General features: G+C 37.0%; 1 non-coding gene across 1 annotated transcript; it reads right to left on the reverse strand.

Moving 5' to 3' along the window:
* Positions 1-26,530: 26,530 nt before the first annotated feature.
* On the reverse strand, positions 26,531-26,641 carry LOC120615843 (U5 spliceosomal RNA). Its single transcript, XR_005656373.1, has one exon. It is a non-coding gene; the product is annotated as a U5 spliceosomal RNA (small nuclear RNA).
* Between the last annotated feature and the right edge of the window lie 45,448 nt (positions 26,642-72,089).

Genomic DNA, 72,089 nt, shown 5'->3' on the forward strand with positions numbered 1-72,089 from the left:
TACAGAGAGACAGTGTGATCTGTGGAGTCTGAATAGCATGTTCCTTTCAATAAAACCCATACCAAGGCCATCTTTGCATGTCTACTCAATGAAGTCCTCAGGATCCTGACTTTCCCACAGTATATATAGCTAATACACAAATAACAACAAAAACAAGAAGCCGTTCTTCTTGCTAAATAGGCCAAGGGATATACTTGAAGCATGAGTCAATTTGTTGCCAATTTTTACAAGAATTATGTTATAAATAAATTAGATTCCAAGATTGAATAAAGCACAGTTTTAGAGATGATACTGAGTGACCATGAAATATAGAGATGGGTTAGTTTCTCTTTTTTCTCCTTTGCACTTAGGTATCAATGCCCCTCCTTAAAGAATATTTTGATTTGGAAGTTTGTTGTGTGTGTGTGTGTGTTTTTTCATTTTTTTTACTTTAAGATACTTGATTCTCTAAGAAAGTTGTTTTCCAGGCTCTTAACTGAGATATGTTAACTCTTCAGAGCCACAGAGTACATTGACTTACGACTAGTAACTTTTCCTCATTATTGATAGGGTCAAGTTTTTAAACAGAAAATGCTAAGCAACAACTGTATTATTCACAGTAAACACTAGATCTCAATACAAGGGCCTGTAACTTGAAGGAAAACACTAACAGTGAAAACTTTGAGGAATATATTAAAAATGAAGCAAACTAATATTTTTTTGAAAGCAATGGTTTTATTTAAACTTCAACTAAATGCTAGCTTGACCTTGAAGGAGCTGATGCTGATAGCACTGAAGAGTGCTGGAGAGGAGGGAGGGAAAGCTAGGGAGGAGAGTGTTACTTTCTTTCTTCTTTCTTTTTCTTTCTTTTTGTGAGTGTTACTTTTCTTAATTGTGGTTCTCATGTGCTCTCACTACGTAGACCCTAAACCTCCTTTAAGTGGATATTGAGGGGTGAGTTGCTTTTCTTATAGTTATTTGACCATTATAGATTCTTTTCTTCCTATAATTTACTTCTTCGAAATTATATTCGAGGGTCGCTCATCTAAAATATATACCATATGGCATAAAATGTTGTTTTAGAGTTTGTTGAAAGTAGAATTCGGTTCATTAAAACATTCAATGTTTCTCAACTCTTTAAGCTTGAGAGAAAGATCAGAGTGAAAGATGGAGAGATCGAATCTGCAGAACAGGGATGAAATGGATGTATTAACTGGAGCAGGTAAGGCAAGAAGCATAGTGGCCGCTTAAAAATCAAAACATTTCTGCTGATAACGCCACTTCAAGAGTTACTATTACTAGTTTGTCATCATATATATAGACTTTAGGTTGTTAAGACACCGCTTAGAAAAAGGACCATGTTTGCTTACTTCCAAGAGATAAATATTTATGGATGATTTTCTCTTTCTCTTGTTTTCCTTTCCAATTTTCCTTCCTTCCTCTACTCTTCTATCTTGCTTCTCAATTATCTCATCACCTTGCTCTCCATCTCCTTCTACCTCTCTGCTTCCACTCTCTACTTTTTTCTCTATTCCAGAATATTCATCATTCCACTCTATTTGTTTGTCCACTTCCATTTACCACTTCATTTCTTTAGGGGAATTTAGGGTTTACATTCCCTTAGCCTCCCCACTCTCTTTGTACACACACTCAGTCTGCTCCAACCAGTTCTGGTTTCTAGGAAGCCCCCAATGCTCTTTAATATTTTCACTCTCAGCCTGTGTTCCAGAACCAAAGGTGTTTGAAAGAAAGTGCTTTAAATTTCAAAAGCAGCATTATCATGAGAATGCCTTTCTAGGTGACAGGGGTATTGTGGTAGATGCTATATGTGTTTTACCAGCTAATGTTAACTTAGGGAAAATATTTATATTAATAATTACAGCAAACACAAAGTGCTTAGTACATGCCAGATGGTTTTAAATACTCAACATATAGTAACACATTTAAACTCATTGCAAGCCTATGAAAGCGGTATTATTATTCCCATTTTTGCAGGTGAGAAAATTGAGGCACAGAAAGTTAAATAACTTTCCGAGGGTTATGCAGCTGGAATGACCGAGATCAGTGGTTCTCAAAATATGATCCCTGAGCCAGCAGTATCAGCAGCATCTGGGATCCTGTTAGAAAAACAAATTCTGAGATTTTTTTTCTTACTTGCAAACTGGTAAGATATATTGTCACAGCCTCATGGATGCTGGAAGAAGACACAAGTCTCTCAGATCAGAAGCAAAGGACTTTATTTCTCACTGCATAGAAAGTGTCATGAACTTCATGCTCACATTGGTTCCCCTGGCCCCTTAATTCCCATAAGAGCAATGTAGAGGTAGATGCTGCACAGGAAGTGGACTGCATTACACATGAGGAATCTTGAGCTTAGAAGACCCCAATCTTTAATAATGAGCTTTTAGCAAACCTTCCCGACTTCTGTCCTGAAGTGAGAAATTATGTTTATTATCTGGCCTTCTGTTCCAAAGAGAGATACTCTATCTTCCAGGCTGTTTTCTTTACAAATATCTTTGAATAGATAGTCCAGAACAAAGTTCATCAGTGTCTCGAGATGTGCAGAAATGCAAGAGACTGTCTCCCAACAGAGGGTTGAGATGAGTACACTCCAGCAATTGGCATACTGTTGTCATCGTTTGGGACAAGGCCACTGTCTACCCCATTCCTGTCCCAGACATAGACATGATGTATATCTTTTAATATATGTGAAGTCCAAGAATCCTTGTAAAATAAGCAGTGTTATTTTGTGTGTACCTATTTTAAATTGATATGTAGATTGTATTATAGCCTTTCTATTTCTTATTCTTTTTTCTAGTCAGCATTATGTTTTAAGATCCATTCACTTTACTGTTGGTTCATCTTGTTCCTGACTTTTGACTTCTGTTGAGTATTTCATACTGTGTGTCCATCACATTTCATTTCTCATCTCCCTCCCAATGCAACATAGTTTTTGTCTAACACCTTGTTACAGTAACACTGCAATGAACATTGTTATGTGTGTGTATACATATATATATACACGTATATATATCCTTATCTCTAAGATATATAGTTAATATTCTTTGTTCATTTTTCTATCAGATCACCTGTCTTTTTCTTTTTGCTTTTTCAAGAGTTCCTCGTATAGTTTAATAATAAAAGTTTTAGATGTAACAACTGCTTTCTCCCAGCCTAATATCTTACTTTAATGTTTTATGAGCTTTTTTCCTAGATATGGTGCCCCAATTTTTCTAATGCAGTGCTAATATTATTACAAGATTTATATGGTGGAGTGTTAGTGGGAGAAGATATATATGTATATGTAGGCCTCTTATTATAATATTCTTATTTTTTCACTCTATTTCTTCAACCTCAATACTAATTCATGGGTAGAAATTCTCAAACTTTCTGGCTCCCTATTTGAAGCAGTTTAGTGCCTCATTAATCTAGGCTTAGTAAGAATTTCCACCTAATTATAAAGGTGTGGAGATACTGCTCATCATTATGTTCTATTATGTTATATATTCTATATCATTATGTATCTGTGATACAGTGTCATACAGTAGATAGCACTATACTAGGTTCTTACATTACAGTAGGAAATAATAAAGATGTGGTGTTAGCACTCAGAAAGCTTATCACCCAGTGGGGGAGATAATTAAGCAAATAATAAAACAGGGTAGGGTTCATTGAATGAGCAGAGGGAATTTGAAAGAAGTTTTAGTGCAGCTGGAAACGTGGAATTCTGTCTGTGAATGGAGTCAGAATGGTGCTAAGCAAGATATGGTGCTAGAGAGCCAGTTGCCAAAAGGCACAGTAATCCACTCGCTCATCTTTTTTTTTTTTTTGAATCAAAGAGGAAAGTTTATTAGAAAAAGGCTAACACTCCACAGACAGTGTGGTCTCCTCTCAGAGACAAAGAGTGAGAGGGACCAAGAGAGGCTTGGAAAGATAGTGTCTACTCACTCGTCTTTTTGAGCTATTATCGAAGTGCCTACTACAATAGTAAATAGATTATACACATGGCACTTATCATGTGCCATGTACTGTTCCATGTGCTTAATATCTATTAACTCATTTCATCATTGCAACAACCCTATGAGTTAAATACTATTCTTATTCCAGTCTTAAGAATGAGAAAACCAAGGCCCAGAGAGATTGGGTAACTTTCCCAAAGTCAGCTATTAAGTGACAAGGCTGGAATTCAAACTCGGACCACTCATCTCCACTGTCCATGCTATTAACCACGGTAGTAAACTGCTTCTGGGGACAAAGTGCTGAATGAGACAGATGGAGCTCCCTTCCCTCATTCTAGGAAGGAGACAGAAGATAAGCAGGCAAATGACAAATAAATGAACAAGACAGAGATGAGAGGCATGAAGACATCCAAAAAGCAGGACAGATTTTCTTTGACTTGGTTAAGTAAATTTAACTAGGTAAGTCAGTGAGGAGTCCACAGAGGGCTGACATATGAGCTGTGATCTAAAGGACAAATCGAGGCCAGAGAAATCCAAGCAGTGGGAACCAGCATAAATGGGTTAGATGCTAGAGATGTGTGATGGTTAATTTTATGGGTCAACCTGGCTAGGCTACAGTGTCCAGTTGTTTGGTCAAATACTCTTCTAATGTGAAGATATGTAGGTGTGAATAACATTTACAATCAGCTGACTTTAAGTAAATGAAATTACCCTCCATGGTGGGTGGGCCCCATCCAATCAGTGTAAGGACAAAAATCTGAGGTTTCTCAGAGAAAAAGGAATTTTACATCAAGACAGTAACATAGAAACTCTGCCTGTGTTTCCATCCTACTGATCTGCCTTACAGATTTCAGACTTAGCAGCTCCCACAAATCACATAAGCCAATTACAGTAGATGGCTGTCTCTCTCTTTTTAAATATATGTCTGCATATATATATATATATGTTCTGGAGAACCCTGTCTGATATTGGATGATCAGTAAAGAAAGACTCAACCCCCGCCCTCACAAAACTTTGTTATAAAGGAGAGAAAGAGAGACAGGAAACAACTTATTACATAATTAAAAATTTAATCTAAGAACAGAGATTGTCTATTCTTTTTAGATCTCTTTTAATACTGGGATCAGGGCTCTGAACAATGGAGACACTGGACAAATATTTTCTGAATGAGGGAATGATACTTAGAGTCAGGAGAAAAAATCTGGGGACACTTCTGCCCCAGCAGAGCTGCGTGACCTGAGTTTACACACTTAACTCTTCTGAGCCTGTTTTCTTCTCTATGAAATGAAGGCATTGGAATAAATGTTCTTAAGGTTCTTTCCTTTTCCAGTCTTCTGTGATTCTTTGATAGCAAGAGGAAGACAAATAAGGATAATAGATAGCTACTGATCTACTGATGAGAGCAGCAAAGTTTAGAAATATAGTCCTAAAGACAGTTTTTGTTAGTCATACAACACCTGAGGGAGTGCTAGGATCTCCCAAACCTCATCTTAATGTTCAGTTACTGTCACTTTCAGCAGAGTTCTTCTTTTTTTCACTGTCTCTGTCCCTGTCCCTCTCCCTCCTCCCTCGCCCCCTCCTTCTTCAGTTTCAGATGTACAACATAATGATTCAATATTTGTATATATTGTGAAATTTATCACCACAGTAAGTCTAGTTAACATCCATCCTTGTACATAGTTATGATTTTTGTGTGTGCGATGAGGACTTTTAAGATCTACTCTCTTTGCAACTTCCAATGTTGTTAACTATAGTCACCCATGCTGTATATTACATCCCCATACTTAGTTTGTAACTTAGTTTGCACCTTTTGATCCCTTCGCCCAAGGTGTTCGCAGGGCCATGCTCCCTCCAATGATGCCAAGAAAGAATCTTTCCTTGCCTCTTCTAGCTCCTGGTGGCCCCAGGTGTTCCTCAGCTTGTGGCATCATAATGCCAATCTGTTTTCATCTTCACATGGTCTTTTTCCTTCTGTGTGTCTCTATGTTTCTGTGTCTAAATTTCCCTCCTTTTATAAGGACACCAATCATTGGCTTTGGGGCCCACGCTAATTCCGTGTGACCTCCATCTTAACTTGATCGCATCTACAAAGATCCTACTTCCAAATAACATCGCATTCACAAGCACTGGGTGAAAATTAATTTTTGAGGGAGCAATATTTTACCCCATACACCCACTCCACCATCATTTAGCCTCACAGGCAGGCCCCGTTTTGCTCCATTGACCATGCAATTCAGGAAGGAAGATCAGGGGGAGAACTGGTGGAGAGGATCATGGCTTCCTGAGAGCATGGAATGCTGCCCCATTCTGTTCTAGTTATGAGCTCTTTAATATTTTTGTGGATCATTCTACCTCCTTTTCCGTGTGCTGATTATATATGCTCTGTTTAATCCATGTAAAAGTTTATATATGTATGCATTATGTAATTTTGGTGGGGTATATTAGGTAAGGAGGGAAGAGTGAACTTGAAGTAGGAGGCGTAACAAGGAGAAAGACACTTTTATACTCTCTAGATATGAGTACGTGTGAGGAACAGTTCTGACCTGCTCTTGGAATAAGAAAGGATTTTTTTTAAAGGTTGCCATTGAATGCCTGACTGACAACTCATTAGTTTCACCCTAAATCCAATTCTTATGAAAATAGCAAAGCAGCCCATGCAGTGTTTTATACCTTTAGGTTTATAGAAATTCAAATAGAATGTGGAAGTCAGGACAATTTTTTTGTTTGTTTGTTTCTCTTTAAAATGCATGTTAGAGGGAGAAAATTCAGGGTTTTTTTTTTTTTCCTTTTATAAAAAGATGAAAACTTGCCTTTTCTCTACTTTCGTATATTGTCTTTCTCCAATGTTTCATTATTATAGACTTGAATAAGCAATTGGGTGTATTTCCCCTCAGAAAGGTATAATTTGTATTTCTTTGATAACAAAGAGGAACATTTTTCTCTTAAATAAGGAAGATTTGGAGTGGGAGATCTGTTATGTAGTAAGTAGGTTCTTTCCAAGATTCTGGAGATACCGAAGTAAACAATGTTGATAAAGTTTCTAGGCCTTCCAGAGATTATAATCTGGTGTTATGATTATCAAAATATAGTATTTCCTTTTGAGGGAATTGTCGGTTTATTTATTTATTTATTTGCTAAATTATCTGTCGGAAACTTAGTATTTTATTACTTAACTTGTGAGAGCGCTATATTTCTTTTAGTTACTTTTTTTAGTTCATAGAGAATTTACAATTAGATGTAGTTATAACCATGAATTAGTTTATTTTAGATTACCTGTATGCTTTAACAAGGACTTCTGTACCCAGAAATTAATAATCAGTGATCTTTTATATTAGTAATTATATAATGTGACATAACAGCAGCTACTATTAACCAACAGCCAAATTTACTTTAATAAATATTTAATTCTAAAACAATCTGAGCTAGCTATAATCATTGAATGAGCAGCAATTTACAGTATCTCGCCCAAATTTAAACAGCCTCCATTTAAAAGTGATCTACAGCATCTCCACCTGGGAATAATTTTAGCATATGGTGCAGGGTGAGAACCCAAACTGATTTTTTTCCCTTCATAACTAGCCACAATTCCCAAAAGGATTTATTGATTCTCCTTCCCTTTTCCTTTATTGAGGCTGTCTCTATAACAAATGAAACATTTATGTGTAGTAAGGATTTTCTCACATAGTAAGGGCTTTTTTTATATATAGTAGACACACTGCTCCTTCTGCTTTATTTTGTTTTGTTTGGGGGAATAAAAAACAAGTTTAGAAATATTTTTTAAAATAACAATTTCCCATTTGTTTCATTTTTTAATTTCCTCTCCTACCCTTGAAGAAACTTCTTTTAGGTGTGATAGCTGCATTCAGACTTAACTACTTTAGGAAAACTAATGCACATAATTATTTTAGATAAACTTAGTTGATTCTGTTCTTCAGGGATGGTTTTAAACTAAAAAGATACTGTTGGCTTCCTGAATTTCAAACTTCCTATTTCTGACCCAATTTACATATATGTAGAAAATTAGGTGTGTGGTGTAAGGTATTTTGCAAAGATTTCCAAGCAGAGTTAATACTAATTTCTACTCTTTCCCAAAGAGAGTTTGGTGGACCTGGGGCAGCTTTATGCAGATGAATAGTGTAAATGACCCAATTGTACTCTCTTGGTTCAAGCCTCACCTCTTTCTAGTCTCATTAATCTTCAGCCAAAAAAAATTTACTGCCATAGAAGGGAGTAAGATAGTTTATGATAAACTTGAAAAGAGGCAGCTGAAGGTGTATTTCCCCTCAGAAAGGTATAAGAATATTTTTGAATCTAATAGGAAGAAATAATTTGGCCCTCAAAAAGAACCTTTGTAGTATCTAATTTTGTTTTTTCTGGCAGAAGAGTTAGGAGAAGGAGTAAGTTTTCAGCTCTCTCTATGGCAGGCCTATTACTTTTTGCTGTCAGGTTGTCCTTTCTGGAAGTTAGACTTTCACATTTTCAGGAAGTAATCGGTTGAACATCAGCCAACCACTGGGGCCTTTGTGTGGGCATCGCAACTGCCTCTCACACTTCTAGAGCACATTGAACTTTGGCCCTAAATCCATACAAACCTACATACAAACAATTTAACACTTCACTCGATTAAAAGAACAACAATAACAACAACAACAACAACATGTCTCTTAAATCTCTCATTCTAAAGGATTGCTTGTTGCAGAGATTCAAGGAACTAAAGACATTAAATCTCAGTTTCTTTTTTAAAAGTGCTTTACATATAACACCACCAATCAACTTGTAAATTTTTGTCAATCCTCAAACCACTCTTTTAAAGGAGCTGAAAAATGTCCTTGTGCCCTCAAAGGACACACCTGTTATCTGAAACAGTTTTTAACCAGCTTGTTAAGCAGCTTTGACAGATCAAAGACCCCAAACAATGGACACAAACTTTAACAATAGTGTAGCCTTGAGCAAAAGGTTCTGTCAAAGCCAGGCTTGTGCCAGTGGCATTATGGCCGGCAATTGAAAATAAATTTTACTTGAATAAGTACCTCAGCCGATCAGAGGCACTGCCGCTGCTGAAACAAAAGCAGTTGGGGATAAGTTATTGACTCCGTTGACAGCCTGAATGAACTTCATTATGCCAGCCCACTCTTGGTAAATGTGTCAGGTTTTAAACTGAATTAGGTGGCAGGTGCATGGACCATTTTCCTGCCCCCCTTGAGACAGCAGACAGCCAATCATCACCTGATTCTACAGACAAATGTTTAGATTTGTTTCTCATATTGCACGGCCATAAGTGAAAGCACATTTAAATCTTTCCTTCTCATCCTCCATCACCACTGTGTTATGTTCCCATGAGCAGATCATACCCACGCTTTGGTGTAATGGGATTCATAAAGGCCTGGGCTGCCACCCCCATCCCTTCTCCCGCTCCGAGGCAGATCTCAGGGACAATCCGGATTCTTCACTTGAGGTTATTGGATTTCAGCTTTGGAACAGAAGCTCCTCTCCTGTTCTAGGAGACTAAAATGTAAGGACACACAGCCGTGATCTCTTCTCTCTTAAGAATTTTGAAAGGACATAAGCGTAGACATTCCAATAGGTTTTAACCAGAATGATTAAGTAATGTATTAGCTTTTCGCTTGAGAGTTAGAATACAGAAATCACATATTTTAATCTGTAAAAAGTATTTCCCACCAGAAAACCTTGTAACCCCAGTCAAGGCCCCTGAGTTCAAGCAGAAAGAACTAGCATTTTTCTACCGTGTCTGTCTGCCTGTCTATCTATCTATCTATCTATCTATCTATCTATCTATCTATCTATCTATCTATCATCTATCTATATTTACTTGTATATTTGACTTTAAAACATTTTGTTTTACAAAATTCCCTTGTCTGTGAGGATAAATGCAAGATCAGCTAAACTTCAGACACTTTGATGCCAGCTCTCATTACTTAATCATGAGACATAGGACTATTAAGACTCTTAAAAATGAAAACCCAGACTTCCAACCAGAGAGGGAGAGGGCTGGCATATGCCTTTGGCTTCATGCCTTATTAAAGTTAATGAGCAAGAAAGGCTCCCTTTTCTTAAGTATCTTAAAGACCTGAAATCTTTCCTATCAATAAAGTATCTTTTTCTTCTAAATAATATATCCATTATGCATTATAAATAACAGTACTTTATTTAACATGTGTCTTGAACTGTAAAGTAGATCTCCTTCCAGAAACGGTCACCTCGCCTCCCCCAAAATTCAGAAATAATATGATTTTTTAAAATCTCAAACTAAAACCTCAAAGACATATCAATACTATTGTCCTTTGGATGATGCCCACACACAAGGTGGCTCATATGTCCAAAGGAACTTATTCGGTCCTTGACTGTATTTATTTCACAGTATTGTTTTGCTGGATTCAGTGGTTTAATATGTAATATTTTAGTATAAGGACAAATCCAAATTTTCTCACTTCTGCAAAAACATAGATATTCTATAATTTATATACATACGATCTAGATGAGACATACTATCCAGGAATACAGAATTGGTTTTCCTTCAGGGCTACCTAAAGGCTTCCCTGAGTTAACATAGGGAAGGTTCTTCATTGGCTCTCACTTGCTGGAGCTGTTCCTCCCCCAACTACAGCAGATGGTGTTTCATAGTTGGTCACAAATGGCTGTCAGCGAGTGTTTGTCCGCCTGCCAGTAACCTGTGGTTCAGGGACTCCCTTGGAGAGTGTACCAGCTCTGACTCTGCTGATAACAGCATCTGAGAAAATGATCCATCCTTTCTTGTCAGGCACAAAATTAGCCATCTCACTTTCAAACTGTTGACAAGGGGGACATGAAAGAAATAAGAACTGTGCCAGCCCAGCTGATGTTTCCTCAGCTCTGGTTCTTTGGGCCTAATGCAGACGAATTCGAAAGCAGACTTTATGACAATGGCGTTGTCACCGAATAGACAGTGTTGGAGCAACCCCAGTTCTGGTACCAGCACTTCCTGCAGTGACTTGCTGGAACTCTCTGTTGGCCTCCTTTTGGTCTTTAGAGCAACAGATACTCTCCCACCCTGTGGTTTCAATCAAACTTCAGGCTGAAATGACCGTTACTGGCATGGCCTCAGAAGAAGGAGGAAGAAGAACAGGGTGTGTGGTAAAGGGTTCATGGGACTGTCCTTGCTGTTCTTGGCACTCCCCCGCCCCCTCCCCCCCACACAGACAGCTGGAAGCTGAAGTTCCCGCCCTAATGCCTTTGTGGATGCAAACAGCTCAGAAGCGTATGAGGCAGCCATACTGAACCAAAGGGAAGAGGGCAAGGGAAGAGGAAAGAGTGAGAATGAGAGCAGACGGAGGGGAGAAACTAGAGGGGAACTAGACACGAATTTAGAAGGAACTATTCTCTGTTGAGAATCTGCTGTGGGCCAGGCATCGTGCTGGTGCTGTTGGTCTATCAAATGTGTAACTCTTCCAGCACTTTCATAAGTTGGGTGAAACTTATCCCTATTTTGGAGATGCAGAGAGCATAACTTATCCCTATTTTGGAGATGCAGAGAGAATAACTTTGAAAGATTAAGTTACTTTTTTAGGGTCACAAAACTAGAAAGTGGCAGAACCAGCAGTTCTACTGTGGCCAATGAGGTTAAGAGACTAGACTCTAGGCCTAGATTCCTGACTTAAAACCTGGCTTTGCTACCTACTGACTGTGTCAGCTCAGACAAATTACTTAACTTCTTAATGCCTCAGTTTCCTCATTTATAAGATGGGGCTATTAGTAATAACCTATCTAATAGAGTTGTTGTGGAGGATGAATTAAGTTAATACATATACACTTTGAGTAGTACTTACACAATAGTAAGCACTCTACTAGTGTGTATTTTTATATCTTATGCTCTTGTATTTTTCCTGTATTTATTTCAGTGTTCGATCACCATCTCCTTATTGGTAAATAACCCTTAGAATCCTCACTATAGCAAAATATTTTTCTTACATTTTTAGTTACTGACTTATTTTCTTGTTTGATTTTTTAAAGTAGATGAATCTAAATTCTAAGGCTGTATTATCAATTTAGTGTATTATCAATTTAGTGTACGGATGTAGAAAAAGCAACAACTTCTATATCAGAAAGAATCCTACTTATTCCATTTCTTAGCTGCGTAATCCTGGGCAGATTACTAAACCTCTCACAGCCTCAGTTTGTCCACATATATAATGAAAAATACTTACCAATTTGTAGAAATGATATTAAATGATACCTCTATAAAAGGTATATAGAGTGCCTAGCACACAACAGTCATTCTATAATTATAGTTATTATTATTTTACTAAATAACCAGTGGTTTATATTGTGTAGCTATATACGTCAACTCGAATATGAGTCATAGATATTGTACCAGAATGTCTGAGATACGTGCACAGACTGACGAGGCTGATGACTGAAGCTGCCTTAAATGTATCTCTTTCCTCCTATGACATTTTTCACATTTAATTCCCCCTGAAGCAATATTTTGGGTAATGACCACCAACTGCCATAACCGTTTTGTCTGGCAACAGAATTTTATTTCTTTACTCTAGATTGTCTGTGCTGCTCTGAGGGAGAGGATGCTTGCACCTCAGGGAGCTGGGGGGTGGGCTCCCTTTCAAACAGCACTAGCCTCTGTCAGGTGAAGTCAGCATGGTGATTAAGAGAAACATCCTTCAACCCCTGTAATCTCTCCAGGAGAAATGAGAGGAGCCTCTTGCCAATTGTTAATGATAATGGTCTTATAATTCCAACACCACATTTTACCCAGGAGGATCCCAAATGCTTTACAGACCCTCAAATAGCTTCACCCACTCTTCCCGCAAGCGTTGGGTGGGGTAAGCTTGAAAAGCAGCAGCCACTGTGGGGAGCATTACCCTCCCATTTAAAAAAAAAAAGTGCAAAAACAAAAGTATTTGATTAACTATAAAACATAGGAACGTCAATGCTTTACTCATATGCTTTACTTAGTAGCTAAATAGGAGTAAGAACATGAGAAAAAAGGTCGATCTGTGCTTTATATTATTTTCGATTAAAAAAATTATTCATTTTATTGCTTCTCTAAGTATGGAACTCTCAAATGAACATAAGCTTATGTTTCCAGGTCATTGGTTCCTTAACCAATGGGCTTAAGGGATAAAAATTCTTAGAGTTAAAGTACTCATCAAAAAGAACAAAAGGTAGCTCTAAATTATGAAGTAAATTAAGGGGAAATTTATGCCAGGTTTATTAAAATAATCGCTACATGCAGCTTTTCAGCCATATTTTTTCCAGATTATCTATGCTTGTGTAACAAACAATCCCAAATCTGGTGGCTTAAAATAACAACCATTTAATTATATCCCTCGATTTTGTGTATCACATTTGGGCAGAACATGGCCAGGCACTTCTGTTCCACCTGGAATTGACTGGGGGCATTTCAGTGGTACTTAGCTGGTGACTTGGGCTTGTCTAGAGGGCCAAGGGCAGGTTCACTCTCATATCTGGAGTTTTGGCAAAAGGCTGGGAGACTGGGCTCAACTGGATCCCTCTACATGTAGTGTCAGGACCATACCCTGAGGTTTTTCCAGCAGAGTACTAAGGACATTTTACCTGGAGAATCAGATGGCCAAGAGGGGCCAAGAGCAAGTGTTCCGAGAGAGAAGACTGGAAACTGTCAGCCCTTAAGGCCTGGACCCAGAGCTGCCACTTCCACTGTATTCTAGTGGTCAAAACACTGTATTCTAGTGGTCAACTCACTTGGGTATGAGGAAATAAGACATACGCATCAACTCTCAATGGGAAGAGTGTTAAAGACTTTGTGTCTTTTTTTGTTTTGTTTTCAATTGACCACATTTTAGTTGAATAAAAGCAATTTGGGGCAAAAATTAATTAATGAATGGATCTTTGTACTTTATTCTGACCTTATTCTAGGAAGGTATTCTCTGTCAACTTCAACAACTTTGTACTTCAAGCTGTTCTGCAAGGCCAAGTTCTGTGTCAACACCCCAAAAGTTGGAGGCATGGATTCCCCAGGGACTTTTCTAGGAATCTATTAGCTGAAGTTAGGCACTGTGAAAGGTATGTCCTCTAGAGATTTTGTTCAATTTAGATTTTGGTGTAACAAGAAGAGACAACAATGGGCAAAAATTTCCCCCAGGAACAAGAGGAGAGTCAATTCTAAAATGAGAGTGGAAGGGAAATTTTTGTTATTGGATAGTTCTCTTCATTCCCAGGGCTGAGCTGACTTTCAGGGCCTACTGGCAAGAGCAGCAAAGAAGTGGACAACAAGTGGAAAGGTAATCCCTAATATTAGGGAGTCATTAAAATTGTTTGTACAGTGTTTATTTCTATATGTGTATCTCTTTTGTTTTATTTTTTCTCCTCTTACTTATTAGATGCTTATTATCCTAAGCATCTCACCATTCCATTTCTTCTTAACTTTCTAGTCCATTGCTTTTTCTAAACCCTACCAATAAATGCTTTAAACTTCTTTCCTGGAGCCTCGGGTTTACTGACTTTCTGCCGTTCCCATCTCATTAATCTCCAGCTTGAAACAATCCCCATCGTACACCTCCATAGTGTGAACTCCAAACAAGGGATTATTGAAAAGATCCTAAATTTGATGAAGTTGGACTTATATTCTTTAACAAGGCTTCGGCAATGAGTCTTACTAAATGCAACTTACAACATTTCTCCTTTACCATATGTGTTGTTTAAATTTTCTGTTCTCCAACCTCTATGTCTCTTGGGTGCCTCTGCTTGGTGAAAGCAAGGCCCTGTCTACTTTCAAGTGTCTGGAAAATGTAGTTTTGGTGTTTCATCTGAAGAAGGTAGGATTTATAATGGCTGAAATGGCGAGTGATTTTGGATAGGTACAACTGACCGGTGTTTATTCTAGTCCACTCGGTGACTATCCCACATGTATACCTCCTCCACCATTGGTCTTCCTAATGATTATAGCATCAACTACACACTCCAGTCTAGCATAATACAACTATCCCTCAAAAAATGAGAACACCTTCATATTCTCTCTAAAAGGGCAAGATTTAGTCTCATTATTTATTAATTGATTCTAGTATTTCTGGGTGATGTTTATTCCTCCTCTATTGCAGTTTCAATCCTTTCTTGATTTTCTGTAATTTTTTATCCTAGATTATAAAGGTAGCCACTGTCAACACATCCTATTTGTTGAATTTGAACAAATCTAAGACATTTATCGTTTGTAAAATGGATTATTATCAGTTATTCCACTTAAAAAAATAAACGCTGTTATTAAATGATAATGTGCTATTGCAAGATGCCATTGCATGTCAACATGTGCAAAAATGTACATACACACATTTCATGAATGTTAACATATGAAAAAATAAAATAGAATAAAAAGTGAAGGAAAGTTAATGTATATACACATATAATAATAAATATATATACATGACACAGCAAGGAAAAAAGTGTTGGATACCAAAGTCCTCATTTCTGCAAAAGATCAACGGCCATGATTAGTATCTATAACTTCCTCTTCAACTACCCAGGACACAATTTTTTTACCAATTTTTTTTACTTTAAAATTCAATGGTAAAGTTACTCTAAGTTGCTATAGAAGTTTCTAAACAATAATTCTCAGTTTTTATACTTTTCTTATTGCAGACTGCTAATACCAGTTGGTGGATCTACATTGGGTTGGAAAACACACTTTCAAGAGTGTTGCTCAGTTTTACCTCTGTTTGCTCCTTGTGGATGTATATTATTTTAACCATGAATCTTGATGTTATTTTGTATACTTATTTCTACTCACTGGTATGGTCTCTTCATTACATGATTTTTTGTACAATAAATACTTTACCTAGGCAAGATTCTTCACCTGGTATGAAGTCTTCATTCCTGAGGCATCTTAACTCATAATGGTTTAGCCTGCATATTGCTAGAGTTTACCATTAGTTTTTATCAATTAAGAGCATCTCTGAGTTCCAGACATCTACCTTTCGTATGCACTATTTGAACAGTAGTTCTATTTACTCTTGAGAGCCTGAATTAATTATTGTAACCAACTCAGAAACTGCCCCCTCCTTTTTTTAGACTATTTGTCCAGTAGTGTGGATATTTAAAACTCCCAACTTCTAATGCAGTGAAACCATCTTGAGTGAAAAATATCTCCTTATTTTCAGTGCTCAAAGATATGGGGATAGGTTGCAAAAATGTGAGTATGTCATTAAGTATAATAGTGAGAAAGCCACTCTCATTTTTACCCCGTGGTAAAAATTTCACCTTCCACAATAGATGAAGTCTGGCTACGTGAAAAACACACTGTGTATTGTGTATTCACTTGGAGTATACACTGCATCCTGTAGGCAAGCACTCCGACTTTGTTAAGGGCTGTCTCATAGATGGTACTTATACTGAATCTTCAATAGGACCTTCCATTTTTGTATAAAACCATTTGCTTCTAAGTAATAGGGCCCATGTCATTATTCATAAGTTCCATGAGCATTAGCCAATTTCCCCACATATTTTTTAGTAATATCATTTTCTTGTTCAGAAGTAACATTGAATGAGACACTGTTATGGTTAAAAAAAAAAAAAAGACAACAATTTAATAAGTCCTAGATAGTGTTATTGGCAGAATTCCTGAGGCCAGGAAAGGAAAAATGGATATTCACACTAAATATCTATTCCATGGAGGAAAATCACTGACTCCTTCGTGCAAGGGGCCCAATGTATTCAGTCTCTTTTCAGATCAAGGCTAATATATTTGGAACATTGTGCTGTGTGTGGAACTCAGTGTTGGATTCTGGTGGCCAAATGAGTACACAGCATGTTCCTAGCCAGGTCAGCCATGGTGAGGCAGTGTTTGGAATGGGTGGTGAAAGGACCAACATCCGCAGAGCAAACCATCTTTCATTATGGAGAGGCTTCTTTAATGGGGGAGTGATTTGGGTGAGCATTCAAAGGGCATGTAAACATATATACGCACTGGTCTGATTCTGAGAGGTCTATTCCTATACCCCTTTTTCAAATGCTGTGAATTATCTAAGCTTTCTTTACAGGTCCAAGTGATTGACCAAATCATAAGCCAGTGATTGAGAAAAGGACTATTATTATTTATCTTCCAGTGACATCTGGATAAAAGAGTTTTGATTCTTCCTGCTAAGATTTTCCTTCCTCACTGTCTTTAAAGAACAACACTGATGATGCTTCAGCAGCTTCTTCTTTAGGTAAACTGTGATTCTCTGTATTTACCTGTTTTTCTTATTTTCCATGTGACTTCAGTTCTGTGGCGGATCTAAAATAAGTTGTTTATTTTCAGTTTTTCAGCTTTTCTTCTTGTAGTATGGATGGAGTGATGACTTCTGAGCCCTTTACAAGTGAGAATAGAAACTGGAAGTCTCTAGAATTTTTTTCTGTTTGTTTTATTAGCTGTTGTGAAAGGTGTATTAAGGTCTCCCAGTATGATTATGAATTTATCTATTTATCCCTTTATCTTTAGATGTATTATTAGGTAGTATATCTGTAAATAACTTCATTGTATCTTCCTGATGCTTTTCTGGTAGTTTGATCCTTTCAATGTTATAAAATGTTCTTTTCCCCTATGAAGATTCTTGCCTTAATGTCCATTTTGTTGTTCACTTGGTTTAGCTTTTTTATTTTCACATAAATACTTTTGTCTTTAAATTTAAAGTACTTCACTTTTTGGCAGCATCTAGTTGCTTTTGTCAAAGACTAAGTCTGACAATCTTAGTCTTTTAATAGGAGTATTTTTTAAATTTATATTTAATATAATAATTGATAAATTTTGCTTCATATTTACCATATTATTATTTATCTGCTGATATTTCAAAAATTTTTCTGACTTCTTTTGGTGTATATATTACACATAACAAAATTATATAATAATATAAATAAAGTTATATTGAAGAAATAATATTTATTTATAATTCATATAAAATTATATGGAATAAATAAAATTTATTCTACAAATGAAACAAATAAAATTATACATATTACAGGTTTATTTCACTTATAAATGTAGATGTGAAATCATAAATGAACTACTAGTGAGCTGAAATTACTGATACATATATACATATATATTTTTTCAATATAATCAATTATTTAAATACCAATTATAAATAAATATTTGTTTATAATACATATTATAAATGTTTATGTATATATAAGTATTTATTTGTTTTCTATAAATAAACAATTCCATACAAAGATGGTTTAATCTAATAAGTACTCAGTCAACTGAGAACAGGTCTACCTCTCCCTTGGAACAAATGAGAAGCCAGCTATTAACAGACCTTGCCCCTGTGAACCAGCAGGTTAGGAAAGGAATGTGATAATTCTGAATTGAGATGCTTTAGGTACGTTTTTCTTCACCCATCTCTGCCTGGTTCTCTTGGTTACTCAGCAAAGACTCATTAGGCAATCACAGTCAGCCGGTCTTGTCTCCCTCCTTTGAGCACCAGTCTTGTTTTCCCCTTCTCCATTCTCTAGTTCTTTCTTGATGGGCTGATGTATTGTTCGCTATTTAGTATCATTCATTTGGGCCTTCAAACACCATGATTTAGTATTAACGTTTTATTCGACTCAAATATAGATACGTTTAATTCGCGATCATGGAGTTAGAGTGATTTTTTTAAAAAACAATTATGTCTACATATCTTGACTCATTCTAATAAAATGACGCACAATTTACAATTTTTTCCCCAAGACTTCACTTCTCTTTTACTTCACTGCCAATGCTCAGTAGGTGAAGAACCTCAAGTGTTTCCCTTTGAGTTTCCCATTGACATATAAACTTAGTAAATCTCACTTTCTAGCTCCTTCCTGTTGTCTAGTTTATTTCTGGATCTCTACTACACTGCATCACACCATTAACCAAACAAAAACACTGGGACTCATCCAGTCATTCCCACTCTCTTAGCCGCCAACATTAAGTTAATCATTATATCCTATAAATCCTATCTTCTAAATATCACTTAAATCCTTCCTCTTTTCTTTAGTTCCACTGCTATTATCTAAGATCAGAAGGAACTGTAGACATGAGCCAAATCTGGTACATTGTTTATTTTTATATGGCCTGAAAGCTAAGAATGGTTTTTATACAAGTGGTTGAAAAAACCCATTTCTTCCAATTATTCCAAATGATTCCATATTATCTTAGACTAATATTTTGTAACATATAAAAGTTATATGAAATTCAAATTTCAGAATCCATAAATACAGGTTTATTGAAACACAGCTATACTCATTCATTTACATATTGTCTATGGCTGCTTTATACCAAAACAACAGAGTTGAATCACAATAGAGACTGTATGGCCTGCAAAGACCAAAATATTTACTATCTGGATTTTTACAAAAAACATTGCCAACCCCTACCTTAAATAATGATCCAAACATTTCTTGCCTAAGTAATCTTCAAGAGTCTTCTCATTGGTTTCTTTGTCTCTAGAATTGGTCCCTTGATTTGTCTACCTCTGTAAGAATTATCTTCTTAAGGCATATAATTGGGGAGGCCATTCTCTTTTTTGTAATTCTTCATTTTCTAAAATCTCTATATAAAAATTAATCAAAAGAAATAGTCAATTTAACCTCTCTTTTCCATCAGAGTATTATAAAAAAATAAAATGTATTCGGTTTCTGATGTCATACAAAATGGCTCTTTACTGGAAAGCTTAGACATCTGCTAATGTCTAGCTAGGTACTGTATTATCTACTATTCTTAAACTATTCTTCAAAAGGTATAACTGGTTAATCAGCCAAAATTAACACTATTTTTAATTGGGTTACTAAATGTTTGTGACAGAATCATGGAGTAACTTCATAAACAATAGTAATGAATATTTCAACATGATGTTCATTGTTGCTCATGGTTTTTCTACCAACATTTTAGTAAGATATTGGATAGTTTCACACAGACTTTCTCTACAGTATAACTGACTAAATTGTAAGACTCTTGGCAAATATGACTACATGTTAGAAACATAATGAGTGAAACAAACTATTATGGTATTAGTCTAGTTTTATTTAGCTGCTCGGAATGTCCTCAGATAATTATTTTGATTTGCTCTGTGCCTCAGAGCATAGCATGCCCCTGGGTGTCCAACTGAATGACATAAAGTTTCATAATTTTATCCTCAAATCAGGAAATGTTTTCATTTCTTCTCAATCTGCTTGATGCCAAATATATTAAAATGTGATCTCGATGTTTAAAAACGATGGCAAAAATTAATAGGAAATAAGAGAGAACAAAGCCAGCAATATGCTGACGACAAAGTTCTTAGGCGATGTTTCTGAATAGTCTGTTAGATGATGGTTGGATTGCTCTTCCACTAAAAGAGCTGTCTATGCAGTCTCTCAATTAACACTTCAGCACATGATTTATATGTTTTGTCATAGCCTGGATCACTACTGCCTGAGATTTAATGAAGTACACAACATATAGCAATATAGCATGTACAATATATTATGGCTTGCTTTTTCCTGAGGCAGGAGATGTTCTTTCAGTATCTTTATAACTTTATTGTGATGAGGAAGCTCCATTCTGTGAGGAGATCCAAACTTTCAGCAGCCTGGCAAATTATTTTTGGTTTACTCATTTAACTCATAGAGAGGATTGAGAAACCTATCTCATTAACTCAAGAATAAAAAAAAAAGAAAACTTTCTATTTTCAAAAAATTCATAATTTAGTAGAAAAGAATAATGAATAAAACTATCATACAAAATTAATCATGTGTATTGGTGCATACAGAGGAATCTATTTCAGAAATACAACATGAGAATGATTAATAGTAACAGTGAAATATTTATAGAGCTTACAATATAAGGCAGCTTAAAAATGGCTTTTAAAATTTGAAATTACTATTTTACTGAGTACTAAGTACTGAGTCTACAGTATTTAGCACATGTAATAATAGTTAATATTTATTAAATACTTACAATATGACAGGTTGACAATAATAGGCTATGTATGGCAGGCTAACCACTTAACATATATTAACTCACTGATAATGGTGTTATTTTGTCTCCATTATTATCCTCATTTTACAGATGAGGCAATCAGGAGTACAAAGCTATTAAGTAGTAGAGACAGAATATAAACCCAAACTGTCTGGCTCAAAGAAGCATGTTTTTAACCATTTCAAAATACATTCTCTCTAGTAAATATTTATTATATATTTATTCATTAAATGAATTAATGAATCATTTAATAATTCATTAATGAATGAGTGAATAAAATAATGACTGCCCAATAAAAAACAAATAAGGAGATCCAGAAATAATTTAGTTGATTTTATTTAAAAATATATGCTATAGATTATGTGGGATTAAAAAGCATATCTCTACTTTAAGGAAAGGACTACATGGTTTAGTTAATGTGTCAAATTAGATTAAAATAAAAAATAAATCAAAAAATAACCACAATTTCCCTCATTTTGTGTGTCTCAAACATAGAACATGGTAAAGACTTTTCCACATGATTACTTTCCTCACAAGGGGAGAAAGAAACTAGCTACTTCTCAATATTTGCTTCTCTTTGCAGGATGAATTTATATTCTTGCACTTATCCATAATTATGTGTAATTCTTTGGCCAAATGCTATGAAAGATAACAAAACTTTCATCTTTGAGACTTGTTATCCTTTTAAATTTGCATGACTACATTTAAGAATACTAATTAGATTGATATAACACTGATGGCAATGCCCAAGAGCATAAGTATTGATTGATATGTAATAGCATCCAATAAAAGAAACTAATGAGTCAGAATGATTCCCAGAGAAGAGCATATAGAGCTATTAAAAAACTTATTCATGTAAATGAAGGACAGATTAGTTTAAGCCATTGCTGTAAAGTTTATAATGAGCCATTTACATTAATCATACTTATATTTCTTGTAATAAATAGAATATTTTGTATTTAATTTTTAAAAAATAGTTTAATTTTATACTTGCAATGATTTTATTTTTTATAAGTAGGGTGAAAATTGTACCCATATGAAATTAAATTTTTCTTGGGATCTAAAAAAAGTTTTTTCTTAACTTAAAGTTTTATAATTAGAAATTTAAGACAGATGTTCTTGACTGCCTATAAGCATTCCAAGTTATGTTTATTCAATGAGGTTTAATACCAGGAAGAACAATCTAGTGATTCTTGAGGTCCAAGTTTTGAATTAATGATAGTTTTAAATGTAAATCAGTCAGTTTGTTTATTGGTAAATGAGAGATCTTAGAACACTTAAATTAAAAATTAAAACATACAAGTAGATGTTAGGGAAACACTGAGAAGAAAGAAATAGGGGAATAAAACTCTACTTGGTACCTTTAAGTGATCTCAAAACATATTTTCTAAACAACTGCAGGCCTAAATACTTTAACTAAACCTGTCTTTTCTTTTAATCATTTCAACCAAGGAATGAAAAGTTTATTTCTGTTTGTTACTAAAAATTTTAGCAAACATTTTGGATAACTAGATGATTCTCTAATGTTCTAAGAGGTTCAAAGAGCTTTTAAAAATTAAATATTAAATCAATGAACCAATTGTTTGAATTTATAAAATTAAGTAATTATTCTGACAAATTTTTTTTTCACCAATTAGAATTTTTTCAAATTATTTTAGTAGATGCTAACATTAACCTCTGGGTACATATTCACATTTTACTCTCCAGCTCTAAATAGTTGAAGTAAAAGTGTGATTTTAAAAATTGATTATATAGAGTATTCTTAATGTTCTGAATATAAAATTAATCTATTTATTAAAATTAGTCTGTAGTGAAAATTCTTTAAAAGAAAGCAAAAATATCAGGAAAGATTCCAAAGAAAACCATGATTAAAATTTTGATAGATATTTTTTTCAAATCTTTATGCACAAAATATATATAAAATAACTTAAAAAGATCATTTTTATATGCTATTTTAAATGCTTCATTATTGTTTATAAATGTATTTCATAACTATTTTTTCTTGATTATAAAAATAGAATTGATTTTTGTATAATGATCTTATAGTCCCCATGTTAAATTAACCTGTTAATCCTTATAATTTGTCTACGAATTACATCATTTTATTCATATAGAATTCTTTGAATTAAGACAATTTAAAATTTTCCTTACTTTTAAAATTTTTTTCTTATGCTGTCTATGTAACCTTGGATTCAACATTGAATGGAAATGGTGATATCAGATATTGTCTTATTGCCAATTTTAAATGTTTCAAATATTTCACTATCTATAAAAATACTGTTTTTTAAAAACTTATGAATAGATATTAAATTTTATCAAATGATTTTTCCTGCACCTATGGAAATAATCATATTGTATTTCTTTAAGTTTTCATATTGTAAGTAGTACATTATAGATGTTCTAATGCTAAACACATCTGCATTTTTGTAATAGTCATTACTTGATCATAGTCAATTATCATTATAAAGTTACATTTTCTTAAAGATAATACAAATTATTTCAAAATTCTTTTAAATAGATTGTAAGCACCAGGCAGCAACTAACTCAGGGCAGCAACTAACTCAAGGCTTCAATCTTTGAGAAAGAAAACATTGGAGGTGAGCCTACAGTTCACCCTGACTTTCTCCATAAAAGTATTTTCCAAATTGTGACACAGGTAACAGAGGCCAAGTAGAGAGTGACAGCCTCACCGGATGGAGGAAACAGAGAGCAGAATTCAGTGTTGCCAAGGCTGCTGGGATTTAGGACCAGAATACCTTAGGGGAGGGAGCTGCAGATGAGGAGTCCCAGAACATGCATTAAAAATCTTTGGCTGACTGTTAAGCTCACATGCCCAGAGTAAGACTCTAGGAGACTTAGCAGAATATAACTAAGAGAGGCTGGAGTGCTTTGCAAAAAAATTTAGGGGCTTCGGAGTTGCAGGGAGATGTATCGGTCAGAAGAGAGAGTCCTAGGTAAACACTCACCACTAAGAGTAAGTGCTACACCCTAGGAAAGAGAGCAAAACAAAAATAGACTCATCCTAATAAAGCCTAACAACAAGGTATAGCAAGTCAAGGTGATAAACAATAACTTAATTGCCTGTCAGAAAAAAAGAAACTTAATACTCTTTAGAGGAAGATAAAATCATCTAATGTCTCCACAATGTATCACCCAAATTACCTAGCATGTAATTTAAAAAGTATAACAATCTAAAGAAAAATAAAATTTTACCATTAATTAAGAAATAAAATAACCAATAGAAGCACAGACATGATCAAGATACTGGAGTTAGCAGAAAAGGACTAAAAAAATCTATGATTAATATGTTAAAGATGATAGAGTAAAATATGGACAAATTAAGTAAAAGTTGAAGGATTTCAACAGAAAATTGAAATATATTAAAAATCGAACATTTCAAAATTTAAAATATAGTATCTATAATTACGTTCTCATGTGTGGGTTTCACAGGAGACCAGAGAAAGCTGAGATCAGAAAGAACTAGAAGATAGACAACAATCATTATTCAACTGAAGCATAGAAAGGAAAAAAATTAATAAAACAAAATAGAATATAAAAGATGCTAAAAACATCTAATACGTGTAATTGAAGTGCCAATATAGAAGAGAGAGAATTATACCAAAGCTGTAGTTGAAGAAAAATGGCTGAGCAGTTTCAAAAACTGATGTATTTAGAAAAGTTTAATGAACACCAAGCACAATGACTTCAAAGAAAACCACACACCAGTATATCATAATCGAAGAGAAAATCTTGGAAACAGCCAGAGAATAAAAAGGCATTACCTTCAATGATGCAAGGTGAAATCATTAGCAGAACTCTAGAAGTCAGAAAATATTGAATGGAAAGACTTCAAGCCAGAAGATAATAGAAAGACTTTTTTTACACTGAAAGAAAAAACCCACCATCCTAGAAAGAAGGAAAACAGCTCTTTTGGATCAGTTGCTCAGGGGAAAGATCATGTCTTCAGGTCTCCAGATATTCAAGCATCAAGGGAATAATTTACAATATAATGAGTTGAGTCTGTACCAGGCATAAGAATCAATAAGATATTTTTATAATTATTTTACAAGTAAATATGTAGTATTAATCTATGAAGAAGAGTCAAAGAGTTATCCTGTCTCAATTTCCCCCTCTTCCTTTATTCACTTTTCCATCACGCACTCAACACTGACTTATAGTGCTGGTTTCCCAAAATTCTTCATCATAGTCTCTCCCTTGGACCCGTTCCTCTCTCATAAGTTGCCCTATACTATAGGTTTCCTTTAACTTTCCAAACAAACACCCATTTCTGTTATCTGTAGGCTAATTTGGCCTTGAGAAAATCACTTGATGTGTTTCCCTTCCCAAATGAAATATAAATTAACAAAGACTTCTTTAGACAATTTGTTAGCCTTTAGTAATAGCAGTTTTCAAAGAATGATATACCAGTTTGAAGGATATTATAGGACAACGGGGCTGGTAAGCTTGAGAATGACATGACTATATACTTTTTTGTGGTGGTAAAATGTGCATAACACGAAATTTACCATTTTAACTTTTTAAAGTGACAATTTAGTGTTAAATACATTCATATTGTTGTGCTCTTGTCGCCAGCATTCATTCCCAGAACTTATTCATCTTCCCAAAGTGAAACTCCCACATTTGTTTTTTCAATGAACTTTGGTGGTGGTTTAGGGATGATGTGAAGTAAGGGCATTTTGGAGACAGACCGGTTTGAAAGCTCGTTTGAGAGCTGAGACAGTGGGTAATGACCATCGGTATAGGCTAATGGAAAGTGAGATGAGATAAGAAGTAAGAGATACGTTTCTGAGATAGGATTGACATGATGTGACTGATTGTGCTGAATAAAGAAAAAATATTTGCCGAGGAAATTGATGACATTTCTTGTTTGGACAACTGGATAGATGGCAATGTCATTAATTCACATACTCAGAATGCAGGGGGATGGATGCTGGGCAGAAATAATGAATAGGGGACACTGAGTTTCAGGGCCTAAGGGCTATCCTGGTAGAGAGCTAAGGGATGGTCATAGATTTAAAGGTCATGTCATCAAAATGATGATTGGAATCTTTTGAAGAGTTGTCTTCATTCGCTATATGGAAATAGATATGAATTAAGAAAAATAACCAGAAAATAATAAGAAAAAATAATAAATATGTTTTTATGCAAAGAATTCCTGCCACTCATCTGGAAATAAGAAACCAAGTAGAAAAATGGGTTTAAAATACTAAATAGGATATGCAGGGAAACAGAAATCCTATGTCCTATTAATGGGACCATTGAGGGCTCATCTATTAATGCCCTAGAACCTCCACTCCTGGTTTATAATCTAGAAAAATTCTCACTCAAGATAAGGGTCATGTACCAAGATGTTCCTTGGCTTTGTTTGTGATAGCAGAGAGTTGGAGGCTATGTAGAGAGCTATTACTGGAAGAATGAACAAATAAGATATGGCAGATGCTCACCATGGGATACTATGTAGCAGTTATAGGTAATGAACAGGATGTATGCCCAACAACATATATAGATTTTGAAAATATAGTACTCAGGAAGAAAAATAAGAAACAGAATGAGGTCTCTAGCCCAATGTATGTATGTATGTATGTATGTATGTATGTATGTATGTATGCATGTATGTATTTATGTATGTATTACCAGAAGAAGACTCAAAAATTTAATTAATTTTCCAGTGTTGCTCTCCACAGAAATCTTTTAGTAAAAGGCAAAAGATTTATTTGCTCTGAAGAGAAACGAGAGCACAGCCCAATGTATCTTATGTAAATAAATACAGTCAAAACAATAACACTACATATTCTCCAAGGAGAAATACTGATTCAAGTTTACAGATGAACTCATTAGCAAGGCTTCCTGTTGTGGGAGGTGAATGGAAGTAGAAAATGGAATTAAAAGAATAAATAAAACATGAAAGTGATAATGTGATTCGAATAGAGGAGTATGATAAACTCAACCATTTATACCTGAGAGAAATATGTGGTAAACTAATAAATATGAGGTCAATGGCAAAGTTTATGAAATTTTACTTTCTCAGTTTTGTTGTTGTCCTCAACTATGGTCTAATTTTTTTTTCCTTAGAGATACAAAGTGGTGAATACAGTAAAGTGCTTGATAAGTTGGGCTCAGGATTCAGTCATTCTTGAGTTAAAATTCTAGCTCCACATAATTATTAATTTAATTCTTAAGGACAAGTCGTTTTGTTAGGCTCTTAGTCTCAATGTTTTCATCTCTAATTTGATGCTAATAATACAAAATAGAGTTTTATGAATACTAAACGAGAGAAGACATGTAAAGTACTTAGTGTAGTGTCTGGCATATATAACTGTCCAGCATGTTACTAGTAGTTGTTTTTATTATTCTAGAAACCTCAGTGACTTTCTGTTACTCACTTTTATTCTTGTCTTTTTTAATCAATAACTTGGATAAAACAGTGACAGCATCCTTGCCAAGTTGAGAGACAACACAAAGTTGAGAGAGTAGAATTAGATCTCAGCCCACAAACCAAAATGATAAACTGATGCGAACAAGATAATACGTAATAGGGATTAACAAAATTGAGTAACAGGGCAAATCTAGAGTAATGAGACCTGAATAAAAGCAACATGTAAAAAAAAAATACTCTAAGGGTTTAAGGACAATATGAATACAGAAAACAATGAGGTTGTTGAAAGAGCCAACATGTTCTTAGATTAAATCTGTAGAATTTGACCATGTGATTTGACCATATGTGGTCCAGCATCAGGTAGATTCCCTCTTCAATTGATAAGTCAGACGTTCTCAGAGACAATTCTCATTTTTGGGGATTGGACTTCGAGAGGAAGGGTAACCAACAAAAGACTATTTGGAAGAAAAAGAGGGGAGAAGGTAGAAGGACTAGAAACCACCAGAAGAACTACTGAAAGAAATGAAGTATTGTGCTTAGAGAAAGTATTGTATGGAGAATAAAAACTGTCTTCAAAATCATAAAGAAGGGATCGACTCCCCCGCATGGCCCTGCTCACTATAGTCAGTTGGAGTTTCATAGGGGCAGATTTCAGCTCAACTAATGAGTATATTTCTGCTATTCCAAACTGATTGACTGTGTAGGACAGCAGAACTCAATTGTGGAGCCACTTATGCAGAATTCAACAATTCCCTTACCTAGGAATGTTATCCAGGAGATTCCCAGACAAAATAGAGGATTGCACTGAATAAACCTGTAAGGCCTTCCACTTCCAACTTTGAGGTTCCAAAATTCATTTTCAAGACCTTATCAAGTGCCAGCATCCAAAAACTTTCAGGTAGAATATGTGTCTGAGATTGCAATCTTAATCAGCATAAAGTTTTGACATAGTTTTTCAGGAAACGAATGTTTCATGAACCAGGAATACCTATGTATTTTCCAACTACTCCCATTCCCAGAATAGTTCCCACTAAATTACGCCAATTGCTTTTTCTCTCAAAATTTTCATTTGTTCTTTACTAACATTTAATATTTGTTTTTTCTTGTCGGTCCACCAAAGATGTCAGGTTGAATGTAATTAGTTTGGTTTCACTAAGCAATAACTTCAATGAAGTTATTAGATGCAACGAGATTTCTGAACTGTTTATGATCAAGTGATTTGTTAATTCTAATTCCTAAACCTCTTCCTTCTCCATTGCCAACTATTTTTCCAAATGGGAGTGGGAGGAGAGATTCCTTCAGGAAGCCATGACCACTTGCTTTTATGCCTTTTTCCGAAATTTTTCTTTGGTGAGTTGTTTCATAGCTGAGCCAAATAGGCCATGCATGACAGATATGGTAGAACTGGCCTCAGGGAAAAAGTGTGCTGTTCATGCTGGTCGACAGTTTCCACAGTACTCCCTGGGCTGAGAAAATAAGCAATCTGAGAGCAGAGCCTTATCTTATACATCTTTGTATCCCTCTAAGCTTCCAGCACAGCTCTTGGTGCATAGTAGGCAGACAATATGTTTACTGCCTGAGTGAATGAATTAGTGAATATGAATAAATGAATGAATGGATGATGGTGGACAGATGGCACTAAGGAAGAATCTGCTTTATGCTTTAAGTTAAGTATGTCACTTCAGCTCCAGGTCCTGAGCTACACTTCTGCCCCTCGCCAGAACAACTCCCCTCTGTGGAGCTTGATGATCACGGTGCCTGTGGGTAGAATGTATTCTGGGGAGATGATAGCTGCCTGATATGAGAGATGATATCAGAGATTAGTTAACCGTATGGGCTTTGTCCCAGGGGAGGTGTGTGAAATGAATCAGATTAAACAAAATTGATAATGTGAATGCTTAATCAAACAGACAAAGGTAGTCTGCGCAGCTAATTAGGGGCAAATAGAGCGTCCCTCTTGTACCTCATTTAACTGACAAATTGTGCAGACAGTTTTAATGGGAGTCTGTTTAGCAAAGAGAAGGCTGTATAGTTGACAGCTTGGCAAAATGTGGTTTCTGTAACACCACATGATGCTTATGGAAATTAGCCTGGTGCAGCTGAGCTCAGCACAGTCCTGGGCTGTGCAAAGCAAAACGGACCTTTCACAGACCACTGGCCATGGCACTCTTAAAGGCAAAGAATTCATTTTTAGTATTTAGAAAAGTCAAAGGGTTTAAACTCTGAACATTAAGTGAAATCCAGTATTACCAAACCCAGTACAGAAGTTGAAAAGTAATATTAGAGAAATTTCCTGATGAGAGAAGCAGAATCACCATTCAGACAAATGAAAAGCTGTGAAATTTTGCAGCTAGAAGAACTGACTTCTTCTAAACAAGTCAACTTCTGGAGAACAGAGTGACCCAAGAATAAAGATAATTTGTTCATATGTAGCTTCAAAAGTTTTAGATAAATTGTACCAGGATCTCCCAGCTCTAACCAACATCTCAGCTTGTAATCCTCTTCCTTCTGTTCTGTCTTCCAAACCTCAATAGTCCCTGTTCCTTCTCTTTTTCCAAGTGAAGCTCCTTCCTCCTCTGAAATGTTCATGTCTTTAGAATTGCCATGTTGTTGGCGAGTGTGAGAGAATTTCTGGGAGCAAGAGTTCTTTCAGTAGGAGAGAGCATATTCAGCTCACAATGGTTGCCCAGGTTTCCAAGGAATAGCGTTCTCACGAGCCTATCCAGGAGGAGTCAAACTCGAGGCCCCACTGGCCACACCTGTCGTGAACAGCAACATTTGGGGAAAGAATAAAATTGGGGCGGGTGTGAGACTGGGGGCTGTTGGGGCTCTCCTGTGGGAGTGGCTTCCCTAATGCTGTATGCAGTGCTTACTTTCATGGCAGTGGGCGTACCAGGGACAAATGGAGTCACAAGGTTTGCCGTAGCCTGTGTGCAGCCCCAGGATGTCATTGTCTGAACTCAGGAACTGAAACCTGAGTTTGGATCCACGTTGTTGAACTCCCCCTTCGGGTTCCCATGTGTGTGGCTCAGTTTCCACCCACTAAAGGGAATAAGGCCATGCATGAAGAGCGTTTGTTTAATGAAGTGATTTTTGTGAATCACTCCACCAGTCAGACATGGTCCTTTCCGGAAAATGAACAGTTTTGCATAAAATGGTCCATTAGTGTCAATGGAGAGGGTCTGACCTCCTTGGGCTCCTCTGAAAGCCTGGTCAAGTGGAACCACTGGGTCGTGTTTGGACTGGAAGACGATGTCTCCACCACAGGAGGTTTTACTCTAAGTTATTATGCAGTAAATGCAAAACCAAGAGAAATTCCACTTTCGATTAGCAAAAGTATAATTTTAGCTAAGTTGGATAAGTACTTGAATACACCCAAATACACATGATTTTAAAAAAATTATGGCAACTAGTCTGCTTATTAATTTAAAATATTTTAAATCCACAGAATGTTTTTTTTCTTATCACAGCAGAGCTACATGCACACACACAAACACACACACACACTCACAGTCAAAACTGTATTGGCGCTAACGGGAATCACATTTATTCGTCACTTTTTGCTCTGAAGTGTGGCTTTTGCTATTTTGAGCAATACATCAATAGAAGCAATTGGGGATTTGGCAACATATTTGCTAGAAAAATGGGTAATGTTATTTGGAGTCACTTTGAAAACAACTCCTGGGTCTTCTTTATTATTTACTATGTTTAAATTTACTAAATTGTTTCCTTCTAAGAGAAGAAAAAATGAATAATAAAAAGAATTTAAGAAAGAAAAGTGAAGAGATTCTACAAAGCAAAAAATTACTCATAATATCCTGTAAGGAATCCATCTGTGTCCAAGAAATTAGCATTGTCTTCTACTTTTGGCAACAGGACCATGATCGGAATCTGTTTCACATCTATGAAAGCTTGCAAATATTCTGATTCCTAGGATTTTAACCTTTGTTCAGGGATCAATATCATATGATGGACAGAGATTATTTTAAAAAGACATAAATGTAACTATTCCTGCCCAGAAAAACTGAAATATTGAAGCAATTGTTTTAAATTTTAAAGAAATACGGAGGAAATAAAATGTCACATTTTGATTATAATATTTTTAAATCATTTATATAGTTCTGTCGATCAGTTTTATACTTCGATTTACCTATGTTAACAGCAAAAACTTTTGTAGATACTTCCTCTTTTGAGAAAATGATACATTCATTTGTAATTTAAAAACAGTAGAAAGAGGTTCAAGACTGAAGGAAGACCTAGGAGCCTAAATTATCCAAATTTATGGGCCAGGATTGCATACTCACCGGACTTTAGCTCGACCTGGATCAGGTGAGATCTGTCTCCATAGATCTACCTCAAGAGGCAACTTAATGACAGATTTTTTCATTCCGTTCCCTTCAGTGACTTGCTTACAGGGCCCCTCTTGGATGAATTACTACCATTCAAAGTGAAATGAGGAAGAGTTAATTACTGAGGGAATGTTGCTTGCATACAAGTAATCGATAACATCCAGGCCTCTCCAAACCCAATTGGGGCCTAGATGATTAGGCTGCACAATTCAGAGAAAACAGCTTCACCACTAGGGTTGCTTGACTTTACCAGCCAGACCTGGTCATTGTATGGGAGGGGATCTCTGAACCCTGAAAAGAGTCCAGAGATTGAGAGGAAAGAATGGAAGGTAACTAGAAGTAGAATCAGGGAAATGAATGATTGCCAAGGTCAGGCCAGAAGTCCGTAGTTAAAGATGTACTGGGCAGCATGAGCAAGACTAGAACTGGATTACTAAAAAATGAAAAGGACAAAGGCTTTCTGGACTCAGGCAAAGTAATATTGGAAGACTGTATTTTGCCTTGAATCGACATTTCCATTTTTCTTTCTGGGCACTGCTGCTAAAAAAAAATAAAAAATAAAAATAGACATAATTATTTGATAATTCAGGCCAAATTTTTCCCTCTATCTTTCACCACTATTTTATGTCACTCATCTTTACATTTCTGGGAGTAATTCTAGCTGTATTAATCTGATCTTTGTTTACCATATTAAGCATCTGGCAATCCGTTGCTTCTACCATTTTTTATGTTAGTTCCAAGGTAACCGTTTTCCACTCTAGATCTTAAGTCTGTGTTTTTACAATGGCAAAATACCTAGATGGCAGAGCAGAAATTCAGGCATCCGTCGCAGCGTTTTTTTCTTTAATGGTCAAGTGACAGTTTACTTTCTCTATACAAATTTAGGAGACATATGAACTTAAGCTATTTATGACAACATGTAGTCACAGCACTTGGCATGTAGTTAGTTAGAACTATAGGTTCTATTGAATAAGTAATAACAAGTCGTTGCATTTTACTGTTTAATTTCAAATTCTGGATTATTAGCTGACGTTTCTTACAAAGGTATCGAAATAAGCATATTCTTCTAAAAATGTTTTTGAGCCAAATAATTTTTAAATAATTACTAAGTGAAAAAACTTATAGAAAGAGTTAACTTAATCTGTCCCTTCATATCTGTTTGGTGAAATGTTGTTCCAAATTTCATCTTTAGAATTTATTTAATGACAAAGTTAACATTTATTTCAGAGTAAAAATTATTTAATTACTATTAGTATTCTGTAAAAACTATAATTATTTGATCAACTACATTTGTTTTTTTGTTTTTTTGTTTTTACTTTTTGCAGTCAGTCCATAGTTGCTCCTAATAAATTCTTAAAACTTTTGTAAAAGTTTTTATGGGGACATGTAATTCAGCAGTCAGCTCTGATACTAATAAGTACTATCAGATAGTGTAACTGCTCTTCTTAGGGCCTTAAATCCTCTTCTGCCATTTGAAATGACAAGCTATTCTACCACCTGGATAGCCTCCAACTGTTATTCTTCTATATCACTGTTTCTGAGGGAGGATGAAGAAGAGAGAATGAAAAGAATTTGGAAAACCAGAAAATTCACTTTATTAAATAGTGAAAAGAAATAATAAATAAAATAAATTTATTTATTCTGATCCTTTTCTTTTTCCTTCTAACTTTTGGATGCTTCACTGTTTCTGTCATTAGCAAATCAGAAGTTTTCCTGGACCACTTCATCAACGTGGTACAACGGAAGTGGGAGTGTACAACCAGTCACTGTCTACACAGTGCTGCTTGAGTTAATTGATAAACCTCTCCTTTTTATTAGGAGTGCTAGCCTTCTGTCTACAGCCACACAGCCTACTGCCCCTGCAAGGCATTGAGATTTCCTTGTGGAATTCTAGCAGATATTGGAAATTGTGGTGGCAAATTAGCAGGGGCCACAAACCAGAAGTGACAGCTCCAGTACCCTGATGGTGGGAATGTAGCAATCCCTTGCCCATAGCAATTGGCCAGGCTTATCATATGGACTAATCACAACAGATCTGGGGAAATAATGGGCACCAGATGTTATCGCTTTGTAGGCTTGAGCTCTCCAGAGATTACAGCCATGATAGGAAAGCTCCCTGAAAACAGGAACGCAATTCTGTCGCTTATTAATCAAACTGGGAGGCTGGGTGTGATCTACTCCATCCTCAGTACTATGGTTTCTCTCTGCTACGCTGATGAATAAGGAAAACAGTTTCTGCGTGTGAGTGAGAGAGACAGACAGACAGACAGAAAGACAGACAGACATAAACAGAGACAGAGACCGGTGACAGAAGTGGGGTGGGAGAGAGAGAACTTAAATGTGTCTATCACACACATACACATCCAATTCAATTTATTATCTATAAGCATTTTTCCTAGAGTTAAATGTTTTTCTTGATTCAATTGTATGCAGTATTGACATATCAGGAAGGACTTTCTTAATTTGATCTTTTATTTTTCTCTATTTTATTAATTAAAATTACCCTCAACTTTTAAAAGATGAAATATTTTTAGCACGTAAATAGGAGGCCCCAGTGATGAAGCAAATTCTCATTCTTATTGGTCTTCCTAACAATTCTCCATGGATATTCTGAGATACCACAGACTTAGCTCATTAGAACTGATGGGGTTCGGGAATATACTATCCCCAAATATGGCACCTTGGCATATTGAATATTTTAAGCTGAAAGAATTTGAGAAATAGCAGAAACAGGAAGGTCCTTCTGATCTTTACTCCACCCTTGTCCCTGAAGCAGGTCATAAGACACTCATGTGAAAGGTCCCCTCCCTATATCTGGAGGAAAGGAGCATTCTTATCTCTAAGACGGAGTGACACTGAGAACAAACAGGACTTGCTAAGTGTCCACCAGTTTACTATACTTACCTCATACTCCCTAACCTACCATATTCCTCCATGACTGTGTACTCTAACAAACCTGTCATAAAAACACTCGGGTTTAACTGTTTCTTTGGGTCTTTATTTCTTTAAGAAGGTTCCCATGTCACATAAAACTTATATTAAGTAAATTTGGATGTATTTCTCCTGTTAACGTCTTTGTTAGTTTAATTTTCAGACCCAGCCAGGGACCCTAACAGGGTCTAAGAAAATTTTTTTCTCCCCTAGGAAACCAAACCCATTTTTTCCCCCGAGCCTTCCCTAGTTCTGCATACTATACTTGTGGTCCTACTTAGTTGAAGACCACTACCATTCTCCTACTTATCTAGAGTAAAAACTTGACGTCATCATGTACTTCATCTTTTTCCCAGCCCTTACATTGTCTATCTCCAAAAAGTAGAGTTGTCTTGAATTTAGCACACTTTCTCTGTCTCTATCTCTCCTGTTAGCTTCTTTTCTTTCCCACTGCCACTGTCCTGGTTCAGTTTCACATTGTCACATTTGTAAAGTATACTCTAACCTCCAGCATGGCTTTGTTTCCTGTCCCCATCCAGCCCACTATCTGACCCCTAGTTGCCTCAGTAGCTTTGTATCCCTGTGTGCACCCTATGCTCTGGCCATGCCAATCTCTTGAAGATACTGCCTCTTGGTGCTCTTTTGAACTCTGCTCTGTATTTGTCTGTGTTGAAAGGAGTGGAAGGCAAGACAGGAGACAGGGAAACAGTTTGGAGGTTGTTGGACATCTTTGAGAGAGAAGAAAACAGGCCTTGACTAAAAATGCTGGATAGTTAAAATAGAGAGAAAAAGGGTGGGTTTTGGAGATGAGCTGACACAACTAATATTCAAGTTACCCCTATGCTTGCTGGGTGTCAAATGCACACCCTGTCAGATGGTAATAATAACTACATTAATAATACTAATACCTGACACCTGCATAGTGTTTACTATGGGCCAAACACTGTCTGAAGGTCTTCAGAATATATATCAACTCATTCAATCTTTAAAAGAACCTTCTGAAGTAGGTTCAATTATTATTGCTAATTTTAAAAACATTTTGTTATCAAAAATTTCAAACTTTCACGAAATTCAAACAAAGTAGTAAGAATGGTATTATAAACTTTCGTATATCAACAATCCAACTCAACAATTGTCCACTTATGACCAATTTTGGTTTACCTAGTTATTGCTACTGTACCCTCTTCCCCAATTTTTGAAGCAAATCTCAAGTATCATTTCATCCATCTTAGCTCCATTTTAAAGATGAGAAAACCGAGGCACAGAAAAATTAACTTGTCTGAGGTAACATAACAAATAAGTGGTAGAGCTCATATTTGAACCCGTGGTTTGCTACTGGCAGTCATCTGAACATCTGCGTTGATGCTGATGCCCCAATTGGCTGGCAATCCTCCAATAGCTTAGATTGTACCAAGGCCTCTATACCCTGCAGATCCAGGTGGATCCAGGAAGGAGACCCTCAGCAGCCAACAGCCACTGAAATAAAAAATGACTTCTGTGGATCCGTACCAGAGCTTTTGGCAGGGGGAGTAATGAAACAAGAAAAGCCCTGAGTTCCTTCTCATTCATGCCACACCTTTTCTGTCCTCATCTTCTGTCCTCTGTCCTCATCTTCTAACAATAAGAAAAGATTTCAAAACTAGCCCTCAAGGGCCACAAAAGTCTCTTTCAAACTGTCAACCTCTTTCCTGTTTGATGGCCCAATTAAGCAATGACTTACTGCCCTAGGTATTCTGTGTTTCTTTCAGAGACTCCCAGTGAGGTGGTAGAGTGAGCTGGAGGTGAAGGCTGGGGAGATAAATCCCTATGGTCCAGTGCAAGAGTGGATGTCTAATGATTCGACCAAAAAAAAAAAAAACAGATCCCTGGGTGTTCCTGAAAACATAGCCAGTTGGTAGTGCTTTATCAGTTAATCTGAAAGTATTGCCTAAGCCCTATGTTATGTTGAGCACCCAATTTACAGCTCTCTAATAGATCACAATCAGCCATTTCAAAGGTAAGGTGCTGGTTCTCATGTAATATTTGTAACACATGGTTCCATTGACCTTGCAATAACTTAGAGCTAGAAAGGAGTTACAGACATTTCAACCAATATTTCCAGTCTGTAAGTGTTTGAAGCAAGATTATTTAAAGCTAATAGAGACATTCATATAGGCCTTACAAAATTAGAGTCTGTGATTGTTTGAAATTGTGTCTGGAATAAAGTTTAACCTGGTATATTCTTTAAAAGGAAAATTTACCACCTGCATTGATAATGTAAACAATACTGAAGGGAGCATTCTCCAGTTAATTATGAAAGTAAACTGTTCTCAAACAACCTTAGCAGAAATGCTCATTTATATACAATTGATGTTTCATAATCAGATTTTATCTGTTGCTAACATTATCCTTTAGTCAATAAAACTAGTTTCTTAGGAGCCACCCCTAGAGAAGACTCAAGTTCTGTTACTGTTGTGTCCTTGAAAGTAATAAAGGTTCATTTCTTTAGAAGTGCTTTGTAATTCAGACTCTAACCTAGTTTAGATAAAACTTTGCAAAACAAAACAAAACAAAACAAAACGTGTTCTTGTCAGTGAGGCTTACTGTTATATGCAGGTGTTCCATCTGTGTGTGCAGGTAGCCCCCATCATTCATTTCATCCAGTTAGCTGATCAATCCCTAGAGGCTCCCCCCATCAGCCTTCCTAGGTAAACAATGAAAAGCACTATCCTGAGTAACAAATGAATTCTCTCTCATCTCAGTTCCCAATGTGGCTTTTAAGTTTGAAAATTCCTGTCTTAGTTTTCCTTGCTCTTCTAATTCTACAAATTTTGTGGTTTTTATTTCTAAAGACACATGCCCTGAAATCATTACAAAAATGATGATGAAATATGAAAAAAAAATCAAGGAAGGAAAACAATCTCGTTTGAGAGAGGGGCATGGTGAGAGGGATTAAGGGATGAGGAGAGAACGGAGAAGAGTGGAGGGTAATGGAGAAGAGAGGGAAGACTTGAAGAATGGAGGGAGGGAGAAAAATGCATCCCAGAGGTGGAGAGAATTCAGCTCACATGAAGGGAAGAAAGGGGTGAGTAAATACACACAAGCACAAAGCAGGGTGGGTTGGGGTGAGAAAAAAGGGGGAGTAGAAGAAAAATAAAGGAGAGATGTATCAATAAGCTCTTATCACTTCTGACAGGGCCGGGTCCACCTTTTTTACATTTCCTGAAAGCTACTTTCTTATTTCAGCAGAGTCATTACCAGTTGTATGGTTTCCCTCTATCTGTCTTTATTCCTACAATTCAAAAGCCAGAAAAGAAAATTGTTTTCACATTAGCAACTCATTAAATGCCTCCATATTTGTGATTGAATCACTGCTGGATCTGAATGTGATGTTTTTACATATCTGAATGCCTACTTGGAGGCATTGTCAGCCAGGACATCTAGGCTGGGAGCCCTTCTGTCATGCATATGGGTAAGTGGATGGGATGGGGCTATGTTAGAGTCATCCATCACTCTCCATCAATGTCACTACCACCTGCAAGGACCCAGCCAATGGTCAGTCAGTCACTCAGGCCTGACAGCTGGCCATCAGTCCCTGCCCTGTGAAGACTATGCTCTGGGTTCCAAAGGTACTACATACTAGCTCTTTTTTGCTAAGACCAGTAAGATCTAGGAAGGTCTCCACCTTCAGAATTACCAGAAATATTGGTGATTTTTTTTTTTACCTGCATGACAGTTAGTCAGGGTCAGGCCAATCAAAGGTGAGATTTGCTCTGTATCTACCTAAAATTATGGTGAATTATCATTTAAAATCAAATATTGGGCGGTTCTGGCAAATATGGCAGGGACTTTTACGCATGGCAAAAATATACATTTTTTAATGCATGTTTATTTTAATGGTGACACTTTAGTATCAAGCAAATCCAGACTAAATCATGGTAACTAGCTGCCTAATTAGAAAAGGTACTAAAGAATTAAGCCTGCCACTGATTCTCTTTTTCTGAACACTTCAAAATGAAAGCCTCCTTTTTTAAACTGAATAATATCAAATATACTTCAATATAAAATAAAGTTTATAATCTTAAGTATACAGTGCCATGACTTTTTGTATATGTACACATTACTATAACCACCCCTAGATCACAATATGGATTGTGTGCTTCTTTTCCACTTACATATTTCATAATATCCCAAATTACTGTAACAGGAATATTTTGTCTCCTTTATTAGATAGTAAATACTTAAAAACAGGGTTTTAATCTTTTATACACTTATAGTTCTTTTAGTGCCTGGCTTGATACCTTGCTCATAATGGCAGCTTCATTTTTTTTTTTTTTTTTAAGATTAATGATTCTCTAAGTAATTTGGAAGTCGGAATAGGTTTTTTAAATGTCTTATACTTAGTGGGTGCCTTAATAAACAAGAGATCAAGGAGAGAAGAAACTACAAGAGAATGGAGTAAAAAAAGAAAAAGCTCACCCACTTCCCAGTTGATAACTTTGACATTCGTTCAATGAATATTTTTTTGAATGAGTGCTATGTGCTGAGTACCAGGCTCTATGTTCTCGGAGTCATCGGTGAACAAACCTCTGGCCTACAGAGTTTACATCCTAATGGGGAATGACTATCCTGTCAGTTAGTCAGAGAAACGTATAGAGTTTATGTGACAGATAATTATAAGAGAGCAAAATATCCTACACATATTTGAATTGTGTAGCAAAATTTAAATGGAGGTTGATTCATCATGGCTCCCCTATTCCACATAGAGGTCAGTGCAAAATGTATTGTTAGCCCAACTCTGGAGGGAAGGAAGAAGCAGAAAATCTGCTATTTATTTTAATTCAATATGTAAACACTTTGGATATGACATATCGAAACTTAGTTCAGGGATGGACACTTAATACTAAAATTTAAAATTTTTGCCAGTATCCGGGTGAACCAGAACTCCATGAGGGATAGTTAGCTGACTGCCAATATTCCTACTAATAGATATTTAGGAAAGCTCTACGTTTCTCCATCTGGATGGGTCCTGTAGGCTTCTGCTTTTATTTTATTCTGCCTTGGTCTTAACTCGATTCCATAAATCGGCATTGACTGTCATATCCCTAATGCAGAGCCAAGCCCACCTTATCTTAAAGTCAGTCCTGAAAGACTTCGAAACATATCTAGCAGCCTTGACTCCAGAGTCCACAGGAGACTGAATTAAATTATACTTACCAGACCCAATAAAATTGATTGGCCTCTCTCTGAGACTCCTTCAGCAGTAACTAGGTTATTCAGTTCCAGAGAGGAAAAGCATAAGGCCCAATTGTCTACAAGTTGCTTCACTTCCGATTCCTGGGTTAGTCCAACCTGGGGCTTCTCTAAGGGGACCCAGTCTCCTTGAAGGTCTGAATGTCCTCTCCGGCATCCCAACATGCCTGGTTGAGGTCCAGTTCTTATTTTCACCTTTCCTATGTCAGCATCCTCCCTTCTTGTTGAAGGTGGGTTGCATCCTAGCAGAACTGACTCAGCTTGGGCAGGTATCCGCCATCTTAGCTTTCCCCTCCTGATAGTGAATAAATTATGTTGAGCAACTACACTTTGATATGCCCAGTGGTTGTCTCTAGGACCAGGCTCTGATCTGTCTCATGCCCAGTGAAGAGGTTCCCACCTACTTCCTGGCCTTGGAGTGGCCAGAGTCCCAGCCTGTTGCACCAAAGTCTTTTGCAATGCCCTGCGTCTTTTAGTGATTTAATTGAGGCACCTAGGATTGAAGAAATAAAACCTCAGAAGTCATTGTTCTCGGCCCCTTGTCAAGTTGTACTGTTCTTAAATGATCATAAATGAGAAGTATTAATTGGAAACTAAAAATTTAAAGGTTCATACGGAGAACTAGATAGTCCCACATAAAGACAGACTAGATTAGTGGGAAGAAACACTGTTTTCATGGTAGATTTGAGTGATTTGGATATTTTAAATATGCAATGGCTTTAATCAAATTTTCATCTAGCCTTTTGGGTTTCTGATTTTGTGGTTTTTGATTTTACTTCAATCATCATACAGATAGAATCAAGTGAATTGAAATGAGAAGCCATTCAGAAAATCTTAGAACTGAAAGGATGTCCACGACTCGAATTTATACTACAACAATAAAACACTCAGGGTCTGCTTCATCCCCTCCAGTGATAGGCAGTTCACTACTTCACATTGTAATTGTGAAAAGATGTAATATTCCCATTGTCTTCTTACTACTAATTGAAATAAACTTTGTTGTCTCTTTCACACATTAATAAAGATTAACAAATGTGTCGAATGCTTATATTCCAAGGATTCTACTAGATTAGAATTTATGGCTAAAATAGACATGATCTTCTACTTCAAGTTGCTCACAGTCATTAAGTATTCTGGGGAGAGGTATACTCTTAAATGAATAATTGCAAAAATAATAAAATGATATAATTGATATAAAGAATTTCAAGAGCATTGAGAGAAGCAACTTACTCTGGCTGAGGGATGTAGGACTCATAGAGAGTCATGAAAACTTTCACAGAGAAGGTAAAAAATAGCTTAAGTCTTGAATAGTGAACATTAGTTTTGCAGACAGGGAAGAGTGTTCAGAACAAACTGGTGTGGGGGAAGATCATTTCCAATGTTTGTTAGAATTCTATATGTCAAAGGTCACAGACTACTCAACTCAAGTTGGCTTGAATTAAAAGATGGGTAAGTCTGCCTTCAGGTGTAGTTTGATCTAGGGCTCAAACAATGTTATCAGGATTCTTGCTCCATTTTTCAGCAACTCTCTCAGCTTTGCATTCCTTCATCTTCAGGCTGCATCTGTTCATGGATGCAAAATGACAACAGCAGCTCTAAACCTCATATCTGCACCCATCATTGTCCAGGGGAAATGTGAAAGTCTTGGGATTCATTTTTGCTTGTTAGACTTGATTGGGTTATGCACTTACCGCTGAATTTATTACTGCAGTTGACAGAAAAGAGATATGGCCTCAACCAATTCAGACTGTCCCTAGAACTGGAGGTAGGCCAATCTCATTCTAATCACATGGTAAAGAATGGGGAAGAGTCAAGTTCCTCAAGGGGATGTCAAAATATTAATGTCAGGAAAGGAGAGATAGATGACGGGGAGGCAGTTAACAATATCTTCTGTAAAATTGCTGGAAAGCATTCTTATGTGTGGTCTTCTAGTATAATTGGAAGATTTATAATTAATAACTGAAAAATAGGGAGCATTTGGAAGTGTGGCCACTGATGAGATTGAAAAGGAGACAGAAATCCTATTGAAAAGGATAATGTATTAGTTGAGGTAAACAATAAGCTGCTAGAACAAAGAGCTCCTTAAAGATAATAGCTTAAAGAAGACAGATATTATTTCTGATTCAAGGAATAGCTCTGAGGAAAATGTCAACTTGGCTCCATGTGGTGCATTCAGAGATTAGGTCCCTTCCTTTTTGTTGCTTCTGCATTCATGATTCATGGAGTATTGATTGACCTTGCACTCATGATTGAAGCTGGTTCATGGGCATATCCATGTTTCCGCTCATGGGACAGAGAAAGAGAGAAAGGCTAGGGTAGCAATTTCCTTTTAAAAGAGTGTATATGTCGCTTCAACTTATTCCATTGGTAAAAATTTAGTCTAATGACTACATAGCCATAAGAGAAGCTAGGCAATGTGGTCTGTAACTGAGGTTGAATCGGGCGTGTGTTTCCCAAAAGAAAGAATGGTTTTGAGAGGCAAAGAGCAATTTGCCATAGATACTAAAAACTCTGGTAGAATTATTTGGTAAACAAAAGGGTAGCATGAGATCATTTGATGCAGGTTTTAAAAAATTTTTACTTGGGTGTGAAAGGAGGGCTGAAGCAAGACAGAAATCACCAGCTAAGAAGCTGTTGCAATCATCACAAGGTAAGGTTTTCTTGGAGGTAAAATAAGAGTTGAACTACAGTGAACTCAAAGATCTTTTTCTGCTCTTGGAATTAGTCTTCTATGATATGAGTAGCTGCTAGTTTCCATGGGTCACCAGTTCTGGAGATGTCTAAGCAAGTTTTTTAAATGAGCTTCTCCACATGCATACAGTCAGGGGGTGTCAATAAAACACCAAATGCTGTTAGGAGCCCAGAAAAGGCCATTCTGATAACGTGACAGGGTAGAGAACAACCAATTTTTGTTTACAATGCAATACAAAATTAAAATATAGTGTGTCTGTGGGAAATACCAGAGCTTAGCCATTTACTAATTGTACAGCTTTGGACAGTCAGGTGCTCAATAAGGAACATTGATATGTGTCCCTTCCCATCCAGTGAACGTTTGTACATTTGCCTTTGTTCTTAACATCTCCATGACGATCTCAAAGTGAAAGAAGATAGTTATTTTTCCCCCTAAATGCATGTTCTCTGTACCAGCCCTCCACCCTACATCAGGCTCATTACCCTCAGGGTGCCTGGTGACGGAAGATCCACACGCTCCTTGCAGCTGGTAGAGGTAGCACATTAGAAATTCATTTTTTCCTGTCATAATAACAAAGTGCAGTGCGGCAGCCTGGGCATAGTTTCTTATGGGAAAACCCACAGAAAGGGACAGCTGAAAGAAGCTGTGCTTTTCTCCGATATTTCTTGTCAAGGAGAACCATCCTCAAAGGGGAGAAAAAAAAAAGAAAAAAGAAAAGAAAAAGTCCCTCTTGAATTTGGGTGTCTCATTTCTAGTGGCAAAATAGTTCTGTCCTCACATTCCCTTAGCTTGCCTTTTGCTGAATGGCAGGGCAGACATCTCGTTCAGACTCCTGGGAACACACATTCTCGTCAGCCTTTCTCTTCAGCAGGCTTTTCTGAGTCCTAGAGCTTCAGCAGCTCAGATAATCAGACATGATGTTTCTTGATTTGCCTCTGGGAAAATTTCCTAAGAAATCAAATTCCTGAGTTCATTTTTTAAGTCCTAGATGTGCCATTTTAACTGGGGAGAAATTAAAAGAAGAGAAACTGTTTTATTGTTTTGTTTGTTTGTTTGTTTGTTTTTTAGAACAAGTTAATGGATATAAGTTGGGTGCGTATGTGCATGTATGCAAGTATTCTTACTTGCAACTTTGTCCAAATGTCTCCAGGTACAGCGAAACACTAGTAGGAAATTAAGTCTAGGTCTTCAAGAGGCAAGAGGAGATTCAGGGCCTGTGAATGTAGCAGATTGGATGGCGGATAGAGTTTAGGATACACTTCCCCAAAATGTGCCACTTTGTCATATTGAATATTTTAAGCTGAAGGAGTTTGAGGAAACAGCAAAAGCAGGAAGGTCTCTCTGACCTTCTCCCTACTCTTCGTCTCTGAAGCGAGAAAACAAAACTCTCATCTGAGAGGTCCCCTCTGTATACTCAGAAGATAGGAGCACCCTTATCTTCTAAGACAAAGAAGAATCTGAGCAGGCCTTGCTAAGGGCCCCTCGGTTAATTTCCTTATGGAGCCTCCATGTCATGTAAAATTTCTGTTAAATAGATCTGGATTCTTTTCTTCTGTTAACCTGTATCTGTCAGTTTAATTTTCAGACTGAGCCAGAGACTCTCAGAGGGTTGAGGAAAACTTTTTTCTCCCCTACAGTGGCTTCCTCATCCATAAACAACGTTTTGCTTAAAAATACACAACATGGTATGTGAGGAAATGGCTATAAAAATACAAGTGAGAACCAGTATCTTAGTTAACAAGTGAAAGTGTCTTTAGACACAAAGGCCACCTGAAGAAGGAAGTGCTTGCAGTCAGGGGGCTGTCAATAAAACACCAAAGGCTGTTAGGAGCCCGGAATGTTCAAGAGAAGGGCTGCCTCCTCCCTTCGCAGGCACAAAGCCCATGATACTTTTAGGGGCTCACGAAAATCTATTACATTTTGCCTAAAAGAGAAAAAAGAGGCTGACATATTTAAAGTTATGTAATAATATGTTGATTTTTTTTTGGCGGGAGGAGCTCACAGAGGCAAAAGTGCCCAAGGACCACAAAAATAATAATGTAGCCCTGAGGGGGAGCCAGACATTAAAAACAGAGAGAACACAAAAATGAAGGAAGATAAAACTAGTAAACTTTTTAATGGAGTATTGTATTTAGTCATTTATAATTAACTATAAAGTCTAACTACTTTTATGAAAAAACAGTATCGATTTTTACAGATCGATGGACTATTTTTGTTTTCATCACACCAAACATTAACATTAATCCAGTATGACTCTTCCTGTCTTGGTAATTTAGAAGTGAACGCTAAATGCTCTTAGCCCGTTGCATCGTCCACTTTTTCCTGTGCTCCCGGCTCTCTCCCACCCTGAAATCTTTACTCCTCTTCTGGTGGGAAAGAACTAACACCTCTCGGTTAATCGCTGGCTTTCAACGGCAACCAGCAGGGGTCGCTAGAGAACAATCCAGGCCCGTGTCTGAGAGCGGGTAACTAACAAGCTGGGGAAGTCAGTCCTCAGAGAAATCTAAAGCTTTGGTTGGCAGCCCGGGCTTCGGGGCACCACACAACACCAGAAGTCGAATTTATAGGATGAGCCATTCTGGGTTTAGAGATTAAGAAGCAAACATATTATTGGTGTTCCCAGTTTTTCTTCTGTATCTTTGTGAGCCATAATACATGGATGTTAGATCTCAGAGCCCCAGTAAACACAATTTCTCCTGTGGGCTGATACCCTGGAGATGGTCGACGCTCTCCCTTCTCCTCAGAGCCCTTCTCCGGATGAGCTGCTAAGTCTCAGACTGCTCTCAACAGGGTGAGCTTAGTTTTCTTTGCACCTGTTTTGAGGAAGACAAGATTTAATTTCGAACTCTAACCTAGAAAAAAAGACTTCCTGAAATAATTGCACTAACAACAAACAAATTGAAAACTTCGGACCAGATCTGCATTTTGCTGATGATTTACTAAAATCATGCAGGGGCTGCTGCTCCTTGGTAATGGTTTTAGTAAGATGGCGGCCACTCTTGAGTTAAATGGCCAGTTTCAGGAACTCAGTCTTGAAGGCATTCGCTGTCTTGCTGTTGCCTATTGTGTTAAAAAGGGTTTCTTTTTTTTTTTTTTTTTGGCCCGATTGTAAATGTTTTGAATTTAAAAGACACCCAAATTCATTAAATGTGTGAAATGATGGGAAAAAAAGTGTGAAATTGTAACAGTGGGTTTGTAGTTGATTAATAGAAATCTCTTCTAACAATCCCCAGAACCTTCCAGGGGTCATTGGAACAGAGCAGCTGTAGAGACAGCAGGAGTGATTTTGACACTGCCCAGTGAGGGCTGTGCAGAGTTCCAAACAAGTGGGGAGAGTCCCATGGACTCTGCACTCTTGCCGGCCTCTCAGAAATGATTGGCTGCAAGGTCAAATTAATATGCAGATCAACCAGCAAGGTGCTGCTTTGCCCTTGGCCTTGGAGGGGATTGTCTTTAAGATACATTATGATTTCATAGTGGTCGAAATAACTTGGAGTAAACTGGCCACTTTGGCCCCAGGTAACTGCTCACTCAGAGCTAGTCTGATTTCTTAGCTTGACCATCTGTGTCACAAGCAGAGATTCATAATTTGGTGTGTAGCAGCAACTTTGGGGTGCCCTGAAAAGCGCTATTGAATAAGCACAAGACTTGGCAATTGACTGGAGTCTCCAGCTCCCCCTTCCCCACACCTTCTCTGCTAACAGACAAGCTTCGACGTGGGCAAGGAAGGGAGAGTAAAAAATCGTTTTTCCATAATTTTTGGCCTCCGCCCTCCCCAAACCTGTAGTGTCTTTTCTCTTTGAAACCCTACTGCAGGCTACCGTTCTGAAGTTAAAGGATCTTGCCCTCGAAGAGGTACAAAGAAAACATCAAAGTAAATGTCCTCACAGTGACATAAGGGTAGAATAATGGCGACCTAGCAGCTAGAGACTTGGCCAAATGCTGAAAGTAATTCACGCCACTCACTAACAATGGGGAATGTGTGACAATGATATATACCAGGAGACAAGGACAACCACTTTGCAGGGCTTCGATGCCCCACAAACCCAATTGTAGGCAGATCAATACTGTCATAAGACAATTATCAAAGACCCTCAGCACATCATATTTTCATACCATAAACAGCTCAAGGCGCCAGAGATGGCTTTCCTACAGAAAGCACATAGCATAAATTTGAAGGGTGTGAAATTGACATGATTAATAATTATAGTTATTAGCACATGTGCCAGCTGCTCATGTATGGTTTATCCCTTGATTTATAGTGCCATAAATGCCCATCTCTCCCTCTGATGCTGAATCAAGGGGCACACAACCATGGGCAGAATGAGTCTTTCTCATTGCCAGGAGTTTCATCACAAATAAAAGAAAAAAAGTAGGTTGAAAATCACCCTGGATCCAGAGACACCTCAGTGAGAGGGAAGCTGCCTTTTGTTTTGCATGGCTGCTTTATCGGCCGCTGAAACCTGTCTGTTCAATGTTCTCAAAGCTTTTGAAGTTTGGACTGCAACTAACAAGGGGCTATAGTTTTCCAGCCCCCCTCACTCCTTGAGCTGTTGCCAGGCTGCAGACAATTACTATACATATTACAGATGAAGCCACTAGGGCCAACAATGGAAGAAGCAAAAACTAATCTTTGGGGTGCCAAAAGTTAAAGCTTTTGTTGTCAAATGCAATTTGAGAGGGGTTTTCCTGGAGTTTAAAAAATATTTTAACTGTTTCATACAGTTATAAACAGATCTGGACATTAATAGTACATCAAAATACACTTGAGAATCTGGTTCTTCAGGAACCACTGTCTTTAGGACAACTAGATAACTTAGGAGCCTAAACACACAAATTTCTCTCACTATTTATCTCTTAAATTATAAATGGATCATTTCAATCACTACTCATGACTCATATAATGTTAAATTACATGTTCAAGGAAAAAAAATAAAGGATCGTAACAAACATGAGATCTATTTTAGCTATTTAAAAGAATAGCTTTATTTTGAGACATAAAAAATAAGAAAACAGGTAGGAGATGCTGAAAAGTTTTTTTATTTTAATTTTAGCATTACAATTATTCAAGTACATTCATAGACATATAGAAGGTAAAAAAAGATGTTAGAAGGAAAAGCTTTTATAAAAGTCAAAGTTTAAAATCTGTGACCCAAATATTGAGATTATGGGACGCATCAAATTTGATAAAGATGAATGAAAATGTCCTTCATAGATCTCACCAATAGTTCAAAGAGGCATCAGAAAATCTTCAAGACTTTTTTCTCTCCTGCCATATTCTTCATTTCTCTTTCCTCCTGTCTCAGCCAGCAGCCCCAGCCAGCATGGCAGCCTGGCTTCGGGGGGTTGTGGCTAGCCCAGGCAGGCAGAGGGCTGAGCATGCAGGCTGCCCTTCTTCCCATCATACTCAGGAATTCACCTCCAGCAGTTCCCTCTCCCAAACCACGGCCAGGATCTGAGGATCATTTGTACTACTAATAGATGAACTTTGACAGAACATGCATATACACAAAGAATTTCAAAATAACGCATATTGACTTTTCTTGCCCCTAGAAATAACTCAAATTTCCAAATATTGATTAGATGATTAGAATACTCCGTGGAAAGCAAAAACTGATTTAAAAGGCTAGCAGGCACATCCAGGGGCTCTCTAAGGACAAGGAAAGTTCCAGTGATATCTTTGGATGTAACTCAGAAAAGATTGCTAAACTTGAGGTCTTTCTAAGTCAAAGCAAGTAACCCAAGAAATAATAAAACCTAGGTAACTTGAAAAGAGATGTTTCAAGCAAGTAGTGTTTAAAAATAAAAGTCAACTTTGCTGACTAATGAATACAAAGAAAAATGGGTAAGTCCTTAATTCAAAGCTCAGTAAATATGACAGCAAAACGTTTAATATTTTAGTTAAAAATAAATTTACAATAGGAGCACATTCTAAATGATTTACTTGTTTTAATGTAATCTGGTATATATATATATATGTACTTCAAATTAATGTTATTAATAATGCTTTTGAAGCAACTCATCATAGACAGATCATAGAACTAAATGTTATCTCTAACTCAAAGAAAAGTAAAAAGAGGAATTGAAAAGTAAAAGGTAATTTTAAACGTTAGAATAATAGTGGATTAGATCATAAAAAACAATTCATGCTCTGAAAGAACCAGATTTTTTTTTTATTTAAGTTTTTAAAGAGTTATTTATATGTAATGACAATTGGGCTATGTGTTTGAATTGTATGATCAAAAACTCAGATTTAGCGATAGTAAACGAAGTAATAGAATAAGTTAATGGATACATTTCTATGTGGTATATATCATAATTTTAATGCAAGAGAAAGAAATTTTAGGATTTAGACTAACAAAATGTCCTATAAAATAGTATGTACATAGACTTCTAAACTGTTGTTAGTCAGTCATTGAGTCAGCCTTGACTCAGCACCTTTAATAATTTCCGCCATTTCAGATCTTGCTAAAACAGTTTACTTGGAAACTCAGCAAGTGCTTTGAAAGAGTAGATAAATTACGTAATAGTCGCATATTAAGAAGTAAAATCTGATAAATTTGAAGAAAAGGTTTATTCCCCCCCAAAGATTAAATTATGAATGAATTTTTCTTGGTAACATCTAGAAGAAGATAAAGGAATAGTTACTCCTAGGAAGGTGACAGAAAGAATGGGGTTTAAATGAGTCTCTGAATTTGAGTTTTCTAAAGAAGGAAAGAGGAAAAGATATGAACGGACAATTAGAAATACGTCAGAAGGCAACATCAACACTTTTGTCCACCTGGACTCACCACCTTTAATAATTTCCTCCCCATTCATGAGTCACTGGATCTCCATAAAAAGTACTCTACATTCCAGAGATTCAAGGAACTGCTCAAGCCCACTGCTATTCAGTCATTAGTGCCTGCTAATTTTCTTTGATATCTCTGGTTGCTATACCGCTGCCTTACTCTCTCGGTATGACTCTTTCAGAAAGATGCTTTGCTTTCACTGTAGGGTCTTTGACCTTTGGCTTTATTTTTGAATTTGGTCTTTCCAACTTTCCTTGACTCTACTATTCAACCTGAGAGTCAGCAGTGCCTTCACACGCAAACCTGGCTGGAGCCTACTTGCCCATAAAGAGAACTCAAATCTTCCGTGATTGTCAAAATCTTACAAGTCTTGTCATTTTACAATAAGGTTGGCAAAACTGTTTTTTTTTTTTTTTTTTTAGAAATCCTCCTTATCTGCTCATTTCTCACTCAAGTGCTCCAAAAAATTATTTCTTATGGGTTTCCTGACATGACACAGACACATTCAGGTTAACAGAATGGCAGCAGCCATCGGTTGAATGTTGGTAGGACATTCGCATTGCAAGTTTTAGTCATGCACGAGATTTTGATAGGTTCAAGACCTGTTCTTCACAAAGGAAGGAAGCTGCTGCCATTGTGTGATATGTCTTTGGTTCAGTTTGTTGCTTGCTGCTACAACATAATGGCCTGACCGTGAACCTCGTCTCTTACTCCTTGGTGGATATTGGCATTGTTTGATGAAATACTGACAAAGTAACAGGTTTTAGTTTTATATTCCAAGGTGAAAATTGTTGAATAAATGTGTCCTTGGTTGCAGATTGATTCCTTTAGGTTAATCACCAGCTCATAACTGTGCTGGGTATGAAACTTACGTATAATCTCTAACATGACTTACTGACTGCATCTGTAGAAAGTCCAGGAATTAGTTGATTTCAGGGACTTGAATGGTATTCATAGCATGTTATGTGGGAATACGTTCTGCGAGGAGTTTAATACTAGCTTCTAGATTCTTTGGTTGCATCCTAGAGCCTGGTTTAGTCAGATAGATTTAATAAAACGGAACCTAATTCACAGTGCAGAAGTAATTATTTAGTGACAGACAATGAATTAAATAGAACATCAATTCTGACACAATTGGCACATCATGGAGGAACAGGTTTAGGATCTGAGTCAATCACTCTGGGTAGCCAAATTTCCTTAAAAGCTGCCAGAGACCAACCTACTAATGTTATTAAATGCTTTTGGAAGTTGAACTATACACATGTGCTACAGTATATTCCAATCAACATGTAGTTTGGACTTTGCCAGGGGTGGAAGTTTTGTGGCAGATAATCATTGCCTAGAAGAGGAAAGTAACACAGAAAATTTAGTCTTGACCTCAAAGAATTTGCCATATTGTTAGGGATAACAAGCATATAACTTATAGAAATCTAGAAAATATAACAATGGTCAAAGAATGTATGATAAACGCCAAGTGAAGGCACAGAAAAAACATGCCACAGGAGTTCTGAAAAATGAGAGGTCAGGTGAGAGAGGCCAAGGGAGATTTTGACTTGGTCTTGAATGGAGGGATGGATTTGATAGACTGAAGAATGCAGAGGGCCCTGCTAGAAAGTAGAGCGATGGAGGAAAAGGACTGTTTGGATGATGGTGAGAGGATATGGAAAGGGCAGGAGATGAAGGCTTAAGCCATAGGACTCACCAACCCTAAGCAGATCCACTACTACCAAACTGCATGGGGCACCACATGGCAGAAATGTCCTTGTTTCTAAGCATTCCGTGAATTGCACCTAAGGAATCTTTTAGTTGTAAAGCTCTTGTTGCTGTTTATTCTAGATCCTTTCCAAGTGTCAAGATGTTGGTGTCATTTCTCTGCAATGTCCTGAATATCCCTAGCTGATAAATCCTGTGCCTGCACCATGTTCCTTGTCTTATGACAGGAACAGATTCTCTGCTGGGTTGAGCTACAAACCTTGATACAGGGATATGGCCATCTTAAGGTAGTCATGTCCAATTCTCTATTATTCTTCTAGGGAATATAATGATCCTGGTGTCTTTAAAAGGCAGCGGTAACAAGCATGACAGAACTATTCCATAGCCAAGGAAGGGACATTGATATGTTATAAGGAGTATAATGAGTTGAATATTTAACATTGACTTAGATTTCCTTATTGGGTGGCCGTAGGTATGTGTGAACCACCACAGGTATGAAGATGCACCTCTTAGAGGCTTCATCTTTTCTTCATGCTTTCTCCATTTCTTCTTTGATGAGGGTATTTTACTCATCAGTATCTTCTAATCTCAGGTCATGATGACATCACATGTGTCACACATGTTCTCTTATCATAGAGCCTCTCGTATGGGGTTGAGGGATAATTAGCTGCTATTTGTTTCTTTTAGGGGCCAGAGGACTCTTTTGTCACTTTGTCTTTCTGTAGACAAGACACCCTTCTTTAGATAGTTGTCAATAATTCTTCTAGAAAGTTCAAGAAGTTTTGCTGAGTTGGTTTATTTTTCATCATTAGATTAGTTTCATCGCATTTGCACAGCACCTACAGACACAGCTACCCAGGCACAAAAGTGTTCTGAATTGTGCCTCTAATGATCTAGTCTATTACTTACCATTGATTTAGCTAAAATGAGACACAAGATTGTTCTCCAGCAATGGCAGTTCCTCAACATTTCAGAGTGTAGCTATCTCAATAGTTTTTGGAATCAGTGAATGTACCTATTATAAGATGTCAAGTTTTTTTCATTCTTGCTTAATACTGACTCTCTCCCAGCTTCCCAAAGAATAATTGACCTAAAGTCCATTTTATGACATCTAAACAGGTCTATCACTACAATGTAGATTTTAACAAGAAGAAATCAATGTGATATCCAGGTTAAATCCTAAACTACTCTACACAGCAACAATTCTCCAAGGAGGGCCATCGAAGGCAGAAACACATAATAGAGTAAGTAGGTTGAGATTTAACCACGTTGCTCAAACAGCAAATAATAACAGAACAAAAAACCCTTTTATTGCCCTAATGGAATATAAGTTAATAAACACTAATAAGACTTCAGAACAAATATTTTAATTTTAGAGGGGCGCAAAGAGTAGAAATGAGGATATGTATAATCAACATGGTATGTGTGTGTGAAGCGAGGTGGGAAAGACAATGTGGTGTATCACCTTAATCATCAAGATTATACCTTTTGACGAAACATACTGAGTTAATACACACAAATGATCAGTTATGACATTTCCCTCTTTATTCACAAAGGAAGCAGTAGTTTTCTTCATAACTCTATGATTTACAACCTAATAACTCTTTTAGTATATAAGTTTTCACAAATTATCAGAGCCCTTATTTATAACTATAGCACTTTAAGTAAATGGACTTTTAAAATGGAAGGAATGTTTAACTTTATTTTTCAATTTATTTTCACTAGGCTTAAATTACTTCTGCCTTCTGTGCAATTTAAAAGAAAGTTTTTAGAAAACACATTATCAATTTCAGGCCACTAAAACATCATTTAGCAAACTGCTGTTCAGTTCTTTTAATAGGCTTGTTATAACCTTGGAGGAGAACCAGAAACGCTAGATCAAATCAACAGTCCTATTAAGGCATTTTAAAGGAATTTTTAGGGCAAATGAGACATATAAGATACAATCCCTGCCCTTAAGTTGTTGCCTGGTTCTTAGTAGTAGCATAGTGAGCCAGTAGGACAAGCATTTCCCTAATCCATTATCCTGCATTGCTATCAGATTGTAAAGCCTTATCAAGCTTATACCCCCAAAGTCAGGCCATAGAGATAGATATAGATCCAGACTAGGGCAGCCTATAAAAAGTTGGCTTTGACTATTTTCATGTAAGAACTCATGAAATGTGAAGAACGCATGATAATACTGGATCAAGTCTTTTACTTACCCAGAATCTTCAAGGGTATTTGGTGAAAAGGATGATGGGAAAGTGTATACACTTTCTAGCCTTTCTTACCTAGAAACTCCTACTTACGCTCCTCTCAAAAGTGTAGCCCCAGCAAAAGTGCTTGATTCCCCCTAAAGAGTTGAAATTGTCCCTTCTTCCCCATCCCGATCTCGCAGCACCTGGTACCTAATTACAGTATAACATTGACGCTATTGGGATTATCTACTTCCTTGCTGAGTTTTCCTCAACGCTAAATTATAGTAGAACAGAGACTGTTTTCTGTTTCTTTTTAAATTGCTGGTCTATAGCACAATACCTGATGCTTGGTTTTTAGTTAAATGGATGACTGATTGAATGAACAATGAGGCTGAAGCTGTGTTTATAGCGATCCTCAAAGAACCAAAATAGAAACACTTGGTAAATGACTAAGTTCTTGAGTTTGGCCAGGTTGCCCTGGAGAAGAACTTTTAGAGATTGGTTCCAGACCAAAAGGGCACTGGAAACAGTATTCAGGCCAGACTGACCACTCTGAGGCAGCCATGAAATCTCAGTGGCTCCTAGATGATAGAAAGCAAAAACAGATGTCAAAGCCCATTTGTGGTATTGACACCTAAGGGATTTTTGGCCTGCCAACGTTTACTGCTACCGATGGTGTGGACTCCTGGGTGCTCTACCCACCAGAGACTCTTCCTCATGCACCAGATGTGTTTTCTGAAATGTCCTTTTGGAGATGACCCCCAACACATTCACTGAGCATCTTCTGGTCCATTACTGTGCATGGAAATATAAGATATACAAAGAGATTTCCAAATGGACCTATATCAGGGAGTGTCCAAAGGTTTCTTAAGAATTGGTCACTGACTTCAGTAAACAGGAAAAACAAAACCAAAAGAAGCCACTATGGTTAGTAGATAGTACGATACACTCTGCAATATATGCTGAGTTTCTTTCTTTCTGATGCACTCTGGCTGAACATTAAGTCAGCCTTAACCCTCTTGTGGCTACAAAGCTGTATTGAATCCACACTGCTTCTCAGATAAAAGGCTTAGTGGTCTGTAAAGACATGATCTTATTCACATGCTTTCCTTAACATTTAAAGGCAAATTAACTATATGTAGGAATCTACTTTTAAACTCATTTCCACGTGGATTTCTTAAATTTCCGAAGCTATTTGCAAAGTTTCCATTTGCCCAATTATTCCCTATTGTCCATTTTCTTTCACGTTAAAAAAATCCTTGGTTTCTAATCTTGTTTCTAAATCAGTTGGATATAAGTAGACACGTAACAATTTTAGTCTGAAACAGAATAAAAGAGAAATTTTATCTCTAATCACCTTTATAAGAATTTATATTCAATAAATATAGATGTCAGGGAGGTATAAGTCAAAGGGGACAGAGTTTCAGTTATAAAAGATGAATACTGTTGACTCTTGAACAACATGGGTTTGAACTGTATGGATCCACTTATATATGGATTTTTTTCAATAAATACATACAATACTGTAAATGAACTTTCTCTACCTTATGATTTTCTTGATAACATTTCTTTTCCTCAGCTTACTTCATAGTAAGATACAGTATATAATACATATAACACACAAAATCTGTGTTAACCTACTGTTTATGTTATCTGTAAGTCTTCCGGTCAACAGTAGGCTATTAGTAGTTAAGTATTTGGGAATCGGCAACCCTTGCGCCCACATCTTTCAAGAGTCAGGTGTAATTCCTAGAAATATAGAACATAGTGCCTGTAGTTAACTGTCCTATACTATATACTTCAAAATTTGCTAAGAGGGTAGATTTTATGTTAAATGTTCTTATCACACAAAAAAAACTAATAGTAATAAACAAGACGGTGGGAGGAAACTTTTGTAGGTGAGGGATAGGTCTGTGATATAGATTGTAGTGATGGTTTCATGGTTGGGTATACACTTATCTTCAAACTCATCAAGTTCTATATAGTAAATATATACAGCTTTTTATATGTCACTCATACCTCAATAAAGTGGTTTAAAAAAATAAATAAATAAATACAGATGAAACCATTTTGTATTTGTAAATGTATGCAGTAACAACAACAACAACAACAAAATAGCCAACAGAGGTGCCAATGTTAGATAAAGGTAATTTACTAGACAGCTGAGATCATATTTACTTAAGTGAAGGGGGGATTACAATAAATTAATAGGTTCAAAGAGCCACCACACTAGATGGGGCCCAGCCTGGAGTCTTGCTATTATACGAGACATCAAATTTCAGCATTTAGCCTTATTATAAAATGACCTTAGATGTCCTTCTAAAAATGAAAGAGACACCCTTAACATTTTTGTCTGTGAGAAGAAACTTTAATTTTTATGTCCATTTAGGTATTTTAACAGTGATTCTTGTCTATTCAAGCCATCTTTCTGAAGACTGTTTATGCTGGAATGGGCATCTGCTCAGCTCACCCAATTCAAAACAAAAATTTGCATAATCTGTATTTGCATAGCAGCAAGTGGGTGGAGTTTAGGCAAGTGCACAGATGAACATAAAAATCAAATATGGGCAGGAGGAAACTCAATTTCATTATAAAAAAACATGTTTGTTTAAACATAAAAAAGCTGTGTAAACAATCCAAATGTGTTTACCGTAGTTTAGCCTACAAGGCTCCCATTTTGTTCTCATTCTTTGAGCAGCCCAGTTGAACAAATGCAAATAAACTTGTGCTTCTCACAAGAGACTTCAATTTAAAATTTACTCTTAGAAAATATAAGAAATAGGATGGAAGAGCCATCAACAGGATGACATTCGCTCTCTGGAAGAAAAAAAGTTAGAGACAACAATTAGCAGAAAATATAATTAGAGATTTTTTTAAAATCTTTTGGGCAGCCAAAAAAATGTAAAATTTTTTAAAAAAAATGCTAAAAGTTTACATATTTCTAAGATTTAAAGAATTTAGAAGTGGAAGCAAGTAAGACTAGGAATGAAAAGGATATGGACAGAACATTGGGTTAGTGAGAATAATTTAGGGGGATACTATCACTGTAACAAAGAAAGGGAGAGAAAAAGAAGCATAGAATAAAATATTAACCTAAAAAAATTTTTGTTACAAATAGAATGCTCATCTTGGTTGAGCCTAAATGTATATACACTAGGCCCAAGGAAGTAGCACTAGGATATTAGATGTATAGCAAAACGTCATAGAGCCGAATCTTACCAAGTATATTGTCATCTGTGGTCAGAAAAAGAGACCATAATGTTAGGTCTATCATAACACAAACTGCGTATTAATGGAGCCATTAATCACTATCAAAACTGTATTAGGAGTGAAGATAGCCAAAGAGAGCTTAACTGACAGCAAGTGGCCATAAACCTGTCCAAAAACTAATTTGATTACCATCATACCAGCATCTGTGCCACTTATGAGGGTTCATTTTTTGATGAAATTAAGTAGACAAGTCATTCATGCGTATAATAGACATCTAAATCATGGTAAACACGTTGCTGGCAACAGAAGTAGTTAAAGAAAGTGTGGGATTGCTTTGGTATCTAAATGTAGAACTGCTTCAATGGAAAGTGACTTTTGCACAACAGTTGGGTACAAAATGCCATCAAATAATCCTTGGATGAAGCCAAACACCAAGTGAGAAATAGATGTGAAGTCAGCTGGGGAGATTCGGGGAATGTTAGTTGTTTACAAGAAGGATTGTTTTGCCAGGATAAACTCTCACTCTTTATGGGTCATAAATGTTCCTAGCAAACAATCTGTTATATTTGGAGACGGTTGGATCTGTTAGATTTTAGGCCTGACAGACGGAATTGTGGGATGTCATATTTAATGACAGTCGAGAGAGAGAGAGAGCCGAGAATGTGCATGCTGAATGAGAGATGGAATGAGCTTGGTTAGGAAGGTTATGCTACTCACTAACTCGTTTTTTCAGCTAGCTATTTTAAAAGAATCTGGAATTCTTTATTCAATTAGTGCTTATATAATTTGTTTAGGACAAATGTGGCTTTGTATTCTGCATGTTGTCATTATTCTATTCTTTTAGCGAAAGGATCTCCCTTTTCAAAGATTCTAAATTCTTCAGATTAGAAAATTGATACTACTCATTGACCTGCTAAAAACAAACACATTCCAGTATTTATTTCACAGAGAAAAGGATTCATTTAAAAATAAGTACCAGGTACATTTGAATATAACAAAGAACAGTTCGTTTTAGGTACATGAAATAAAAAATGATCATAGGTTCACGTACCACATCCAGGTAGGCCACAATATTATGTATAGTGTATCTAAGCCCTGCTTATTCAACAATCTCATCCTTTGAGACAAAGCCATATCTCTGTGTACATATCTATATGGTCATACATAAGTGTGAAAGCTTTTAAAAAAATAAATGAACCTGAGGAACAGGAAAACTTTTTTTTTTTAATACTAAGACTGAGAGCACTTCTCTCATGAACATCTCGGGGTGGGGGGAGGGGGAACAGCAAGAGTGACACTTATCTCCAGCACTCCTGAAACACTATGCTGCTAATACCGAACACCTTGCCACTGCTGTGAGAAGGCCTCCAGCCATGGGAAGCTGCCTGCCGTTCACAAGCTGATGCCTTGTAGGCCTCCCCATCTTACCTGAGTTTGCAGATGGGCTATTTCCCAGGTGGGCCTGGCCAAACACTCCTCATTAATCATGGCTTAAACCTCTCTCAGTGGGAAGACCTCAGGTTAGACATCATTTGGAAACAAATTGGGTGAAAAATAGCTCTGACAATAAGGAGCCCACACGGAATTCCCCTGTGAGAGCTTCAGCAGTGTGAAAACAGGCTCTTCCAAGACACTAAATGATCTGTCAGTTAGCGAATGACATTATAATCCAGTTTTATGTCATATGCAGCTTTAAGCAGTTGCTGCAAGCTCCAGCCTTTTGCTGCTGTTGTCTTTCCAACTCTCAAGGCTCACTTAATTTACAGAGGGTTTGGATTTAGAACTGAAAAGATATGTGTGTGTGTGTGTGTGTGTGTGTGTGTGTGTGTGTGTGTGTGTGTGTTACATATGGCTGACACACATATGCATAGGCACACAATAGCTAACAAAGTACCTGGCCATATGCTGCCTCACTAAAAATGATACTTGCTGAAATATCCTGGTGGAATATGAAGAATCACAAGGGTACAAGCCCTAAGCTGAATGATATTGTGTGATAGCAAAACTAAACAAAACAGAAACCTGGAATCATGACAACATAATTTATCCTCTGTGTGAGAAAAACTCAGCTACTTTACTTCAAATGCATTCCAAGCTTTAGAGCCTTGAGATAAATTTATTCTTCTTCAGCCTCTTTTCTTAAGAGTAACTGTATGTTTGCCTTAAAGTGACAGACAGATGGCTTTTCTACCACATTTTCGCCATTATTTATACTAACAGATTGCATCTGAATTGATTGCAAACCAACGTATTTTGTCTTTTATGTATTATAATTTTCATCCTATGTTGACCTAGCGAGAGAAAAAGAGAGGAAAAATTTTTACTCTTGGCACAAGAATTCCATTTGTATGAAGAATACTTTCCAGGGCACAAACCAGGGTCATTCTCCTATTTTGAGTAAGCCGAGTAGAACAGGGCGGGGGACACATGGCTTGGGAAAGAGCATAAGACTTTGAGCACTCTGTTTTTGTATCAGAACTTTTGTGGACAATGTAAATCACTGATATGAGGATTCAGTTTGGGTTGAGAAGCACCTACCAGATGCGTGGAGGTGGGTCGTGCTTCAGGACTCAGTGATGGCCGCTCTTTATCTCCAGGAAAAGCAAAGACAGGCCTAAGTCAGAGGCTGGGCAGAGTGCTGCCAGTTAGTAGCATAAGCCAAATAAAGTGGGACATGAGTAGGGTCTCTTGCTTTGGATCATTTGAAAAACCACACAAAAATTTATTCTAAAAAACCATCTAAATATTTTGCTTGTCGCTATTGACTTCGTTGTTTATTCTCTTGTGTATTTGTTTCCTTTAGGTGGTGCTTGTCTAGCCCTGATCTGTTCTGTGAGCTCTAGACTCTAATTTTGTAGCTCCAACCACTTACCAGAGATATCTGCCTGTCTGTCACATGAGCATTTCTAATTTAATATGTCCAGAAATAAATTCCTTAATTTTCTTCCTTCTTTCTTCCCCATTATAGCAAAAGACAGCATCTTCCAACCAGTTGCTCAAGCTACATAACTAGAAGTTATTCTTTACTCTTTCTTTTTCTTAACCCTTCATGTAAATCTATTAGCAAGCCTGGTCTGTTCCCTTTCCTAAATGCCCCTGGAATCTCTCCACTTTCTTTACAGTAGATGGAAAAGGGATGCTTTGGTAGACAATGATCACACCAGAAATCGATTGCCCTCTACCAGTTTTAGGACTCTGTAAGTTCCTTAAAATTTATACACAGCCCAGGGGAAAAAGAGAGCTTAAAACTTCCACTAGGATTTAATTAACTCATTCTAAGACATGAAAAAAAATTAAGATTCACAAATGGTGAAATCAATTTTTATAAAGAAGGGTAAAGTAATAAGACTTGTCTTATCAAATATTAAGGTACACTATAAAGCCACAGAAATAAAAGTATCATGATACTTACTGGCTGAAAGACAGACTAATAGACCAATGGGACCAAAAAGAGAGCTCAGAGACTGTAAATAAACAGGAAGAAGATGGGCTGTTTAGTAAATCATAAAAAAAATAAATAAATAATAAAACATCAATAGACTGAGATGACTCTACACCGCCCAGCAGAAATACAAGCTCATACTAAAACTTAAATTGAATATAAAAAAATACCTTATATCCTTGCATATTTAAACTTGTGAGATGAAGTTTACGTTTACTACAAGAGTAACTTTGGGCTGTGGGGAGAGAGGAACACTTCTATTCCACGCAAAGCTATGAGACCCATCCGAGAAATTAGGAGAGACGTTAGGACAGAAACTAACATTTGTCAAACAGCTGCTATGTGCTAGGCACTGTATCAGATTCCATGGCCATTTTCTTATTTAATTTTTATAACATCATCATAAAGTAGATGCTTCTTATCTTTGTCTTACCAATGAGGAAGCTAAGGAAGCTTTACGCAACCTCCTCAATGTGATATTCATTGATTCTTTTTATTAATTTACTCACAAGTGTTAATCAATTGCCTACTCCCTGCCAGGTGGTTTTTCCAAGCACTGGAGATAGAGTGGCTGATAAAGATGCCTGAAGTTCTGACCCCAGATAAGATATTCTAAAGACAAGAGACAGATAATACAGTTTATAAATAAACATGCATATAAAGTAATCTCAGAATGGGAAAAGCTGCAAAGAAATTATAGAAAGTTAATGAGCTTTTTGGGCATGGGATGAAGGCGTACAGGCACTTTACATAAGTGGTTAGGGAAGGCCTCTTTTAAGGAGGCCACTTCTGCAAATACGGAAATGATGAGGAAGAAGCAACCAGATGACAATCTTAGGGAAGCATGTCCCACGCAGAGAGATGAGTACATGCAAAGGCCCTGAGAGAAAAATAAAAATAGCACGTTTAAGGGACTGAATGAAGATTAGTGTGATTAAAGTACTGTGAGCAATGAAGAGTATGTTGGAAGATGAGGTCAGAGGTAGAAAATATATTACAGTCATCTTCCATGTTATAATCCACAGACATAGGTCTCATTTTTTGATAGCATTGAATAATAGGGGTTTATATGATGAGTTTCCTCTTAGTGGAAGTTTTTTCTCCTTTAATTATTTACATTCACAATTAATACTTGAATAAATTCTCTTATTCCGCATGTCTTATAAATTCAGGGAAACTAAGAGGAGATTAAATATAACTTAAGCAAGCCAGTTTTGCAATATTTAGATTTCATAATAGACTTGAATACTGTTTACCATAAAAATTTGGAGAGATAACTGTTTTTCCTTTTTCCATTTAAATTTACTGCTTCTTTTCTTTTACTTCTGATTTTCTCCAAAGACAAGAGGCCACAATGTCGAATAAACAAGAATCAATAAAATAGAAATTGTAAGAATCTGGGCAAGCCATCAAGGCTGAAATTAAACCAGAATTTGTTATTGAGTGACTTGTGGGCTGTTGCATAGTTCTAAGTTAAATTTCCTAGGGAATGACATTGGATTCATAAAGATTTTCTCCTCCTATTTCCACACTCTGAAGAAATAAACATGCAGAAAATAAAGTGATTCTAATTTCAACATATTTTAAAAATTTGAATAATAGAAATATACATTGTTCTCTGTGGACTTCTAAACTTCTAAAATCTTTTCTTAATTTAATATTAGAAACTTGTCCATGAGATTTTTACATGGAATTACAGGCTGACAGCATTCTGGGCTTTACAAATGTGCTAAAACCTGAATGAAATCTTAACCTAAAAATCTATATACCAACCAGTTTACCTTAAACAAAATGGCAGTGGGATATTTCTCCAGCAAAAAGGGTTTCTTCGGGAACAGCAAAGAATTGCAATCCCAAACATGTAACCATGGCAAGCACGTGCAAGTTTGCTAAAACTAAGAGGAGGAACTCTTCTAGAGGGGAAGAGGAAGTTGCGAGGGCCATTACAATGAGTTCTCCTTGTTGTGTTTCATAATAGACACAGAGCGTAGGCGCTTCCCACTCCAGGCCCTCCTGATTCAATTTAAATGAGATTTCTGTTCACTAATTTTTTTTTTTTTTCCAACTCAAAAGCTGATTCCCTTTAAAAACAATTCTCACTGACCCTAGTGCAAATATATGTCACTAATGGGTGGGAATTGACCATGCCTCAGTGTTGGGACAGCCTGGTATCCCACATCATGAAGTGGCTGAGCACTGTTGTGGGCTGGGAAAGCAAACACACACACACACACACACACACACGGAATTTCACCTCCATGAAGAGTGGAGAGGTTGAAACCCTTGACCGGGTCTTGCTTTTTAAATTAAATAATTATTGAGATGAAGATCCCAACTCACTCTCATTGGGGTCTGAGCTCCTCCACCACCCTGAATTCTCAGCTTGTTTTAGATTACAAGGTTAGAGGAAGGTACTGACACACAATCACCACTTTATAAAGTAGAATGGAAAAAACTGGGGCTACAAAGAATTGCAAGCACCTGCTGGGAAGTTCCAGCGAAGGCATGAAGGCATGACGGCGTGAACGCGGAGTAGGAAAAGCGGAAAACTCAAGCCAGGGCCCAGGAGTGATGATGTCAAGCTAAAAATATATGGTTTATTTTTAAAATATATAAAGACTTAGCATTTGCTGTGTCTTCTAGCCATACTAAAATGAAGTGAACAATCTCCTAGTCAAGAATAGACGATGAAGACCAGCTAGACCAGGTGGTAGCTCAGAATGACAGTGATGGTCAATGTAGTTTAGTGACCCCCAGTAGCTGGCATTTGCTCTTCAATCTCAGTTCTAAAGAGAGTCGTCAAAAGTTTCTGCTTTTAAAACCAATTAAGATATTGGTTTTAATTGATAAAGAGTCTCCTGGGAATTAAGATATTGGTTTTAATTGATAAAGAGTAACAGTGTTGATGAGGCTGATGTACAACTGCGCACACTACTGCCAAGCAGACATTGCCACTTGATGATGTCCTTATGGACTGAACAGCTAAATTATTCATCAGTTTAGCAATTAATCATCAGACACAGAGTTGGCAGTTTGTTCCAGTCAATAGAAATCTTTATTTAAGTACCTGTGTATAAAGATGTGCTAATGACCTATTACTGTAGTCTAAAACTTTGATTTCATATTCTGGATTTATCTTTGGCCTCAGAGCTCTGGTTAGCTTGTTACTAGGTGGCTTTGAAATGGATTTTTCTCTAGCCTTTGATTGTCTCTCTGACCCAAAGGTGGTCAGCTTTCCTCCTATGTCACTTCTTTCCTCTCCCTAATTGTCTCCTAAAAGCAGACTGTAGAAGTTAAGCAGGTCTGACTGTGAGGAATTGTAACAATTATCTTTCTTTCTAATTCATGTTCTTTCCAAGTAGCTTGTAAATTGCTCTGTGTCCCTTCTCTTATCTGTGGCTTTTGTCTTGGGACTTAATCTCCAGGAGCTACCCCACTCACAAACTGTTCTGACACAGATTGCTACTGGCCTAGCGGAGATCTGTGGGAACGGGGAATGGGAAATCCTGGGGAATCTTTGACTTCTGTGGCCCTGGAGGTGGGAGCTGAGAGCACTGAGTAGAGGAACAAGGAGAAGTAAAGATTCCAAAGGCAGGTAAGAGCTCAGATCATCTATAAGTTATGCCCAGGGTCAAATATAAAACCCAAATCCGTGTTCACTGAAAATAGCAAACCCAAGGAGAAAAGTCAGGATTTGAGAACATGCCAGAATCAAGAGGGAAGGGAAGAAAAAAAAGTGAAAGCAAAGCAAAACGTTCCCATACAACTGCTATGAAAGAAGCTGGAAGGGAACATTTGGCTTAAACCAGAATTTAAATGTCTAAAACAGAACATGGCAGCTTTTAACAGAAATAGGGTGTTATTTCTTCCTGTAAAACAAATCTTCAAAAATAATCTAAAAACTATTATAAAAATTATTACTTTTATTTCAAATCCCTGGTTTATACATTTATTTGCACATCAAATCTTTTCTTTATAGAAACAACATACTGGAAATATAATTAAGGCTCAATTTGTAATATTCCCTGTGACTTTCCTTCATCTCTCTCCAGTGGCAACCAGTTTCCTAAAGTTGATGACTGTCTTTCCTTGATGTTTTCTTATTTTTACTGTATGCATCCTTCAAGATGTGTTTTTTTCTCTTTACTAATAATTACATACCCATAAACATAAATTTATCTATAACTATATACCCTTTTCTTTTTAAATATTTATATGAATTGTATTTTTCTTTGCCTAGTATTCTGCAACTTGCTTTATTCATTCAATATATCTTTGGGTGCTAATGCAGATCCAGTTCCTTAATTTTTAACTGCTCTACAGCATTCCACTATATGAACAAACCACAATTTATTTATTCATTGCCTTGTTGGTGGACATTCATGTTGCTTCAAATATTTTGTTATTATTTGAAGATCCTGGTTTTGAGACATTCATGTTGCTTCAAATATTTTGTTAGTATTAAGATCCTGGTTTTGAGACAAGAAGAGAACTCATCTTACTGTGAATACCAAGAAACCAATACAAGGAATAATTTATATATCAGTTATTAAGGAGAAGTCATTCCCTTCATTAAAGTAACTTCTAAAGATCTGAGGATCCTGTTCTTAGGAAAGGTATGTTGCTAAATGAAACATTTTTAAATGCCTTTTCACCCTGATTAAATACGGTCAAGCCTAGGTCCTTACTCAACCTAAACCTTGTAACTTCATTAAATAAGCAATCAACACATGCTTACTTGAACACTGAATAATTGAATAAATGAATGAATTGCTCCATTCCCTGGAGATGATCTCAGAATCTGGAATAAGGAAAAATACAACTATGGAAGGACTATGAAGCTAGCAATATTTTTGGCTAGATCCCATGAGTCCTTTCTATTTTATTCCCTGGTCCTTATGAAAGCTAACCCAACGCTTTCTCTCCAGAAGAGTGGCTAAGGGGACAAACCTAAGAGGAGAAGAGAAATTCCAGTGCTCTAGATGGTTCATCCCTGGGGAAGATTATAGAAAAGCTCTACCTCTTATTACCTAATAAAGAAAAATTAAGGAATCCCAGCATTAAAAACCTCACACAGCAATCCAGACCACCAGTTTGTCAGGACCATGCTATTCTCTGAAAAAGTTGTCAGAGTCTCAGAGTCTCAGGAAGGAGAGATTCCAAAGAGGCATTGAGCCAACATAATTAGCAGTGCTCACATGGCAGATTGCCTTTGGATTTCCAGACTTGAACTGAGAGGCCGGGAAAGCAGGACTGATCCAGCAATCATCCCATCTCAATATGTTTGCACCTTGATAGCAGTCCCAAGAGAATATGGTGCTGCCGCCAGGCTCACTCATCACACAGAATTAGTGGGTGTGTGAGTGCTATGGCATGGCGGCTCTGCACAGCAGTCACAGAGCAAGAAGATTTATTGCTCTATTTGACAGTCTGTTATTCACTAACTGAGCATGACACATCTGGGAGTTAGAATCATCAATTTGACATCTAACAGGAGAACAAACCTTTGGGAGGAGGATGGAGGTGGGGGGAGAGAACTGAGGAAAACAGCAGTTTTCAGAACAGATTTCCCATTTCCCTGCTGACCCCGATTGTTGGTCCAAGCTTAAGGTCATCACCAGACCCAAGGGATGAGGTAGATGCACAGAGGGCCTTAGTCTGTCGTGATATAATGAAGCCATAGATCACTGCAAAGAAAGGCACTTCGGGTCCTTGCAGGGGATGGACATCCTTCCCAGTAACATTAGGCAGGTTTTGTCCATCTCATGCTGTAGGAAAGCACGTTCCATGAGGACACAGAAGAGCTCTCCTCCACTTCTCCCTCCCTTTGCAGTTGAAGCAGAACCTAGCTGCTAGAGGAGAAGAAGCATTACTGGTTGAAGCCACCTTTCCAACTCTAAGGCCTCAGCTGGCGAGATGGTCTCTCATCCCCTTTTCCATTCCCTGGCCATGCCCTATCAGCTGGATGGGCTGAGATGGGCCCGGGCACCATCCTCAATCCTCTGCATAGCCCCCGTGCATCAAAATAGGGGTGAAGACAAAATCTTTTTTTGACCAATATAAAGCTAAGATTCTGTCCACAGCATTATGGCAGGCTCCACCTTTGCCATGAAAAAGGAAGTGGGGCTCACTAATGATTAGAGACATAATTTATTTAATCTTCATGGATCCATTGGGAGCCATGGCTCAGAGGCCCATGAATAAAAATGGCAAGTTTGCTCAGAGCGTTCAAGGCAGTTAAGGCAATTTGTTTAGCCTGCTGCTAAGTGCTCCAAGGACTTATCTATCCTGGCTGAAAATAGCAAATGCACCCCAACTCCCCCCGCCCCACACACATGCTCTCTCTCCACATCAAAACCACCTAATCTCTATACTTATATTCTACCAAGCATATATAAGATGAAATAAAAGTTTTAATGCCAGTTTTCTACCTCTTGTTTCCCATATGTTACTCCCTTATATATTTACTTCCTCTTCATTCATCCTCTCTCTCCGTTTCTGTCTGTCTCTCTTCACCTTTCCTGTCATCTCCACCCGATCCTGATTTCCCTTCTGTCTCAGCTACGTTGAGATGAACAAAGCAGTGTGACCACAACCAGCAGCTCTGGTTCACATCTCCTCCTAATTCCTTTATGAAATTCTGTAAAATAAAGGGATATCAGCGGAGGTGAAGAAAAAGTAAAGTACCACGGAGAACTTTTCTATTTTACTCTAAAAGATTTAAAAGCTGAATTGTGGTTTAACTTTGATCTTACTGAAAAGGACATATTCTTTTAAAAATAAAGAAAAATCTGATCCTTTTTTGATCATTTATTGAGTTAATGGAATAGAAATATTTGAAAGATTGCAAGCATGTAAATCAGTACACAAACTCTTAGATGTTATATACGGATGGAGAAAGTTTAAAACAATTTAACCAAATTAAGAACAGGAAAAGATGGCAGTGGGGAAAAAAACCAGAGGTTTTTCAGCCAGGAACTAGGAGTGAATAAGAATAAGTTGCAATTGTCAGAAGAAAAATACTTAAAACACCTGCTTGGAATAAGTCACAATCAATAGAGAATGACAGAGAGGCCTAGAGGGTCTTGGCATCAGAAAATCTCTCATGTCCCTTTCTTTCCTCTCCTATGACTGTGGTGTTTTAATGATACAGGTACCCTCGGGGATATGGGGACTTGTAAGACCTTGTCATCGCTGGTAATTATATTTCCTGTATTAATTAAAGCTCTGTTCTGTTTTCTTCCATCAGAGTGATGGAAGAAGAGAAATTCAAGGAGCTTATGCCAAATTTAGTATGTATTTCTAGGAGTGCTGAGAAGGGAAATTAAATAGAGCTATGGCCTCATGCCATAGAAGTTTCCTGAAGTGTTACCTACTCTTATAAAGCTATGTATCAGCATGGGTTAGGGCGCTAGACTTGGCTAGGCATCTTTAAGTTCAGATAGGCATGGGTACTCATGACTACAAGGTATCTGGACATTTCAGGTCACAGTTTAGAACTCAGACAATGTCTATCATCGGGTAATGATGTGGTGTCATCAGGATTCCAGGGAAGTGGAACTGTGGGAACCAACACAACTCCAGCAAGATTCCTGGGTCTCCTGATTCACTGTGGCTTTTATCCTCACTAGTTCAGTCTTCCCTCTTGGATCCCATCTCTTACTTTGAGCCTGAAGGGACTTTATTAATTATGTAATTCTGCGTCTCCTGAGAATTAAGATATTTCCTTAAATACTCAGAATTGCCACCCAAGGAACCAGCTTTCTACAGAAGACCAGCTCATTGCTTCTTGGTCTCTTCCTCTCGTATCTATAAAATGTTCCCTTGACATGAGCACACAGAAGACTGGCCTGGGACCAATAGTCCACTTGAGTGATTTTTCATATGGGCCTGCTCCCTCATGAGATAAATATATTATAGTCCTTGATTCCTTCTGCCCTGATGACACTCCCTATCTATAGATAACTCCACCCATGTGGATTAGTTTAATAGGGCTTCCATAACAAAGAACCACAGACTGGGTGGTTTAAACAATAGAAATTTATTTTCTTACAATCCGGGAAGCTAGAAGTTCAATGTCAAGGTATCAGCACATTTGGTTTCTTCTTAGGCCTCTCTCCTTGGTTTTCAGGTGGTCTTCCTACTGTGTCTTCAGATGGTTGTCCCTCTGTCTGTGTTGTTGGTGTCCCAATTTTCTCTTCTTATAAGAACACCCATCACACTGGAATAGGGCCCACACTAAGAAACCCTTTAAACTTAATGGCACCCTTTAAAGGTCTTATCTCTAAACACAGTCACATCTGAGGTCCTTGGGGCTATGGCATTAACATATGAATTTGGGGAGTACACAGTGCACCCCATAACATCATGCCTGCTCACTTGGATTGACTGCACTTCTGCCTCTACCGCGCTAGTCACATGGAGCTTTGAAACTCTACCTCAGGAACCAGCACTTGAGTGTGAACTCTGCTGCTTCCACATCACTCTCGTTTTGTTTTTATACCAAAATTCTTTCTCTTTTACAGATTTTCTCATCTGGTTGGACCACTGACATCCTGGCCATTTTCACATATTCATCAAGGACTTTGGCTCCTTTCTTTGTCCGGGGTAAATTTAACAACCACGTGTGCAGCCCACCATCCAAAATCAGTTTCCCAATTCCTCCGTTTCCCGGTTGCAAGGACCTAATCTCTCCTTCCCTTCACAGCTACACATCTTGAACAAGGAATCTGTATGTGCTTTTTCCACACACTTCCCTTCCATTCAAGCCTGAGCGCAAAACAATCTGGTTTGTGCCCCCATCGCTATTTCTCCAGTAAAGTTGCTCTTGCTGAGAAAATATCCAAAAACCGTATTTCTAGTCCATGAACATATTATACTTAAAGAAATCCTCCAATTGACCCAGCTTGAGTCAATTGAGCCTCTCCTTGAACCATGACTATAAATTGTGTCTGCTCCAAACAGCAACCTCTCTCTTCTTTTAGAGACTTGCTTCTCTTCTAGTCATGTGGCTCTGATGAGGGCTACAATCAGGGGCAGACACAATTGTAGTTTGGAAGGATACTTTGGAGTTTATCAAGTAAAAAGGCAGGAAAGAAAGGGAGGTTGTATAATAGAGAATACAAAATAATAGTACTAATAATAGTAATCCTAATAATTATTATTTTTGTTAACACATAGGTACTTATTCTGGGTCAGGCACTGTTCTAAGATTTTAGATAACTTATTTAATCCTTTCAACACCATACGAGGTAGGCCTTGTTGTCTTTTGCATTATATAGATGAGAAAGCCAAGGCACAGAGATGTAATTTCGTCTAATGTCTCCCAGCTAGTACAAGGCAGGGCTAAGATTTGGTACAGGAAGACTGATCCAAAGATGCTCATTCTTCTAATCATTACTCTACACAGCCTTTTATTATTACTTGTAAATCCTGGAAGCAATATAGAGAGAAGAAAAGATCAACTCTAAGTTGGCCAAAATACCTTTCCAGGTGCATCATTCATGAGCCACTTAGAACTGCTCTCAAGTGGGGGTAGGAATCTTTCAGATGCTCTCAGTGGGCCTGTGTCAGGCTCTCTCTGCCTCGACACAGTGTTCCTACTGCTACAGCACAGTGATGATGTGGAGGGACTCTACTAGGCTTACCATTCCGGGCTCTTCAGATCTCAGAAATAGAGGCTCTATCTATTTCCCTCTTCATGGTACATGGTCTGTCTAGTACAGAGTTCATAATTTCCTATTAAGGATGCTCACCATGGTCTCAGCTTTGCTTTCTCTTTCCGTTCTCTCTCTCCTCCAATCCTAAGGATCTTCATCTTTTCTGAAATGGGAAGATTCATGATCACGTCATCTACATTTTTCTAACTTATTACTTATGGCAAAAAAAATGTATGTCCTGGCCCTCTAAGGCCTTAGGTTTTGTGTTTTCAAATCCTTTCTCTGTCACTTTTACCTCTGCCATGAGTTACAAAAGTTCATTTTTAAATTCAAAAGCTGAGAGTTGATGCTCTGTTTTCTCTTTCCGTTTTGCCACAACATTACTCCAAGAGAAGTGAAGGACATCTCCAGTGCTAGTAGAGGGTGGAGATGGGAAGGCTGAGATTAGCATGGAAATTTCTAGGAACTCGATAGAAAAATATTTCAAAATTTATTTTTAGTCATAGATGCATTATTTTACTCATGCTTTATATTGTGTCTACTAATCCTCAAAGAGGAAAAGTGCTTTCAGACTCACGTTTCAAAAAGACAGCATGCAAAGCTGTTTATCTCAGAAACTAAAATCTATTTTCTTTCCACAAGTGGATGCCAATTATCACAAATGGTACCATGAAGCTCTGGCTTCTGTCCAGTGACTTGGCTGAAACCTTTATGTCAATAAATAAATGTTCATATACTTTCCTTTTCCCCTAAAAGATATGAAGTATGTTATAAATAATTATAAAATACATTAAACATAAATGGAATTGTAAATCAAGATGAAAGGAAAATAGATGTAGAAAAATAAGATAAAGCCAAGGATAAGATTATTACACAAAACATAATTTTATTGGCTGCCAGATCTGAGTTCTCAGCTGGGCTAGGACAAGAACAGTTGTTCTCATCATCTTTCTAGCCATCCTTATTGAAATTCTGGAACCGATTAATGTGGACTAAATTCATAATCAGAACTGACAAAGGGCTCATTGTAAAGGAATTATGCTGGGAGAACATTATAGAAGAGGCTGGCCCTTGGTTCAGTTATAGAAGTGCTACTACATGCAAATTCCCTTGAATATAGGAGGGAATGTTAGACATCCTGGTGATACTTGAGCACGATCTTGAAAACAGCAGGAACATCTGCCTCACCTTCTGGAGCTGACCATTATTACATGTGTGTAAACTGAGGGAGACATAGAGCTTGGATAACTGGATACGCTATATAAGAGGTATAAGCAGGCACCCAAGTGGGGAAAACGTGCTGAGGACCCTATCCAAAAGGATACCTGAGGGAAGCTTTATGAGTTAAAATGTTGCCTTTCAGAAATCATGTGTTCTTTGTGGTTCCGGGTAGTCTGTGCAAGAAAGACACGAGCTATCTTAGTAGACAACTTCTCCCCCAGATTAACTGCATTGCATTCCACTGTCCCCCATTCTCTCTTGCAGTGCTCTGACAACAAAACAGTGGGTCACAGGGTTATAGGACCTGAGGAAAGTGGGAAAGCACTGTGATGGAGCAGGAGGCTATTATTTTAGGTTTTCCAAACGACACTAATTTTATAGGCAAATAGGTCCTGGGCAAAGGCCTATGTGATTTAAGAGGAAAAAAAAAATCAGAAAGTTTTTATTTACACAAAAAATTAGGTGATTGAGAGCAGTAAAAATATTAAAAACTTTGCTCTGAGACAGACATTTGCTTGTCATCTCAACATTCATATAATGGTACCATGAAGCTGATCTGTACAGGAGACAAGTTCTACCTGACCCAGTGAGGTTTTAGGCACTTGGAGCATGCAGATCGGTTCCTCGAAGGTATGGAGGAGATGCTCAGAAAATCGTGTTGTGTAACTCAGTTAATTGGGTGAGTAAAGGAGTAAAAGGGAAATTGAGTCTCTGGTGAGAGTTCGTGATAAGGAAAGTAGGGTGCTATTTTTCTTCCAAAGATAATATCGTTCTTTTATTTCTAGTGCTTGGATGAATTTTTAAAATATAAATGTGGCACACACTAATTTTAAAAATGCAATAAAATATTAAAACAAAAAAACAAGATTTTGAAAAGTAACTATGATTTAAGAATATTCCTGTCTGGTTGTTTTTCAATGCTTTTATAATTATTTATTTATTTGTTTTTACTTTATTGGGACCATAGTGCATATACAGTTTTTTATCCTGTTTTTCTCATTTAACGTTTTATAAAAACATTTTTCCGTGTCATTTCAACTTGTTCACAAACATTTTACTGACTACATAATATTTCTCTCTGCAAATATGCCATCATTTATTTAATCATAAAATTTTCACTATACAAATAATATCTTGATGAATATCCCTTGCATGTTTTTTTTCTTTTTTTATTTTTCTTTCTTCTTTTTTTTTTGATGAGAATGCTCAAGAAATATTCTCTTAGCAAATTTCAAGTATAAAATACAGTGTAATTACCTATCGTCACCATGCTGTACAGTACATCCCCGGAACTTATTCATCTTCACTGAAAGTCTGTACCCTTTGACCAACAACTCTCCATTTTCCTTACTCTCTTAGCCCCTGGTAGCCACCATTCTATTCTGTTTT

The sequence above is a fragment of the Pteropus medius genome, unplaced genomic scaffold (genome assembly GCF_902729225.1).
Source record: "Pteropus medius unplaced genomic scaffold, Ma_sr-lr_union100, whole genome shotgun sequence".
In the NCBI taxonomy this organism is placed as follows: domain Eukaryota; kingdom Metazoa; phylum Chordata; class Mammalia; order Chiroptera; family Pteropodidae; genus Pteropus; species Pteropus medius.